Here is a 72,089-nt window from a genome sequence, read left to right as displayed (position 1 = left end):
ATACTTACAGTGGAGACAGAAATCCTCAGATCTTCATGAGTATTGAAGAAAAGGTTTGGGAGGACCAAGCCTTGATACATGGACATTCATGTAGTGTTTATGTGTCCCCCCAGTGTAAACTATTTCATAACTAGTGGGAAAATCGATAAGATAAATGCTGCAGGGTATAGGACTACATATTGTAGCACCTGGATTTTTTACATATGTGATCAAATGATGGTTGTAGAATATTAAATTGAACAAGAGCTGCTTATGGAGTTTAGCTGGTAGAGGGTGCCACATATGGGGTAAAGCACACCACACTCTGGAGCCGCGGAATGTGATTAATCATGCTTCACTATCTGAAAGTCTGATAGACGAATCTGGGTTTGGCAGATGCCAGGAGAACGTTACCAACCAGATTGCATAACATTTGTACAGAGAGATAATGGCCTGGAGCTGTTTTTCAGGGTTTGGGCACCTTAATTTTAGGATAATGTTAACGCTACAGCATACAAAGACATTTTAGACTAACTTTTTGGCACCAGATTGGGGAAGACCCTTTCATATTCCACCATGACTGTGCCCCAGTGTACAAAGCAAGGTCCAAAAAGACATGGTTTGATGGGTTTAGTGTGGAGGAACTCGGGTGGTCTGCACCTTAACCCTAAGACCCTTAGCCCTGACCTCAACCCAAATGAACACATTTTGGGATAATTAGAGCGCTGATTGCAAGCCAGGCCCCATACTTTTGGTCATATATTGTACATAATTATAAATAAACCAATCAACAGTTTATCTGTATTATGTTATACGTTATTATTCATTTAAGGATGTCATCCCCTGCGTAAGGTGTGTGTATCAGATGCATTGTGGAATTTAAAAGTAAATAGTAAGTACACAGCTAGCCGACCTGAAAAGCCCCAGCTGCTGTAGAAAATCTAGTAAAGAGCTTTCTTGTGAATATTGCTTTTTGCGGCTCTCGGTATTATTGAATAATGTAACAATTTTATTGCCTGCACGTTATTAGGTAATTCCATTGGAATAGGAAGTGCATCCCTCTCAGTCCCATTGTAGTTATGACCTGGTGCCAGTTTGGAATTAGTAGTTGTGTTTCTGCCAGACTCCGGGTCCCCAGCAGGTTAACTTTGCAGGAATCTCTGCTGCGTGTCTCGCTATTTCATGACCATGTTGACAGACTGCTGGATTACCACATTACTGTTTACCTGGAGAAAACATGTGCCAGAAACTAGCCTAACTTATGAGTCCCTAAAGGTTTAAACAGCTGTCTGTGTGTTGCTTCCTGACTGTGCACTTCTAACCCCGTTACGCGTTATAAGATTTTTTATTGTATAGCGTACGTATAAATCTAATGTGTAAATTGCAAGGGTGACATGTCGGATTAATAAAGGGGTTATAAGAACTGTACCTCAAGGCCTATCTAGAAGAATCTGAATAAAGAAACGACCATTATCCATTGGAATTTGATTCTTTTTATTGTTAATATTACACTTTTGCGTATTGGTTTCTATGAGAATTTTCTGCCGATACATATTATTTTATTACATTTTTTTTTATTTTTATTTTATGTTAGTGTCACTCCTTCCAAACATTTAGTATCTGTTTTCATGTCGTCATTTTTTGTCATTATTATTTTTACACAATTTTATAAAAGTCAGAAAACGTCCAAGTAAAATCTTTGTTAAGGGCCCAGACTACACACGGTGTGTAGCTTTAGTCACCAGATTCTAATGGAAACATTGGTACAATAATAATAATAAAAAAGCTTGGCAATGGGGCAAAACTGATTTATGGCTTATTATAGATGACTGAAAATCAGTTATAATGGCAAAATGTATTAATTTAGATTTGTTTAAAGGAAAAGTTTTGTTCCACACAATGGTTTTGCATTTATTTACTTCAATTTATTTACTGCGTGCAAATCAGCCAGGTGTTCTTTAGTTAATTTAGTAAGAAAATTAGACTTCTTTCTCATTTAAACATAAACAGGAAGCATATTTCTTGCACATACTCTGCAGTCATCCTATTGAAGTCACTGGGAGTTGTGTTCCCATTGGATATATACAAAATGTACAAACATATGCTTTTTGCTTTCAATTCAGGCAGCTGGGGGGGGGGTGTTTAAGTAAGACAAAAGTGTGATTTTCTGATTCCAATACCTAAAGAATGTACACAATATGTGTTTAACCAGAAAATAGGGCTGCAGGGGACCTTTTGTACAGAACTGCAGGAGAGGAACCTTGAAGCAGAATAGACCAGGACACAAGAGATGAGGACCTGGACAAATCTACCAGGAAACAAGAGCCAAAATCTTCCACAGAATAGTCAAGGTCAAACGTAGCCGGGTCAGAACCAGAAGGACACTTTCAAGAAGCCAAATCAGGAACAGCAAGCAGGGCCATGACAAGCAGGTGACAACAGGAAAATCAACCAACATAGCGCAGGAATAATATAAAATGTTACACCAACCAAAGGCACTTAGACTCTGAAAGCCCCATGCTAATATAAGCTGTCAGGGCCAAAAACAGGCAAATTATGGTCAGAAAGGGTCATAAATGCACACCCGCTTCCACACACAAGTAGAGACGCAGTCACGTGACCGTACACTCACACTCACAGGGAGGCACTGTCTGCTGCATGGTTGTAGCAGCTGCAAGGTAGCTGGCCTGCCACAAGCACGCTCTACTTCTGGATGTATTATATCAATTGTATTAAGGTAACGTCTAGTGTGTAAGGTGGGGGTAAGCGCACCATTCCACTTTTTTTTATTAATTATTTTTAATAACTAGGAATTTTTACCAGGCTAGTGCCACCAGGGTTAAGTTGCAGCTGCAATCACCTCTGTCGAATTCCAACTACTTTAACCCGCCCTGTGCTCTACAGATTTCCCGGCCATGCCTGCATTTTTGGGGGTGACGAGTGTCGATGTACCAAGTTTGTTTTGTTTTTAGACCATTCATTTTGGGACAACACATTTAATTTAAACAGGGAAGAAGTCATCAGAGAAGGCAGGAAGACATTGAGAGAAGGCATGAGGGAGTTTGAATAAGAGTGTGAGAAAGAGCGTGATAGAGAAGGGGTGAGACAGTTTGAGAGTGTGAGTTAGCATGAGAGAGTGAATTTATTAAACATGATAAAACTTGATATGGGAGGGGTTTTGGTGGGTGTGGTTTTGGTGGAGGGGCAGCATTTAATGCTAGGACCCAGGCAGCCCAATGTCTTGGGCTGGCCCCGCCTATGCCCACCGGTGACCCCACCCACTCTTTCCCCAAGCCACACCCACCAACAGAGGTGTCCCAGTTTGGACTCCTGAAATATTGAGGGAAGTCTGAACCAGTCAACATCAATCAGTAACTTATTTAGTTTTTTTTTACTATACATAACTGAAAAATCTAAGATTTGGGATAAAATTACTTCTGATCATAGTAAAGATTTCATAGAGGTTTTCATTGTATGTTCTTATCTTGGGGTTTAAGAAAATCCTTATAGTATATGTTACAAAAACTATTATTGATGGTAAATCAACATTATACATTAGCCCTATATACAGCTCTTTTGAGGCTTGCCATTGATTTTGGGACATAATATCCACATTTTATTTACTTTGCCTTCCATCTTCCTCGTTGCTCCAATTCCTAATAACAGACAGAGGTGCTTTATTTTAAGAATATGACACCTGTGAAGGAAAAAGCGCCACTTATGAAAAAACAAAACCTCACCATACGCCCAACCCAAGTGTAATCTTCCAAGAAAGCATTTGGCAGTTGAAGCACTCACCCACGCTACTGTAATAATATTTAAATGCCGCATCAGTTTGAACTTTGTAATCAGGAATATTTGAGTATAAAAATAGTGTAGCCTGTTTTGCTTGGCAAGTGACAGCAAGTTTCTTTTCTCTCTCTGTCTTCTTACCACATCAGTAGAAGGAATTGTTCCCTTTTAATCAATATGCCTCAGATGACTAATTCTCAAGAAGAAGAAGACAGCTCTCATTTAATATTGAAGTTTTGCCACTCTATTATGTTTGGCTCCCTTGGCATGAGGTTGGCCAATCATTAGTCTCCAAGGATACCTTGTTGAGCTTGTTTGAGCATAAAAAAAAACAGTTTTAATAAATTAATCAGACAAATGTTATTTTTATACCTTCCATTACATTCATTTCATTTCCTTTATCATTGAAGTTGTCAATGCAACAAGGAAACCGGGCTGCTGAGTATGGAATAAAAACCACATTTACCAGCAAGCTGTATCCTAGCAACAGCCCTAACATAGTGCAGCGTATTGGCAAGATCTATGCCACATTTTGCAATGTTCTGATGGTGGGTACAGTCTTTATTAGTACAGCTATGTTAGTTGTTATCTAGTTACATGACCACAGAGAAGGCCTGTTCTGGTCACGCCATCAATAATACAACTGTGTGTTGGCCATGCATTCACCTGATGTGCCCTAAGATTAAGACTCTTTGGAGTGGTGAGTGGTCCCAGCCTACTAGGATACCTGGAAAGTTCCCAGTGGACTGCCTCTCTCTGGCCGGTCTTGAGGCCATCCATCCAGGAGCGGGCCAGTCCGAGAGGCAGGGGGACAAACGATCTTAAAAAAGGGGGGGAACGCACCAGGGTTGTTATGTGACTATGCTGTGAAAGCACGGCTGCAGAAAGAAGCCTCTGTGTAACTTACACATACATCCATACAAACCCACTCTAACCTCTTTCACGTACATACACACACAGCCACTCTAACACCACACACTCACAGACATACCCACTCTATTACATGATGCCGTAAGCCACATATACTTTAACCAAAAACATTTGGGGACTGGGACCCCACATGCACACATGGACAAAAGTGTTGGGACACCTGACCATTACACAAACAAGGCCTTTTGTGACATTGCATTCTAATAATATTTAATATCCCCCCCCTTGCAGCTTTAACAGCTCCTACTTTTCTGGGAAGGCTTTCCACGAGGTTTTGGAGATTTTCTGCAGAATTTTTTGCCCATTCATCTAGTAGAGCATTTGTGAGGTCAGGCACTGATGTTGGACGAGAAGGCCTGGCTCGCAATCTCTGTTCCAGTCCATTCCAAAGGTGTTTGATGGGGTTGAGGTCAGGGCTCTGTGCGGCCGGTCGAATTCTTCCACACAAAACTCATCCAACCATGTCTTTATGGACCTTGCTTTGTGCGCTGGTGCACAGTCATGCTGGAATAGAAAAGGGCCTTCCCCAAACTGTTCCCAGCATTATATTGTCCAAAATGTCTTGGTATGTTATATACATGCACAAAAAACAACATATGCTCTAATCTTAAGTGTATTAAAAATTATATTGTAGGTTTGCTGTGGCCTTTTTCCAACGTATTTTGTGGTGGTGTTAAATAATAACAAATGGAATCCGTTCGGAGTGGTAACTTACAGCCACACCACAAAACGCAGAAGCACTCTTTGTTGAAAGGAAACTTGAAGGTTATACGTAATAGGTGTATTTCATAATGAGTAACACTTCCTCTTTAAATTCTCACAAAGATGACCTTTTTAGTGTCAGGTTTTGTAAAATTCTTATAAAGGACCCATCCCCAAATTGCAAATATCAGGGAAGCATATGATATGATTTACGTGCCCCCCCTGCAAATGTATGAGGGGGGTTTGCAATATCCACCCAAATGTATTTGCCCCTTTCCCTGCCCTCCCCAAATACTTGCCATGCAAGAGCCGCGGTTAGAAGATCTCTGCCATAGAGGATACGTTTAACCGAACCTTAATCAAACAAAAAAACAGAAACATAAGGTTGTGCCAAGCAAAGTCCCTTTTATTTTTTAATACAATAAAGTGCAGTTCAGGGTCCCCTCCCAAACTAATGACAGCACAGTCAGCTACCAGTAAACGCCCAGGTCATCCTGCATCTAGAGTGACACCTAAGGGAGCTGCTATCACGAAGGATCAATGTGGCATGGTACCCTGGCATGCCTCTGGCAAAAGCCCCCTTCTGTCCGACGACAATCAGTGCTTGGTGTGGATACTAGCACTGGACTTGGACCCAGCCATATGCCATTGCCAGGCCCGACCCCAAAGTCAATGCCAAGTTCTGGCGTGAAAACTGAACCATACAGTGTGTCTTGCTGGCAGCATATATATATATATATATATATATATATAGACAGGCTGACTAATAACCTGTCTGTACAGAATTGTGACTTCTCTGGAGTTTTTACCAGTTGCCTTCTGGTGCTCCTTTGTCTCTCATGATAGGAAAGGCAGGTTGGGAAACAAAGCAAACAAGGTGAGTAATGTTGAACACAGTCCAGCAGGCCCTTATACCTTTTGCCCCTGCCTCTAATTTTCTTGCCGTTGAAGCTGTCCCAGCCTGCAGCCCATTGTTCCCTATAGAGAACCGCACGCTGGGCCAACTTGGATGCCATTTTAGGAGTCCTTGGGGGCAAAAGCACCTTAATAGTTTCTGATATTAAATTAAATTACTCATCGTGCATTGTTTGACCAGAATACCAGAAATATGCTGAGGCGGTCATTTAGAATGCACATTGCAACAACATGGCAGCCCTCACGTGTAACACAACAGCGAAAAAGAGATGATTTTTATATTGTAACCTAAATTAAAAGGAACAAAACACAGACATACAATTAATATAGATGTGAAATTTAGAGCTGAAGGCAACAGTTCCCCTTTAGTAACCTTATTTCAACTAATACCTGTCACAATCTCAATCTATACAATTCTTCACTTACAGGAAGTAGGTGTGAAAAGATCTTCACGCACGCTGACTGTTATCTCTTTATACCTCGTAGGGAGTCATTTGTTTGTTTTGCTTAATGCTACCACCAAAAAAAATGTTTTTTAAGATTTTTTTCTTTTCAGAATATTAGCGTGTGGCAAGAGGGTGTGATAGGAAATGTGTGTGTATCATATATCTTGCCTGCCTGTAATTGTGTGACCACAGACAGTGTGATACAATTACAGCAACAAAAAAACCAACACATTTTGTAATTTATGTCTCGCACCTGTTGTTATGTCACTCCAGCGGTGATTGTATCTTGTGCATTTAACTGGTTTTAAGGACTTTGCTGTGAAAGTAAGCCTTCCTGTTTTCATGGCACCGTGTCAAAGTCAGCGCTACAGGTGTGTGATCACCGTGCGTCTCTGGTGTACAGTCGGAGAAGTCAGGAAATCGTATTAAGATGCTTTTGCAAGCTGTTTCATTATACTATAGTAATAATTTTTTTTTATTGACTCACAATCACGTCAGTCAGACATGGTAATCATTGAAGGCAGATGCTCTATCAGACTAATTCATGTAAATTGGCTTGTTTTGGGTGAACAATGTGTAGACGTCCCTGGGGATCCCATGTAAGAACCCTACAGGGTGTAGTTATAATATGCTGTAGTCAGTGGCATATTCTGGCCAAGGTAAATGGCCATGCTGGGGATTTTTTCCAATATGTTTGCCCAAATGTTTCACCATATGAGACTTGAAGAGTGGAACCAGGTCAAGTCAAAACTATAGTTAATATGTTAATTAAATGCACTATATCTCCCAATATTTCAGGGGCAACCTAATCGCTTTACCCGAATAGCCACCCTGCAAGACTAGCATCACAAAGAGGCCAATTTTTTTACATCCCTATGTTAGTGAATGGAGATCAGAGGACCTCAATACCCACAAAAGCAGGATTGTTGAAGTATCCTGAGCATATCATTTCTAGTTTCTTGACAAATGAGTAGCTTAATTGTCTTTTTTTGTAAAAATTATTCTACCACTCATTAGCCCACTTTTACTGAAAAGTATGTTTAATTAAATATTTGTGTCATCATTGCATGCTCTGCTTTATTGATGTTTTATTTTCCGTAAAAAAAAAATCCCAGGATGCTTTAAATAGCAGCTGTTTCTGTAAGGGGGAAATATAAAATTAAAAAAGTGTAGGTTAATTTACTGTGTTTCTAGCACACATATTGGAATCGGTGCACGCAGAATACATAGAATGGTCACCTATTTGCTTGTTAAATGTTGTCCTTTGGTTTAAGCAGATCCTATGTTCTGAATTACGATATGTTTGTACAGGTGGTGTGTGAAAAGCAGTGCTGCTTGAGGTTGTTAATATGATTAGTGAGGCTGTAGGATTAATTAGGTATTTAAACAGAAGCCATAAAAAATATAATGCATATATACAGACTCCAGGTACACCGTGTTACTGTCATGAAGCCATTGTTTTTGGTTTTCCTGTTATAACGGAGAAAATGCACACAATCCTGTGTTTTACACAAAAACAGTGAGATGGCATCTGTTGCTGCGGGCACCAAGAGATAACCCACCCAATTAAAGGGACAATCTACTGCCCCAATGATGAGCCTTTACCAATGATGAATTGGTATGAATGCAGTTTTGCTCGCATTTCGGTTCTGAACTGCCCTTGATGTCTATGAAGTAGCCCAGCCCAAGTGGAAAGGTGAGTCCAGATGTGGACCTCCGTGCTCTCTTGTGCTTAGAAGGATATCAGCCTTAGCCCACTGACCACTGGAACGTATGAAACATGGGGCAAGAAGGACAACTCCCCTGGCAAATCAAGGTGGGGAGAGCGCCCTCTTCTGCTTACAAAAGCTGGTGTGATGTCATAGTGGCGTGGCACCTCCGTGACTTGAAAAAATTCAGGCAGAAACACATTTAAAAATAATAGAAAGTGCATTTAAAAAAGTACAAAAAATCCCCCATTGGCATTATAAAAACTGATCCTCCACCATGGTGCTGCCTGTCAACAGACAGCCTTTTCGTTAATGCCAAGTCCTGTAACTACACAGTCCCAAAGCAAACCCTATGTACCAGGTTATTTTATACAGACAGGTGCGGGTTGTTTCACATTTCACAGTGAATGTATCACACGGCACTTACCAGACATTCATGTGTGGTGAAAAAGTGTCTACAGAACTCTTTAGCTACCACAGGCTTCGTAACGTACCTGGACTTTTGACCAAGCTTTCATCGTCTTATAATTATGCACGTAATCATAGCCAAAGATTACAAAGATGTATGTTTTAGCCTAATAGGCCCCATCACTGAGGGGTAGTTTGTTTCTCTGTAGGCTCGGTGAGCAAGGAGGTCCACACCTGCACTCACCCTTATACTTTTTATTATTTATTGTTTTATATAGCGCCATCATACTCTGTAGCGATGTACAATGGGATTGGGGAGAAGCCCAAGGGATTCGCAAGAGAAAATATACATACACAAAATGGCCCAGCTGACTATATTTAAATAAGTTAATTTAGCTCTATTTATTTTGTCTTGCACGCTTCATGTACATGTTTTTTTCTTAATTAAGTATACCCTGTGCAAGCACATGTCATTCCTTAGGACTGCATTTAATACATTGTGAAACCCTACAGGAGTGGCGAGTTAAATCCTGGTGGAGACAATACCATTCATATTATAAGATAGTCTGCGTCTGAAGCTACAACAAAGTGCACATTGTTCTGACCTCTGGCTTGTCGAAGTGCCAACATTGCAGTTTACCACAAAAATGCAAGATATTGTGGATTCTATTCACCAGGTCAGTCATGACTTAAGTACAAAATAATCTAATAGCTAGCATGTCATAAGTCATTCTCCAAATGTGAACTCACTGTAAAGCTTGGATAAAAGGAATCATATAATGCCCCCAAATCTTGAGTCTGGCCAATTTATGCCACACAGCTGGGAGCGAGCAGGTAGTGCAGAGATAACCGGGGAGAAATCGCAGGTCATTGTTAAACGTTGCCATGATGTTACTGGGGAATTAACCAGCAATGTTTTGGATTCAGATGTGCAGAGGCCACAGAGTGAGCGCTTTTATGTCCCAGAAATTACACTCTTGTCTCATGCAGTGTTTGGACAGTGCTATCTAGCACGATTTTAAATATATAATAATCTAGCCGTCTCTTTGACAGGAGTGGATTTTGGATAAACACAGGCCTAAGGCGTATAATGAAAACTGTTCTGTGATTTGGGATTTAGTTGTGTATTTAGTCAATATGAAGACATAAGTATAAAGAATGAATATCGAGTTTATTTAATCCCAAAAAAACTACTTATATTTCAGCACAGGAAGACAATAAATGATACAGAAATATGGTGATTAAAATATGCGTGGCATCGAGGCCACCACCATGGAAGTGCTTGCACCTTAAAAAATAACAGAGAGTCAATACTTGGTCCCCTGGCCTTAAGGTTCAACGATGCAAGAAGCCTATGACGCTTCCTGGAGCCCCCAGAGAGCAGTCTAATCTGGGGGAATGCCACTGGGTGTGTTTAGGTGAGGGCTACACTCTGCACGCAATGGGGTATAGCTCATAACTCCATCAGTAACATCAATCCCAGCTCAGTACAGCCTCTATAGACTTCATTAAAAGACGCTTGCTCTAGCACCCAGATTGCACACATAGGACTTGCCCCAGGACCCATATTACACACGTAGGACTTGGCCAGCACCCTATCTCTCCGCTTTACACTATCTCTCTTTTTTCACTACCTATCTCTCCTCTTTCTCTCCATCACTTACCTTGCTGAAGTCCTGTGGTGGGAGCACAAGGCCTCTGTCTCACTGCTCTGTCATGGTGCGTGCGGCTTCACTCCTGAGTGCTGGGCTATGACGTCATATCCCGATGCTCAGCATCAATTCATACCTTTATTTAGGGTCGATTAGAGGGAGATCCATTATCTCCACAACCCGCCTGCTACTCCAGTGGTGGATAGTCCAGTCTGCCGCTCCCATGTAGATCTGTACTCTAGGCAGGCACCTACCTTACCTATAGGTAGTACCGGCCCTGAGCAAAGCAGAGGATGGCAGCTTCAGGTGTCACAGTGCTGAGGTCTGCAGTTGACGCACCACCTAGACATCTTTAGGTGAATTCTAAGAGAAATGGAATTATTATGCTAATAAGGCTGCAGAACATTGTATTACACTTCAGGTAAAATAAAACCACTGTAATAGGGCTCCCAAGCAGGGCGACACCATCAGACAAGGTATTTAGCGGCTGTCCATCCTTGGTGAGTTAATCTCAAAGTATTTTCATATGGTAAATGTAAAGCAATAATTGTATATCATTTTATTTGACATAATCATGCTCTTATTATTTTACGTTTGTGATAATATTAACTTTAACATGAGGTTCGCTATTCACTTTCTTCATTACTCAGCTTCAGCAGAAGCTATATAGAAACGGGATGAATTTATTTCTGTTTTCGTTGGCTCAGACAATGTTAAAAAAAATGTGGAATATGAAGATAAAGTAATTTTCAGGCCGTGTTAACAGAGTTTTGCTTGTATTTAGTCTATGAGTTTGCAGAACAAATTTTACAGATATATTATCCGATAATGTGTTAGCGATTTATCTCTTCAAATTAAAAGTATGTTGCGTACATTTTACCTTCTATGGGGAAACATGCCCAGCAATTTCTTTACAGAATATTCTTGGGATGACAGCCAAAAACTCAAAATAACATGTTTTCTTTGAGAAAGACACTCGCAGGACAGAAATCAGGAAACCCAGGGCAGAGACAGAATCTGTGATAGAACAATAAAGTGCACACAATGCTACGTAGTATTTTCAATAGTTACAGTTTCCAGTTCTTGTTGTGGAAATCACACAAAACTTTGGTAACTTTTAATTTAAATGGTGATGTTTCTCTATGATTCTGTGGATTTTACCAAAATGTATTTTTTTCTTCTTCCAGAACTGTCAAACGTATGCAATACTGTGACTACTAAGGTTGAAGTTATGAAGCAGCAAACTAGCCGGGGCTCTGGGATAACTTAAATGTTGAAGCCACATTGCAATCTGTCCTTAAAGAGGAAGTCCCATGGGAAAATAAATTCTCCCCATAAAATCAATGCTCCGGTGATCTGTTTAATAGATCTTTTTAATAGATCTGATTATTTATGCTAATGAAGTCCTCTCCATAGACTTTCATTTGTCAGAGTGTCCAACTCGGTGATTAAGACTGAGCCAGTCTATTGTTTACCAATGTTCTATTATAACGAGTCGATTTAGTAGATTTGGTTAAGGTAACAGATCTAGGACACATACAAATAGCTTATATGCAACTGCGTGAAAACATTAAACAAAAACTGGTTCAAGATAGGAAACAGCACAGTGAAAAGTTTTCACGGGATGTGGGAGAGCTCGAGGGGGCAGGGCAAGGGAGATCCATATCTCTGGATGCGCACATCTCCCAGGGGATTGCTGCATGCTACAAAGCCTTGCTATTTCCTGTACTAAAACCCAAATATGATCAAATATCAAGCATGTACATATGGAGTACTGCATATATCTGTAATGGACTCAAAACATAGGGCAGATACATGCAATTAACCCTTTGTCTGTGTATATAAATATATGAGGACGATCCACGCTACATGTTTTCCTCACTCACTATCTAGCTCATAAGGGAAATGTAGAACAAAAATACAGGGTAAATTTCTTCTGCTACATTTTAATTGTACCTTTGTATATTACTATGGACTCTATTCTACTCGCTCCATCAACCTCTGTATGGTCGTTTTATTTTTTACTATGCGAAATCTTGGTACGTTACACTTTATCTTGCTGTATATGTTATTTTTGAATCCGTATAAAAATTTAACTTTAAAAAAAAAAAAATATATAGAATACCAATGGCATCCCCCTAACGAGTGTTGTGAAGAACAATAGTACTGCTTCTCCTGCACAGAGGAAACATGCTTTGTGTTTTGCTTTAGATTGTTCTTTTGAATCAGATGTTTGCGATACGCTGATGGAGGGGTTTTCCTGTGTAACTGGACCAGTACATAATAAAGTAAGATCATCGCAATTTAGGCAGACTTATTTGGTCAAATGACCCTTATCTGCTGTTAAATCCTATACAGCATGTGTAACGGAGGAATGTATGGCCCGTTAAATAGTGTTGTGTTAGTTCTTCTAACTCTGTAGTTGTATTGTTTTCCAATGCAGTATACAGCAATACCATTTTAATTGGACTAACATGATATTTCAAAGACAAGCTTTCCAGTTTTCCTCTCTTCTTCAGGTCTAAAGCAATACTAACCAACATGACAGAGGTTAGTACTTAAAGCAAGTGATAGCGTCAGAGAAGGGAAGGGGGTGTCATAAATGATGGGCCTGGGAGTGAAAACTGCAGAGTGGTTGAGAGATAACCAAAGGCCAGAACAAATAAACATAGATAACCAATAAACACATTAACACATCAGAGACAAGTATAACAATTAGACACGCATTAAGATGTTCTGGTAGTGTGTCTGGAAACCAGAATCCACGTTAAGTCCCTCCTTTATGGTGTTAAAATATATTTTATCATTTTTATCTCAAATGTTTTCCTTTTGTGAGAGTCTTTAAAATTCCCTTTGAGCACCTTCATTTTCAGGTTTTGGATGGAGTGATCATTGTGGGTGAAGTGATGTCCTACCACGGTGCAATATTTGTCTTCCTCGTGGTTTTTAATAGAGCTTCTGTGTAGGTTCATTCTGAGCTGCGGCCCGTTTCCCCAATGTAGCCCCCTTTGTCACATGTTGAACATTGTATCATGTACACCATGTTTTGTGGTGTATGTTTTGTTGTTGTGACTGGCTGTGTTACTGTCACATATCTGTTGGCAATGTTTGCAGAGGGATTTGTTGCCCCGTACAGTGACATTCTGTATAATCTCCTGTTCTGGGGTCTTTTCCTCAGGTTGGGTGGTTGTTTAAATGCCAGTATTGGGGGCTGAGGGAATATTGTTTTGAGTATGGGGTCCTCTGAGAGTACTGGTTGAATAGACCATCATAGGCATGGTCTGTGATTAAGCCTCACGGTGAAACATTTGCGACCTCTCTCTCCATTGGCTTTGTTATGATTATTTTTTTCAATAAAGTTCATATTTTTATATTCATTGGACTTCTGTGCATTCATCAGTTGGAGTGTGGAGATATATTAATTGCTCACACTTCTTTTTTCATTGCTGTGTTTTGTGGCTGGGAACTCCACTATTTTGCATCCTGCCTCCATTGCAGGATTTTTTATCAGGTTTTGTGACCAACCACACTGTGTTTTTCTATTAATCAACGCTTAAAATACCCAACAAAATATGCAAAATACTTTACTTTTATAGCAGCATATCACAGCCAGTGTCGTGCATATTAGTGACATTTATTTTAACCTGCATATACCCAGGGGCATATTCTGGCTTAGTCTGACTAGACGTAGGCAGGCCTGCTACATATCCCATTTACAGGATGGGCTCATCCCAGCCTCCTTAGTGTCTCCCCTTCCAATGTCCTTCTGCAGCGAAGCACTGAGATATGACCTTGTATCCCAGGGCTTGGACATACAATACGAAGAAGAGATCCTGTTCAAGGTAGGTGCTGAGGGGCTGTAGGTACACTGTATTGGTTGCGCTTGGGGCAGCAGCCCCCATGAACACCCCGCCGCATATGCTACAGCATATATTTCAGAGAGAAATTAATCAAACCTGTAAAAGTCTTGGTAAAAACAAAGAACGGCTTTTTTTCTTGTTAATCCCTTGAGTGCCCAAAGAGTGTGAATAGCCATCTGTGGCTCACACAGCAGGTACTCAGTGGGTTAACTCATAGAACGATAAGTTGTTCTATTCATAGTTAGGAGTCCCCAAGCCATTGTGCTTTTCATCTGTCCTGCACAGAGCTTTGTATTTTGTCCACTAGGCTCTTTCAATAGCTGCTTCTCTCCGCTTCCTCCTTTTCAGGCGTTCACTGCCCTCTTCCAGTAAACAAATTGGGTGGGACATCGCCGAGCCTCCCTCCGTCCCCGGGAGACCCCAGTCTTTGTCCGAGACGTTTGCACTTGCTAACCTTTTGCACCAGTTTTTCAGCTTCCTACATTTCCTATTGTTTGGCTTTGACAGACAGTGACTAATTCTGTACAAACTTTGCCAGCACCAAATAAAAATACGTGTCGAAAAAAGATTTGATAGGGCCAAAAAAAAAACCCCAAAACAGCATTTTGGCACTTACTTTTATTCTCTTATTCTCATGAAAGCTGTCACAATCCAGAATCCAGACACAAGGATTCATTTTCTTGACGTTGAGTAAGAATGAAATAATATAAAACATTTTTTCAGGAGTAATTAAGACCCAGCCATTCGCCTCCAACTTTACATATAATTCTGTTATTACCTCGGTGATTGCAGTGTCCTAAGTCAATTGCAGCTTCATACAAGTACCTAACAGACTATATCGCCAGAACGTTAATTCACACCCACAAAACTTATTGGATATTATTAATTTATTGCAAATCAACTTATTTCTCATATATTATAAATGATCAATATACCTTAGGGTTTTCTATTTTGTTTTATATAGTTTTTTAGTTTTAAATAATTATATATATATAACATTTTATATATATTTTTGTTTTGGTTACTTTCAATGTGAATCCTTCTTGAGCCATTTATAATGAGTGTTGAAATCACTGGGTCAGTGTGGCTAGTGAGTTCAGGTAAATCACAAAATCAACACTTAATCAACACAATATCAATACTTAAACAATATGAGGGCTACGGTAGGCAGCAAAGGTTCTCATGGGAGGACAGAAGCCAAGAAGTCAGGACATGCTACCATGCTTAATGTATGGTCAAACTCATGATGAATTGATATATTGGGCAGCAAGTGAACATTTCGTCCTCAAAGCTGATGTGTAAGAAGGAGGAAAAATGGGAAAGCGTAAGGTCTGAGCGACTTTCACAAGGGCTAGAGTGGCTCAGTACCTATCAAAAGGGTTCCAAGGAAGGAAAAACAGTAAACTGGCCACAGGTTCATGGGCGGCCAAGGCTCATTGATGCACATGATGGGGGGGGGCTGGCCCATGTGGTCAAATCCAACAGATGAGCTACTGTAGCTTAAATTGCGTATGGGGCTGCATAGCCACAGACCAGTCAGGGTGCCCATACTGACCACGGAGCAATGGAAGAGGGTGGCCTTGTCTGATGATTCGCGTTTTCTTTCACATCACGTATATGGTCAGGTGCGTCGCTTACCTGGAGAACACACGGCACCCGGATGCATACATGGAGACCCCACCTCACAACTTACAGGACTTAAAGGATCTGCTACTAACATCTTGGTGCAGATACCACAGCATAGCTTCAGAGGTCTAGTGGAGTCCATGCCCCGATGGCTCAGGGCTGTTTTGGTGGCAAAAGGGGGACCTGCACAATATTAAGCACGTGGTCATAATGTTATGGCTGATCGGTGTATATTTCTCTAAAAGATTGTATCAGATCAATCAAAATTGTTCATAAATTTGAAAAACGTTATATGATGTTCCCATTAATTCTGTGAAGACTTATTACTCAGCAAATTGGGTATTAACTAATCTTACTTGTTAACCCTATATGGACTTGAATACAATATAAATGCCACCAATTTAGAATAGCATTTATTTTTAAACTACCCAAACCAGTGCACATCCGACAAAATCAATGTCGGCAAATTTAGATAATACCAAATATAGCAGTTTAAATAAATGATAGATTGGTAAATTAGTTTATGTTCACGTGGTCAAAAAAATGTGAGCAAATGCTAAGTGTTGTCTAACTCTTCAACTTCTACACGAGCTTCATATGTTTCAAATTTCTTTTATCCTAGATGAGGTTTTTCAGGATACAGATCCAGCAAAAAAACAGACTGCACTACTACAGACAAAGCAAACAGGGAAAGACAAGAAGAAGCAGACGAGGAACCAAGACGAATAAGATCATTCTACCGCAGCAAACAAATAAAGAACTTTTAAATGTAATTAACACTTCAAGTGTAGAGTTATTAAGCAAAGGTTTGTCCTTCGCACCTTCACACAGTCGCTTTAATTCATTCAATACTATTAATTACTGTGATTTAATCAGGATGAATCCAATATTTTTTCAACTAGAAGCACCCTCACAACAAAACCTTTCAACATAGATGCATATTGAACAGATTAGAAGGATTATAGCAAGAATCTAAATGTTTAAGAAAAATGACAAATCTTAAAACTAATCTGAAATCAAAGTCATATTTCTTTCTACCCAATTAATGAGTAATGAAAACAGATATTTTTCAGAAAACCGTAAAAGTGAATTATCGAAACCTTCAAAAAATGCAATTTTCCAACATTTTTTTTCCGATAATAGCCAAAATGGTAAAATTCTTAAGAAACTACTAGATAATTTAAGTTTAACCTTAAAAAAGTGGACAGGCAATAATTGTCCAAGACACAACTCAATATGTACAGGAGGTTATGAGACAACTACATTTTCAAGATTGACACCCAACTAAGTAATCTATTAGATGATGGTATGGAAAACAGAATCATTACCCACGAAGAAAAAGACCCGGTAATACCTGCCTTCTAACAATTTCCAAAAATCTGCTTAGACTGTTATCTACAACCTGTAGTCAAAACACAAAAAGTGGCATTAGAGACAGCCTAGATGTTTTTGATCAATTAAGGTTCTTAGATTGGAAACATATTCCAATTGTGGGTGACAATGGAGGTTGCCTCTTTATATTTATGTATACCAAAAAAAGATGGCATTCTAGCAATAAAAACATAGCGAATACTCATAAGAATTATTAGATTTCATCCTACAGGCCATTTTTAAAAAAAATATTTTCTATTTACAAATAACTATTTAATATTAAAAAATATTTAATATTTATAAATATGTCTCATTGTAAAAGAGCTTTTTATAACATAAAAATCCCTAATGACCTGATAATGGGTATCAGAGATGTCTTCTGCGAGACTAATACAGCTACAGCTATTTTTACTTGTGACACCATTAAGATTGTTGGATTTCAGACAGTAGTTCAGCTCGTGGTTCCTCAAAACATCCCCGTAAGGGGTAAACAAATATTTCTCAAAGTGTATCACACAAATTTTGGTAATCATGTTGATACTCATTTCTGAAATATTTTTATGATCGTGAACATTGTGCAATTACAACTTTTCTCGAACATAAGCAGAAGACAGACGGCTCACATTCCTTTTCATGATCTATTATTCCCAGACAAGACATTCCGTATTAAGTAAACCCTTCTCCCTTATTCATCATTCTGCTAGACACACGTGTCCAATGTTGCCTGTGAAGGAGCTTGCGATCCAGGTTGGTTTTGTAGACTTGTGGGCTGATTGAGTTATTGGACCCTAAACAAGTTAGAGCTATTGGTCATTTCAATTAGCTGTAGTAAATCTAGTCCCTGTCGGCTTCAATGAAGACCTAGCTTAAGTGGCCACCTCGGGGGTTATTGGCCAAAACCAGACTGTTCTAAATTTCCCCTAAACTTAGCAACTGGAGAACCTACAATACCTACAACTGGAGAACCTACAATACAGGTTTGCGTATTACACGATTAAAGGCCACATTGGTAGGACTGAGCTGGCTGGACATAGTTAATACGAAGAGAAGTCTTATTTAACAATGTATTAGGAGGCTCAGCTCATTTATTCTGGCAGGAGAAGCTCACTGGGGTTGGCCATTCATAGTGTGTAGTGAAGCTCATGGTTTCATGAATACTCCTCCAGTCTCTGGTACTAATAAGACAAGGGAAGGTTGGTCATCAAAGATGCAGCAGACAACCTAAGCTTTCTTTTATGCTCAGTCTTAAAGATACATTTTATGGGGGGGGAGGGAGTTAATGGTTCTTCTTCTACTAGAAATCTAGATTTTCTTTTTCCTCCATGCTTTCAGATCTCAAACCATACTGTCTCCTAAGCCTTATTATAGGGATAGCCAGTACTATGCATGCTTAAATTCCCTTCTTGTATTAGCTTTTACCATAGAAGAAGCGAGTCTTTTGACTGTAAAAGTAAATCATAACCAATTAAAATCAATGTGGCTAAGTTTATAGGATACGAAGGCAACGGCATGCTTAAAAATTTTTTGGAACAACATGACCTCTTATACGTTTACATTAATCTGGTGCCTGGGGGATTAATACAGCCTACATATACACTCCACCCCTCCAGTTATGTATTTACTTTGGGCTCTACCCTAGTTCTGGTCCACGGCAGCACCCCCAGCTGCCCCTCCACATATCCCAGCACCTCTTAACTACTTGCAGCACCAGGAACAGTGCACCCAAAATCATTAGGGGGTAACTCATTTTTTAGGGGTGCAGGTGGTTCACGTGACCCCAATTGATCCATAACATAATGTTTAATTAGTAACTATTTATTGAGGATTAGATACATCCCACTGCTTGCCCATGACCTCCCCCTGCCAATCCCATTCAGATATAAAATGGTTGGGGCTAGCCCTGCCTGCACAATTGCCGGCCCGTCCACTGGCATCACTGGCCCCGCTGACCACCACCATTAGCCCTGTTAACTGATAACGTCTTCCCTGCCCATGGACGTCCTTGGCCTACCCAAAGAGAGACGGCACTGGGGAGCTTTAGCCTGAAGTTCCCAAGGATCACTATCCATGAAGCCATTTACATCCAAATGCATTTCCAAAATGTGTTTAGGACATGGCTGGGTAATAACGAGGGTGGTATTTTATCACGAAGGGGCCACATAGATGGACTTGCCTCCAGGGCTGATGTTGCCAGCCCTCCTGTGTACCCTTACAGATACAACCAGAGTCAGTTGGCACCAAACATGGACAATAAAATAACAAAGCGGAGAAAGGAATAAATTACCATAAAAGATTAATCAACCAAATCCTGAAGTTAATATGGCTGCTCCCCGGGTTTCTAGTAGAAATATCTTCCTTGCTCCATCTATAAACTCAATTACATAGATTTTTTGTGTAAAAGATAATTTTAAAAAATGATTAGAAGACAATCAACTGAACGATTAGCTGGCTTTTTAACAATTGATCTGAGAAACGTTTTGATTTCTAATGTATATAAAAGAAACAATACATCTTTGAATGCCTTCAAACTTAACACAACAATCTGTGGGCAAACTGTGTGATTACGCAGCGTGACAATAGCTGAATATCTACAATGTCTTTGAAGTACACATTTCCTGTTATTGACAAGTCGTGAATGAAGGCGAGTGGACGCGGCGGCCCTAAAAATAGCTTATGGGCCAGAGTTAGGGCTGAAACATCAGTGTGCTGCTTCTAGGCGATCCAGAGCTTCAAAGTCTCTGACACATTAGTGATATCATTGTTTTAAAATTCCTTTACCCGGAGCAGGGTTGATCTAAGCATTGTTGGCCTGAAATGGGGATTTTAAACATTCTTTGTGACTTGTACATGTTTCTGCTATGTATTGTGTCAGGGCTCTGGAATCCGCACACACATGTTTTTCTGACAACCTGTCTCGGGCTCTTAGAAAAGATGTTTTTGTACCAAAAGACGGATGTTCTTCTGTGGTTGCAGTTTGGCTCTGGATCACTGGGAATGGCTGAGTTTACTTTGGTTTTAGAACTTTAACCCTGAAATAGCCATTGGGAAAAGCAATGCACAGGCAGGGAAAATCTTACAATGTGATACCATTCATGCCTACATTTGTGCCACATTGGAAGGGATAACAAAGTTAATGGCACTGGTGAGGTCATCATCAGCCCATAGGACTCTTCAGTTCTGCCCACTTTGCACCTACAAAGTGTAGAATTGCCCCCAAACAGGCTTTGTTCATGTTCAGATGTCATTAGGTCATTCCTCCCAAGTGTCCCAGTTTTCACAGGACAGTCCTGATTTCCAGGAGCTGTCCTGCTTTTGCATGCAGTAGGGATCACAGGCTGGGAGGGAAGATCCTCTGATCTCCCCTGATCTGCCCAAGGAGCTCCGAAATCAATGGAAGTCTGTGCCATTTCCCCAACACAACTGCCAATGCTGCCCCCCACACACTAAAACTACGCACACCAAAAGCCCACCCAAACCCGTAAACACACACAAACCTAGACACATGTATAACCACAAACACACACACAAACCCAGACACACCTTACGAAAAGCATAACCATAATCACAATGGATTAATGCTGATGGCAGGGTTTCCGTATAACACGAGGATTATTTTATTAAGGAGGAGGCACACTTCCTGACACTTAAAATATTTTTGTTCTACTTTAAAGGCAGACGAGTTCAGGACAAGTTCTCCCACTTAGAGAAACATGAATATTTCAAAACTAAGACGTGGTTGCCCTTTCAGAGTATGCTTTATTCATAGCTGGCATTTGTATAGGCCTCAGGGTGATTTTCTAACACAGAAGGTAGCAGTTCACCTGAGTTCAGGGCATCACCTAGCATTCCGTGGGCATACATTCCCACACATTGTTTCTCCCCATTCACACTAATGTCTCCCGGATGCTCAGCAGCGCGTGCGCATCTCTACCTGAGCTAAAGGAAGGACAATGATGTCTAACCTGGTCTGTACCTAAAATGGAACAGAGCTGCCCTGGTCTCACCCATCCCAAATATTACTAGAAGGCTTGAGCTCTAAGATCCATGGTGTTTTTTTGAGGTGTGCTGCTGCTGTCCTGGGTCATAGGGCGGCGCTCCCTGCACCAATCTTCCCAGCTGCCATCCATTCTACTGAGTGCCGGAATACGACATCACACATGACGCTGAAGACATGCAGCGCTGGCTACAGCATGCTATGGAGGCTCTGTGATCTTTGTCAGGAAAAAAGCTTTCTTGGTTGGCTGAGCATTATGTGAGTTGTAGTCCACAGCAGCTGGTGTTCCAGATTAGATGTATCACTTACAATACCTCTGCAGGCTTCACATCGGATGGCGACAGTAGGAGCTGCTGTCCATAGGACCTGGAATGTCTTTACTGAACTTTGCCTTCTTGTATTTTCATGTACAGAAAAACCCGAAGGTTCCCTCCCTCTCCAAGAAACGTGTTTACAGTCGCTGCATGCGAATACACAATAGTTTAATTCTATATGACCCCTTTTCACCTTTAGGTGCTCGTGTCATTTTACTTACGGTGACATCATCGTTGGATTATGCATCCACAGGAAAATAGGTAATCCAAAGGTCCAAAAGCGAATGAATCGTCCCCAGCGCATGCTAACACAACCCTGTTCTAGCAATCCGTGTCGGGCAATTTAAAGAAGCCTTGTTTGTTTACAGGTCCTTGGGAAAAGTTTAACAAGCGACACTGCGGGGCTTTAAAGTGCTAGTGGCTTTCAGATTCATTAAATATCTTTAATATCTGTGCAAGCAGGGTTCATTGTTTAGCGAGGTCCCCAAGTAATATCGTTCTGGCAGACGTAGCGCACAGTGTGGCTCCTATTTACGAGAGATTTGCCAAAATAAAGATGTTGCCAAGTTTCAAGAAACTGTAAATATTGCAGCCGACAGGGAAATGAATTTCCGAGCCTGCAATTGTTCGCTGGCGTGCGATTAAACTTCCCATTGGTTTTAAGGAACTCAAATTAGTAATTAAGAAAAATAATTTTACAAAAACACTAATGAGGGATCTGCTTTAAACCACATTTTCCCCCAATCCTATATTTTATTGTTCCATGCAAGTGATAATTATGGTGTAACATAAGCAATATTTACAGGTTAAGAAAACATCTGAGTAACAGAGGAAGACACTCCTGTGCCACTGATTGGCTGCTTGAAACAGCCAATGAGTGCTAGGGAATCATTCCCATTGAAGTTAATGGGATTGCTTTCCATGCCTGCACAAGGGGGTCTTGAGACCCCCCCATACACTCATCTGGCCAACTTGCAGCATTAAAGTGCATACGATGACTGGAGTGTCTCTGTAAGTGTTGTTTTTCTGGGGATTGCTTATCTGTCTGATTACTCGACCCCATCGTGTTCTTTATCACCTATTGATAAATTGCTGATGATTGAGATTCAGGCAGCTTCTGCAAGGGTGGAGTAGGAGAAATGAACGTATATTGATTAAATGTATACTGGCACTGCCAGCGCCTGTCTATATGACGGATACAAACCAATTACACTCTTTGACACACCAAGCGAGTACTCGCTAGATAGCTATTCATTGAAATTACGCCTGCTCAATGTATTCACTGGCAAACACAAGGTATAGTGAATAAATACTGAGTTTGTCCGAGCAGCCATGTGATCGATTCCGATAGACACAAGCATTTAGAAATATTTTAGTACATTCAGAATAATTTACAGAGCATAATAATAATAATAATAATAAACATTTCTGTGGGTCAGTTCACTAAACTCTGGCTTGTTTATTGCTCCCATGTCGAAGCGCCCCATTTACATTTTATCATTCGTTTCTGGAACGCAGAAAACGCACATCTGAGAAGAAAAAAATAAATAAATTTTTTTTTTAAAAAAAAGGCGGTGAATTACCAGAAAGCATCACTTTTTATTATTCTAGTTATCGTCCCACTAATTTTTTTATATTTAGATTTTCCACATCCGACACATACTCCAATACATCGAGAATGGATTTGGCAGCCCTATGTCAAACACGGCGTATAGTGGAATACTTCATTAGCCTCTGACATCTGCCCAGAATGCTAAATGCCCCATGGACTTATAGTAAGGAGCTTTTTTTTTTTAGCTCCACAATGACATCTACAGGTAGATACAGACAATAAGCACGTTTTCAGTAAATGGGTTAAAGTGTTGAATACACTTTGTTGCAAAATAAATATACATAAAAAAATAAATAAATAAATCATAGAAAATATACAAATAAATTGAATTCTACAAGAAGTATACAATTATCTCACTTATAGCTACAAAATCATTACTTACTATAGTGACCTCACCACTTCTATAATTCAAGAAATGAAAAATGACAATGACAGCTAATTACGGTGCATAATACTATAATTATTTCATATTTGTCTGAAGTAACATTTCAGTTTAAATAAATAAATATATATATATATATATATCCCCAGAATATTATTTAATCAAATATGTCATGTTTTCTATTTTTATAAACTAAAAATATATAAAATATAAAAACAAATTGTTTAGAACAGAGAAGGAACCCTGCCGGATAAAAAGAAAACAATTATACGGTTAAATAAAATAAAATAAAAATAAATAAATAAAAAAAAAAAAAAGGGAATAAAAGATATTTAAAATGCTTTAAAAACAAATAGCCAGCTGGGGTGGGAAATTGTACTGCATCTCGGAAATGGGATAAATGTCCTTGGTGACCAAAATATGGTATTTTAAAGAAGATGAAAATAAATGAAAGAGTAATAGTTTGCTAAAATATGTGTAACAAAACCCAAAAAACTGTGAAATATACAGCAGCTTTATTGTTGAAAGCACCACTCAACACATCTGTACATTGTGAAATAAACGTTATACGGCACAATTTATACACAGAAATACCGAAAGATAATATACAGACATGAGATGGAAATAAGGATAAAGCAACGCTTGCTTACATTAGGGAAAAATATATATAATTTTGTTTCTAATGAACGGTTCATACAAAGATTGACAAGTTACAACATTCACAAAACAATTTTATATCTTCTGGATAATGGAGATTTTTTTTGCCTCCATGCAGCATATTTAATATTCTTTTTATTGTCTATATGTGCATGCAAAAGGGATGTGTACACATCTGCATTGCTAGCAGAATCCTTGGACTTGCCGTATGGAATATCTGCAGAGCCCACCGAGAGCTGGACAATACATTGCTAACCCTTTGGCACTCAAAAAAGTAATGATAATGCAATAAGGCACTGCTAGACTGTAATACAGGGAATATTGGCAACTGCTGCACCTAACAAATGGACAATTAAATTAACAATATGCTTTCTGCTAAATAAATTAAAAACAAACAAAAGAACATAAAATCAAGCACATTTATGCCTTTGGTCAGCTGGATCAGCAATGTAACAGACCAGGAACAGGAAGGCAACCATTAAAGGTACATTCAAGCCCCATTCTCATGTTAAATGTGTAAAGGAGACTTCTGTGTCACCAAGATGACTCTGCTGAAAGCATGCTTCTTGCACATGTTCAGTAGAGCTCCCACCAAAATCAAACACGATTAGTAGCAGCCAATCATCACATATGCTATTTGAACACGGATGTTTTGCTAGCATACACGTGATTGGCTGCTGCTCCAGTGACTTCAATGGTGGTGCTACTGAGCATGTGCGAGAAGTGTACTGATGAAAGCTTCCTGCTTTACGTAGAGGCAGCCGGGGGAGGAGCTAAATGAGGCCGATGCCACATCTGTACCTCCGATAACTAAAAGATACACGATCCAAACTGTGTTAATTAAATAAATTTAAAAAAAAAAAAAAACAAAAAAAAAAAAAAAAAACAGGTTTTAAGGACAAGACCGTTTCTTTAATGTCCATTTTCCTGAAGCATTATCTGAAATTACCATAGTTCTATTTATTTTACAAATTGCCAGTCACCTTTAGGCCCCAATATATACAATGCCTGATGTCTCACACTCAGTTACAACTTATCTACATTTAAAGTACACACACACGCTTGCATAAAGTGCCAATGGATATTACAAAATCAATGCCTAAAAAGCCCCCTTTTCAATCACACCATGTTCCCGTCATGTACTTAGCATGGCACAGGTATCTTTATTTGGAGCTCTCTGGAATCCTCCAGATTATTTAAATATATATAAGTAAAACATAAAGCATGGTGGAAAGGCAAAGCTTTGTATTACCATTCCCACATGCCCAAAAGAACATTACAAGTGTTGCTTTGGGATGAACACACACGCACCCCTACCTTGACCAGGACTTCTATGGCTGCCTTTGGTGCATTCCTGACTAAATATACGAGGAAGATGCCACATAAAAAAAATACATACAGCATATACAATGTTTAGAAGAAGAAGAAAAACAAACAAAAAAATAAAGGGGCATTTCAAAGGTGCTGATATTTAAATGATTGTTATCACAAGGACTGAAGACACGTGTGTGAGAGACTTGGTTGCCGAATTATGCCTTTAAATTAAACACAACACAAGGTTTCACACTTTAGGGTGTTTCCGCTTCGGCGCCATTTGATTTGTGTTATATCTGGACAGAACTTTAACTATATAACTAACAACAAATTGTGACCTACTAGTACGGGACTATGGTTCTTCAGTCCTGTGTGATCATTCTGCTACATTCATTTAGTGGTTTAAGATATGCTCCACACATATTCCAAACACAATCAACATCAAATAATAATAATAAAAAAGTTAAATTTGTGTAAATACATATAATGACAATGTAACACATTATTTACAATCAGTAGCAGACTAACCAAGACTAAATATAGTTCTATGATAGAGACAAAGGATCTTCAGGATTTATACAATATTAAATAAAATAAAAATTCTACATTATTGGTCCTGCGAATAGCCTACTACATGCAGCAGATATAAATGTCTTTTTGCACCCAGCATTACATTTTCACATGCCAGAGGATGCTGCCTTCTGGTAGCTAAAATATTCCATTTGTGCTACGAGATACTTTAATAGAAATCAGATGGAATATTTAAAAGTGCAAGAGTACAGGGCTAGTTAGAAAGGCTCGATACATGAAATTTACACCAAAGCGTTACTTTTTTGCGGAGGGTATTCCTTCAGAAGCGTATAGAGATAGAGACTCGTCAAAACACAGTGGAAAAGTTAAGAGCAGTGGGTCACTAATATTTTATCGTTCACATGTATGAAATGAACATCAAAGTCCCGTAAGGAAATATTTACAAAGGCCCGACAACAGTCTGATCTGGGTGTCCTTCGACTGCTGTCCACAGTGACGGTTACTGGCTCGCCAAGGAAGGGGAGAGTAGATAGCGAGCTGTAAAAGCTGCACCTCTATGGCATAATGATGAATTTTACACCACTGCTTTTCTTCCAAGGTCCTGGGCATCTAAACGCTAAGCTCCAGCACCATAAACATATAACTGGGTCTTCATAACCCTTCAAGTGCCATAAAACAGTAAAAAAAAAAAAAAAAAGCCAGCCTATCCAGAAAAAGGTAACAAAAAAATGGAGCAGGCTTTGTTTTGGCAACAAGGAAGACTTTCTGTTCCTCCTCTCAAAAGGATTGGAGCTTTTTCCAAGTTTTACTCCCTGTTAGATGACTTTCGACTGCATGTCCAGAGTAAATCTTAAATCTTCCGCAGGATAGGGGAAATTACATTCGTAGTCCAAGACTGTAATCACCAAGTCGATTTTAAAAATAAATAGGGAACGGGGGGGGGGCGTTGTTGGGTTCTATGCCATGTAAATATCCCAAAAATAAGCAGGCATGTTGTTGGATCGCTACATACAGTTCAACTCCACTGCTCGGGTCTCGCAATGCCACAACTGAAGTTCAGTTCGGCTGAGTTGGAGAATTGGTGAATGAGGGGCATGGAAAGAGGGGAAAAAAACAAACAAAAATAAAGTCTCTGTGGGGCCCTCACTTTGGTGAGTGATCCTCCATCGACATGAAGGAACAAGTCGCTGGGGAGCTGCTGCCCTTTGACACGTAGCCGGCCGATGAGCCCACGCTGCTGCTGCTATCAAGGTCTGAAGACATGCTGACAAATAGGGACGAGACGACAATTAGTGTTAAACACCACAACGCACACAACACAAAATGGGGGGGGGGGGGCAAAAGCATTAAAAGATATGAGCTCAGCATTTAAAGACATTAGCCTAGCGGCAAGACAATATCATTGTGAAGAGCGACCGATCTTAAAGTTTACATCTAATATTTTATCTTTGCACAAATTAACGTATCGGTTACTTTATGTTACATAGAAAGTGACGGCAGATAAGAGCCATTCGGCCCATCCAGTCTGCCCAACCTCTGACTACTTTCCTTGTGTGGTATGCCCCTGCATTATGGTTTGAATTGCTGCTTACACCATGTATATTTGCAATAAGAGTTATACAGGAACAGCTGAATCAATGCTATTCATAAGAAATACAGCGATAGACAATTTCCACTTTCGCATTTGCTAATGCTTTTATCTCAGACGTGAGATTTTCCTTTTAAACGTATGGAAAATGTGTACTATACACTTGCTAGAGTTTTCCCACACAGCCTCACGTTCATCTTTGTGTACATCTCGAGCACTAAAAATCATGCGTGTCAAGAATTCACACACACATATATATATATACACACACACACACACACACACACACACACACACACACATAGATATATCTGTCAGCGTAGATGCTCTTCTCCAACTGCAGGACCACCGTTTAACCGGCAGACTCTACACATGGAAGTCATTTCAGATCTCTCTGAAAATACACAGATCGTTTCTTACCAGCTATAATCTGACATGTGTGTGACATCGGGGGAAAACATGTTTGTCGTTCCTTGAAAAAGTCTCTTTGGTTGACTTTCTATTTCCATGTCAACTGAAGGTAAAAAGATAAAAATAAAATAAACACACGATACTTTTTCCATGACATTTAAGAATAAACAAAATTAAGACGCAGAGCGACAGACGTATTATGGATGGCTCGCACACGCCACGTGTATTTACTGTAGGAGACATATACTACAACTCAGTCTCTACTTCCCAACTGGTTGCCCTGATGTCTCCTGTGGATGTTTCTCTTGCATGATACGGCTGCACTGATGCTCCACAAAAATGGAACACAATATCGTTGCCCACCATGCTTCAAGTCACCGGACGTAAAAGCAGTAAAATGTTAAGGTGCAGATTATCCATTACCTTTCCTCTTTATAGGACCAAGTACACTCGGACGTATGATGCAGTTGCTTGGACTTTGACTTGTTCTCCTAAACAAGAAGTAGAAAAGGATATGTAGTACATTGTATTTCACGTCTCAATAAATAAGAGAAACGGTTCACACAAAATATGTAGATCAAACCTAGCCTCATTTTTTGTCTCACAATCCTCTAAATGGCCCAGAAGGCTCATCTTTGAGTAAACTTCAGTGAAGTAGGAGAAATGGATCAGTAGATCGCCAACATAAACATGTACAAAATCTTCCCCATATCGATTACTCGGTGTATGTAGCATAAAGCATCACCATAATCCTGGTAACCATCTGAATCTCCATCAGCATGGGGATTTATTCACTTTGCAGCAAGTTGAAACATTTTTATCTCAGACACTTATTAAACTATACAGCGCCAACTAAGGGGGAAAAAAAGTTGAATCTGTTTAGACAACCTGGGGCTTTCCCGCTGCTCGACAACTAAAACTTGCAGAACGCCTTGCAACAACGCGCGGATGTGGAGACCTGTAGAAACTGAGGTCCATCCTGCCCGCGTTCTGTTAAAAGGCTAGAATCTGTAATGCTACAGGTTTACTGTGAAGGTGGTAGATAAATGGAACAGCCTCCCAGTAGAAACGGTAGGGGCTCATAGATAGAGGGAATTTAAAACACGCATGGTATAGGCATACGGCTATAATACATCTAAGACAAAACCCAAGACCTGAATAAGGTTAAGGAAAATATGAAGACAAGCTTGGCCAAATGTCAAAGTGTAAGTGTCTACTAAACAAGTGACCGTGGAGCACTCACATAGTGAAACGCCTCGTTGGACTGGGGATTGGGCTGGGAGGTAAGCCATTGCTGCTCACGAACATTTTCAGAGACGGAGAGAAACATTGCTACAAAAGAAAACAAAGTTACTAAGGGACATCAAGACGATTTACACTGCATGTATCTCTATATCCCTACCTAATGCAAAAACACAGATAATACAGACAGTCCTAAACATTCAAATGGGATTCCCAATCCACAATGACCCCCGTGTAGGAGTAATATACTACGGCTCAGCCCGGACTTAAAAGCTGGCAGCCCTGATGACTCCTTTTGATTATATTGCATGTACTGGATTCATTAGTATCCCATGGGGAAGAGGTACAATAATAAAACCCAACATGCATGAAAAACATCATAAAACCTTTTACCCCAGCAGGTTAGAGTGAACTATGGATCTCGAAGTTCCAATGCCGGGAGTATAATGGTCAAAGTACAAATATATTAAAGAAAATAAAAAAAGCCAAATGCAGTGTGTTTGGGCTACCCAGAGGTCATCGGAAAATGCCAAATTAAACTATTTACCTTTCCTATTCCTCTGGTGGGTGAAGGAGCGGGAGAAACCGGAGTAAAATCTACTCGCTTTGGAGATGATGATTTCACAAACTTAGCAAGGTCGTTACTCTGGAGAAACAAAAGGACACAAAAGCATTTAAATCCTTCAATGGCACATCACAAAAGCATATTCTACAGTATTGTTTGCTCAATTTTAAACATCTACACTCAAATACACAAGTTATTTTACGGCGGATCTGTAATTTGTCATTTGGTACACTAAAGTTTTCGGGGTGTAACATGTGCTTACAAAATAAATAATAAAGAATACATTTTATTATTATACGGTTAGTGAATTAGTATTTTAAACAACCTTTAAAATCCTAAACTAGATCCTGATAGATGTAATATTTCAGATACAGTTTCCATTGATTAAGGCTCTGTACAGATCTCATAAAACTCAACAAATCCCAGTTTCGTTCATCCATGGCAGCTACAGCATGTAATGCAGAAGGGGTCAGCATGTACTCTTACAGGGGTAGTCAAACTACAAATCCCATGATCCTCTGCAACGGCCATAAAAGAAAAGGTGTTCTGAGCTACTGAGAGACCTGCGGGTTATATCTAATGAAACGCGTTCCTGCTGCAATCTTACCAGACTAAGGCTCTCCTCCCAAGAAATGCTCATTTGCATCGCAGATTGTACTTCTCTGTAACAAAAACACGACAATATTAATTTAGCAAGGAGCAAAGAGTGACATGCGCAGTACTAATGTGCACGAATACCAGCTACAGGACCGGCAGTATCGTCTGAACCGTCATAACAAGAGTGCGTTACTTTGATGCATAGCTTTGCTAGTTATTAATATTTAGAACAAGAGAGCGAGGTCTCAATGCAACGGTCAAAATGAAACGCTGGATTAACGATAGATTATTGCCAATGCTTTCACGAGTGGAATACGTCATTCCACTCATGAAAGCAGTTACACGATGGAGCCGTCAAAACCAGCATCAGGAACCTGAAGGGTTTAGGCTACAGCCTTTGCCGGCTCCCACATCTACATGGCATTTGCCAAACCCGGTTACACAATAAGGCTATTTAGCAAAAGAGCAAACCAAAGAGAAGTCTAATCCTTCAAAGGGCAAACACGACTTGTGCCGTTTGACTAAGCAGGCAGTGCGCCAACCAAAACATCGACTTATTCCGCCCTTTAATTAAATGCACAGCAAATAGTACGACAAACTTTCTACGAGGTTAAGTTCACCATTTTTTGTTGGATACACCTTCCTACTTCAGCCATTTTTTTCCCCCCCACATAGGATGAGCTTTGGCTGCACCAATAATTCTATTTTTTATTTTCTTACATTTCCCAGCATTTTAGAAATACTTACCGTTCGTGCGCAGCTTCTCTATTAATTAGGTCCACACATTCTTCCTGCAAAAATAAAATATAATAAAAAATAAATAATAAAACAAACATTTTGTTAACATACACCATGGAGCACAGTCCTAGAAGAGGCACAAAATTAGGTATCAAACCCTTTTCTAGTCTTTTATAAATATATTGCCATAAAAAATAGACTGTCTTACCCTTCTGATCTGATACAGCCTGCTGCTGGGGATGCGGATAGGCGATGATATTGGTATCTGTCGCACAAACAAACAAACAGCTTAGCGAGCGTTGAGAGTTTGTAACTGGCATTTAATGCAGAACGCCAACAAAAATCAGAGGCAGCCAACAGCTATCTCTCAGCTGTCACTACAATTCCCATCATCCGCAGCTAAAGATTTAGCCTTGCATGAGTGTCAGCACGGGCTGCCGGAGAATCATGGCATGTATAGCTCAACAAGAACTGCAGCTACACCCCCCCCCCCCCACAGACATAAACCCGCTCACCATTACGAGCACGATGGCCATAACTGAGCACATGGCAGACCCTCTTAGTGATTTTTGTACATTTTTGTACGGCAAGAGCATTCAAGGGGTTAATTAACCGTCAGCATTTGTTTGGGATAAATCCTTTCCCTCTTACCACACTGCGGCGGTTGGCGACTGTGGCGCTGTTCCTCCGAGCGCGAAGCGAATCCGGCTGAAACACCTGTGCGTTGTCACTGTATATATATATATAAAAAAAAACACAATTATACTGCTATTAATGTGATACTCATTATTATGATAAATATTTAATGCGACAACAAAAGGATTTGCACAAAACCCATTTGCCAATACATATGGCACAAGGGAGATAATCAGCATCCCCACCCCATGACGATATTGCATTAAAACCCCCATCATGCTCATCCAGCAAATGGCTAGCTAGGAGTGATGAGAGGTTCTATTATAATGCGGTGATATACTACATACGCCACGAGGGGTACCCGGAGATGTACGCCTTCCACAGCAGGCAATGCATGGAGTTAGCAGGCTACCTGTGGATACATTGCGTACAAGAACTAGGGAACACGCTGCGGGGCCATACATACAAACTCAATCTACATACTACCAGCGTGTGCCAGATACCCAGCTTCCTACACATAATAAATGAAACCGAGCCCCCCAGGTTCCAATCCATCTACCTAGGGGTGGCTCTGGACCACCAGGGGCCCCAAGCCAAAAGAATTACTGGGGCCCCCCCATCTTTCACACACTCAATAAAACTAATAATGTATAAACCGAGGCGGCCGTATCCGTGACAGAAGAAACATACAGCAATAATCCTGTATCACTTTTATATAGGGCCCCTTTTTATACCCCTGGGGTGCCCCTTACACCCGGGGGCCCTGAGCAGTTCCCCGCGGGAAGATTTGCCCCCATACCTGGCTCCCAAACGTATAGGACCCCCTTCTGAATTGCCCAACACCCTCCCCATGTATGAACCCCTGCCCCAGACTCCCCTTACCTGAGGCCATTGATGAGGGGGGCGCTGTTGGACCTTCTCAGACTGCCCTCGCTCTGGGGGCCCTGGATCTCCACGTCCACCTCCATTTTCTCCAGAGCCATGCCTGCTTCGCACAGGCTGCTCCCGTGAGTGGCCCCAGCTCCCAGGTTACTCGGCTGCAGTCCCTGTGTGTCCGCGCCGTACGCTTTACAGCTGGGCGGTGCGTGCTGTGGGGTCTCCAGGCTCCATGGCCTGGCACGGGAAGGCAGGCGCTGCTGTCCCTGCCTCCGGATCGCTTCGTCCACTGATGGTGATCAGCGTACTCCTGGCTGGCACAGGCCTGGGCTAAATAACAAAATACGGGCCGTGAATGAAGCGAAGCGCAGCCTCCCGCGCATGCGCAGGACCTGCCTGCATCTCCTAGCACTAAGTGGGATTGAGCAGGCTGGGTGTCCGGGGGGCTTCAGACTTTACCCCGGACACCTCCCACCACTGCAGGGGGTATTATACTTACTGCAGCCGGCCTCTTACATAACAAGAGGAAATAAGATAATGGCATTAAAGCGACTATTCACTTTATTCATGGAGGGCCTACTCCCATTTCACGGCCAGAAGAAACTAGTAAACACTGCTTAGTAAAGAAAATCTAAATAGATCTAAATACATGTATATAAAGTGCGTATAAGGGAAGGTATGGCTTACATGGAAGCATAGAATTTGTCAGCAGATACCCCCTGCTTGGCCCATCTATTCTTCCTTTTCTTAACCCAATTCTCCAAACAATTGAAAATGGAATGCAGCTTGCATACATTGTCACTTCCATGCCTGGCACAACTAAACATTGCATTTAGTTATGATAGTTTGAAATTCTGCAGATTAGGCCTTTAATATTGTATCATCAATAAGCGGTCATGTTTTCTAGTAGGTGTACGGGGGGGGGTCCTGGGGGCCACAGCTCCTCTGCCGAATAACAGGGAGCCTCAGTGTGTGTGGGGGGGGGCAGGGGGTCTAGCGCAGCGGTAAATACATCATTGTCTATGAGTAAAGCCAGATCACGGAGCTTTGGCCACTGGGGCATTAATGCAGGAAGGGCCCCTTCTCTTGATTTCATGACAAGCTTTTTTCTCTGCCTCCTCTTGTTTTTCCCTTCTGTTCCATTCTTTCCGCCCTCTTTGGCCATCAGATTGCTGCTCCCTGGGACAGGTACAAGGTATGCAGCCCTGAGAACGCTGCAGGGTCTCTCAGAAAGCCAGGGCCCTGGGGTGATTGCTCCGCTGGCTCCTCTGTAAATAGGATGATATCTCCATGACCTAACCCCACAAATAGTGTTTATGTGAAAAGGAAGCTGGGGAATGCTTAGAACCACCTTAGAACCACCAATTTCTAACTCATTGCCTGAAAGTGCTTGGCAGGAATTCTAGTAGAAATTCTGCAATTGAAGTATGTCACAGAAATATTCATGTTTAACTTACATGTATTTTATATCCATTCAGCTAATCTCCCTTTATCTAATGAATGGGCAAGTTAAAGGTCCTTTACAGAACAATGGACAGGACCGCCAACCTGCTTGCATATCTGCGCATAGAGATGACTTAAGGCATTCATTCAATAAAGGTGTTGCCTCAAGTTTCAGGTCTGTTACTTTCACACTGAGCGTGAGTTATCAACAGGATCTCACAATGGATCCCTTTGGGGGTGAGATGGCAAATGAAAGGCAACAGCAACACTCTAGGGGAATAAACAAAATCCATGAATGCAAATGAACAATGGCATGGTCTGGTAAAATTAGAGAAGAAAAGCTAAAATCCTTTGACAGACGAAAATCAGAGACAAAGAATTTATGATACAGGAGAAAATACATACAAATATGTGCATTGTACGACTTGTTAATGTATTTCTGGACTCATCTGAAATACTTGAAATAATTGTATCATCTCAAACACCGCCTGGTTACTGCTAATTGCTTTACACTGATAGTAAGTAAAAGATCATAGAAATCCTTGTTTTATTCTTTTTTTTTTTCTTCTTACATAGTGAACCCCTGCCCGGACTGGCAGATGCCTTCTTCATAATGGATTCTGGAGAGACCGCCTAGTCATTAATCCACCCCAGGGTAGGGTATCCAACACACCTGCGTACTGCCCGTAGTAGTTATTTGTATACAATAAAAATCCAGGAGCACCATGCCAACTCCTTACCATACGGATAATCACACATATCAACAAATATCACATTAATTTATTTTTCTTCAAATAACTTCAAAAACTGTTCCTCATTTACACTTTGTACCTACTTTTGGAATTTTGGCTTTTTTGTTCCTCAGTAGCAATATGGTGCTGGCCATACCTGCAAACGTCACAGAGCTGGTCCACCAGAGCTTCTCCTGCTCCTTATGGGAGAGCAGGAGCTACTCATGGGGTAGAACTAGCCTCCAGTAGATGAAAACAGGGATGTGAAGTAGGCAGTGCTGGGGAGCAGCTACTTTCCCCAAAAGTTGGAGGATTCTAACGTATGAAGATGTCATAACTCACACCACGTTGCTTGATGTGCCCATTGGAAGACAGCTTTTAGGAACCTGAAATGGGAAAGCAAACCCAGTGAGATTCTAGCTTGGCTCCAGTCATCGTAAGCCTGACCTGCCCATTCAAAGCTCCATACAGACTTAAATGCTTACCTTGCTAAACGTTCACAGAGTAACACACGGCCATCTTCAAAGAGATATAATGCTTTAAGCTCAGGCTTACCTTAGAGACCCATAGCAGCTGTCACCTGGGCCCCCCCCTTAGTGATCACCATTGTCTGATGGAGATCTGTGTACCTGGCGGCACAGACCTCTCTTAACGTTTCCTCCCTCGTCTTGTGCGCACCCTGTGTTTGGCGTTGGGATATGACTTTCCATCCTGGCACCCAGCAGCAGGCTGCACACTATGGATTGGGGTTAGTGGAGAGGTCTGTGCCCCCAGGTACAGTTGGGAGGGTGGGAGCCCACGTGGGAGCTTACCCAGGACCCTTTTTCCTGGAGAAACGGAGTGATATATAAAATCTTGAAAACCAGTGTTATCACCACAGCAAATCACTAAAATGTATGAACTGATTTTAGTTACCAGGGTGATAAGACCACTTTTGGAAACTTTACACCAGATTTGCTTTACTCACAGCAATCAAAGAATTCTAACAGTGAAAGTCACGTGATCTTTGTCTCTAGAGCAACGAACCTGCACAATATTATAAATAAGAAGTCAAATAACTGAGCTTATGGTTCACAAAAGAGAGCGAGACCATGCAAACAAATTCTAGCTCCATCTCTATGGTTTTGGTTATGAAAGCCATGTGACCACGGCAATTGTCAGTAACACTGGGCTTAAGGCACAGGTCCAATCGTAGTTAAGTTCATGGGCTATGATTGGATGTTTTAATCAATTCCCACAATTAATAAATGACCACCAATTGAATAGGAGATATGCTTGTAAGGTTATTTATTACTGTCCTGTTCGGTGTCAGAGGTGTGAAAGTGCGATACCACTCAGCATTTTAGGGTGATGGGGTTCTGGGGGATAATATGAGGTCAGATTATCAGAACATAGAGACTGGGATCAAAATGTGTATGGTGGGGCCTCAGTGTTGGATGGAGGAGTGGAGAGGACCTATACTCTAATTTCTCCGACTGTGTGTGTTTTTCCCTACAGACAGCTTCTCACTTCTTATTTCGCAACACAGAAGCTTTGTGAAAACCTGCTGTATTTGCATTTGAAACTCTTCATTTAAAAATTCCAAGATGGCAGCTTCCAGCTGTGATGTCATCAAACCGCGCCAAGAGCTAAATGGCTTTGGTGCATTTCAATTAGGTGCATGAATGAATGGGGTGCTTTTGCAGTTCCTGCAAGTAATATTGTTAATAACATAACCGTCTGAATTCCTGATGAGGCCAAAGACCATGAGCATCGCCAGGCCATGGTTTCTAGGCTTTTTTGGTTTCAGAAGACTTGTGCTCCTGCTTCGTCCTTTGGAATTATCACCATAGTACTGTAAGGTGTAGGGCCACGGTGGGTACCAGGTCTTAGGGGCCCCTTATAGAAAAAAAAGGAGATCTATACAAGTCTGACACAAATACCTCCTTTTATTTTTCTAAATGTTTTTTCTTGTTTATGCATAATTTTGTATTGCCTGTGTTAGGGATCACTGAAGTAGAAATATAAACCAGGCCCTCCAAGAAAAGGGGTGGAATGAAATATTAAGATATCTGGGGGTCTGGAAGGCTTAGGGATTGCTACATGGTAACAATTTCCATAAGCAGCCTTTCCCGGTGATCCGTACGGCACGTTAAGTCTCCGTCAGAACAAACACTACACCGCTACAGAGAGATGGATGTGATCACAAAGTGTTAAGACTGTATAATGGGGAAAAGGGGTTGTGGGGATGCTCGGCGGGAAGTGCGCATGCGCGGGGAGGCTGCGCTGCTCCTGACTATCGGGCCGAGCTGTGTTGTTGGATTGGGCCTGGACAGGTCCGTCGCCGTCGCTCTCTTGCGTTACATTACACTCGGGAGGCCGGAGCGGAAATAAGTGCACATTGCGCTCCCGTGCTATGGATGTATTGCTGGCTTCTGATGGGTTTGCTTTACTGCAGTAGTCGGTGCGGCCTGAAGCAGGGGAGGATGAAGCAGTAAAGAAGGGAGGACCCGGAGTCAGCTCCCCGCACAAACACCCCCCCCCCGCTAGGAGAGCCCGGGCAGCAGCCAGCTGTAACCAACATGGCCCAGGAGAAAATGGAGCTGGACATGGAGATCCCGGGACCCCCGAGTGACGGGAGCCTCAGGAGGTCAAACAGCGCCCCCCTTATCAACGGGCTTAGGTGAGGGCAGAGGGGGGGGGTCACGGCGTGTGTACACTTTGTGGATAGAGGGACCTGTAGCATGTGATACGTGTGTGCCTATAAACCTCCATATAGGAGGACAAAACAAAGCGTGAAGTGCCCGCGGAGCTCTTTCGTGTGGCCGGGTTGCACAGGGTGCCCGCGGAGCTCCTGCGTGTGGCCGGGTTGTGCAGGGTGCCCGCGAAGCGCCTGCGTGTGGCCGGGTTGTGCAGAGCGCCTGCGTGTGGCCAGGGTGCCCGCGGAGCGCCTGCGTGTGCCCGCGGAGCGCCTGCGTGTGGCCGGGTTGCGCAGGGTGCCCGCGGAGCTCCTGCGTGTGGCCGGGTTGCGCAGGGTGCCCGCGGAGCTCCTGCGTGTGGCCGGGTTGCGCAGGGTGCCCGCGGAACTCCTGCGTGTGGCCGGGTTGCGCAGGGTGCCCGCGGAGCTCCTGCGTGTGGCCGGGTTGCGCTGGGTGCCCGCGGAGCTCCTGCGTGGGGCCGGGTTGCGCTGGGTGCCCGCGGAGCTCCTGCGTGGGGCCGGGTTGCGCTGGGTGCCCGCGGAGCTCCTGCGTGGGGCCGGGTTGCGCAGGCTGCCCGTGGAGCTTCTGCGTGGGGCTGGGTTGCGCAGGGTGCCCGCTGAGCGCCTGCGTGGGGCCCCGGGGAGATATTTTTCTTTTTCTCTATATATTAGAGAGTGTGATTTGCGTGTTGTGTTGGATCTACTCTGAAACACTGAAATGTTCTCTGTGCTGCGTCCCGCGTTGGCCGTTGTCACCCCAGCAATCTGCGGCGCTGGGAACGTCTGGAAGGACTGCTGGGTGTTTGTCGCGTGGTTTTCGGGTCTGAGTTTTTGCTTCTGACAGTTTGTTTTTGCCTTTTGAATAGTGACAGTTCGCAGGTGTTCCAGCCGGATGCGATGAGAGCGCGCAGGAACAGCACGACTGTCATGAATCGTCAGAGTCTGGTATGCAGCTTCTTCATTTACTTTGTCTGCTAATCACGTCCAACCTCCTATAATGCATCACAGAGTTTAATGGCGCTTAAGAGCCATTTGGCCCTCGGCCGGTCCTCGGACTTCTCTTACAGTCACGATGGCTGTATGCCTGTCCCGTGCATGTTTAAATGTCCACTTCTGCTGGGAGACAGCTCCACTTACCTACCACTCTCTCAGTAGAGTTAAAAACAAAACAAGCAGCAAAGGTTTTTGTTTAAGTCTTTAGGTGCACATTGATCAGAGCGTGAAACATTTTAGAGAGACCAGTGTTTATCAGGATAGCCCTTTAATGTTGCGATAATCATCCCGAAGTCACAAATGTATTTTCACGTGTTGCACTTTGACAGCCCCCCAGCTCACCAGGCTCAGTTGATTACTGCTAGATAATGACATCATCACGGTATGTTTACCTTATTTTTCGTCTCCTGATAGTACTGGAGCGAGAGATCGGCTTGGATGGCGCTTTGAATCGATCAGAGCGTTTTGAAGTGCTTTCTTTTTCCATGTTCGCTGCTCAACGTTTCAGTAAACTGAGCAGGAGCGATGGTTTCCAAGCCTCGGACAATCGCATAATAGAACAGTGTCAGGTTCAATAAAGTAAAAAAAACAGTTTAAATAAAGAAAAGAAAAAAAAGGGTGACGTGTATCTATATATATGTATATATATATATGATGGAGGTGTGATGCATGTCTGCTAAGGCTATAGAATACGCTGATTAGAGGTCACAGCCACCAAGATGACGTTCAAATGCTTTTTTACATCCATAAACCAGCAGATAAAAGGGCAAGTCCTGCCAGTTGTTTTTTATTACTAGTATCCGGTTTTGGATACGTTTTCAAAATGTTCTTTTTTTAAGAAAATAGTTTTTTGAATTCTGTAACGTTTTCGGGCAGCGGCAGGTAAGCCATGTGTATGTGTTCTCACGCACTGTTATCCAAGCCCCATCTACTAGACAAACTCCTTATCATTCTGCCTGTAGTGAACAAGACAGCCTGACACTGACCGAGGGAAGGGACTAGATAGGCATTGCCGTAAAGGAGACGCTCAGTGTGGTTGCCAGGCAGGGAAAGCCACCCAGGACAGACAACGATGCCGGTGTGCAGATATAGGAACAGAATGAGATAACATCTGCTTTCTGACAGTGATACTGTATACAGCACTGGATTTTATGCTCAATTTCATTTACTTCCCACTAAAGGAACCCAACGGTTCTTAACGGTAATGTTTAAGGCTGCAGAAGCAACAGGTCACCGATGCGCTCAAACCTCAACCCATCCAGTATTCTGCTTACTGAAGGATGGCGATCAGTGAGTTTCCCTAAAACAATTGCTTTCCGTTAACGGAAGGTTCCCGAGAGGCACCCTCTTTCCTAACCTTCGCCTCGTGTCATCAGCCCGCAGTAGTAGTCGGCCTGGCGGTGTACCCCAGCGGCACCCACGTGACTTCAGAGCGTCTCTTCTCATTTCAGAATCTTTGAGGCTACAAAAATCTGATAATTGTATGACGTTTGCTGTGCGCTTTTTTTTGAGACGTACGTTTTTATTATTTTAAGGTTTTTATAGAAAATATAATATTGGAACATAAGCCAGTATTTCTCCAGCAGACAAATTCAACCCTGTGCCAAGTGAGTTCACAATATAATTGAATATGTAACCATTCTCATTGTTAGCAAAAGGGTGTGATCATTAAAGCGACGCTAATGATACACATAATATAAATAATACACATACAATAAATAATACTCATAAAAATGTTTCTTTATGAAACACAGAGTACACCTCTTTCTTATACTCTTAACTCTACGACTTACTGATTTAATTGGTGTGACTATCACCGGTTACACGGCATCCTACAGCAAATAATTTTATACATCTGGGATCCGTACATTGGTTCGGAAACATACATTCATTTCCATACCGATGGTTACCGGACTCACGGTCTGCGCCCTGAGCTAATGCAAGTCAGCAGCTATCAATGCCGTGTAGGGGCCAGAACAGCTTTGTAAACGTGATTTTTGTATGGAAATTCCTTCTGACGTTTATTTTAAAGGAAATGTTTTTTTATATATATATATGTATATATTTTATCCCCTCAATTAGAAATCATGCAGTGTTAACGTATTTCCATCATCCCCTCCTCATTGTGGACTCGCTCGTTCATGGTGTCCTTAAGGCAAGGCAAAGGGGGCAGCTAGCCAGGACCAATGCATTGCTTTCGGGGGGCTGTATGGGTATTTACGTGTCCAGTGTTACTGCAGACATGAGATCACTTTTCTACCCGTTCGGTGCTGCATTAATCACTCATTGTGTCATTACTGCCACTACCTCATTAGTCAGGGAAACATACTTTCTTCTTCTTAAGTTTTGTTTTTTACTTTTTATTTATGGTGCTTCCCGTATTTAACACTTTCCTCGTTTTGCACTTTATATTTATAGAAAGATGGCTGAAATTATTTTTTGTAGTAGTTGGGGATCTGACACAAATTAATATTCATCGGTCAAGGTTTATTCCAGCCATACCTGCTGCATTAACAAGGAAACACATTGCAAGAGGTTAAAATGCTGCGTAAGACACACAACCGTGAGACACTTTGGAACACTTGGTGTTTATTCACTAACGTGGGTGTCTGAAGGTGCGTTGAGGTGATAGAAAACAATGTTATGAAGGCAAACCCTTGTGAGCTGTTCTTTTCAGACAGGCCAGGTCTGCACAGCATCATGCTTAGTGAAGTCTTTGAGATGACTTGAGTGTCATATTTCGGTATTATCCAGGATCTGCATTACAATGTGAAAAAAAATATTATATTCATTACTAGTTTTTTGGGGTCCTATTACCTAAAGCTCAAGATCTCCAAGACTATCAGTTTATGATAATCCCGCCACCCCCTCTGTCTACAATTCCTGACATCTCTATTATGTGTACAACGCCACCGTCCAACCAGCTGACCAAGCTGGCTGCCCTAGTCTCACGCATCGGTCTGCTCTCTCCTCCGTCCCTCACATCCAGTCCCTCACCAAATCCTGCCGCCTTCACCTGAAAAACATCTCCAGAATCTGCCCATTCCTCACACAAGAAACGACCAAAATATTAATCCACTCCCTTGTGATATCCCGCCTGGATTATTGCAACTCGTTACTAAGCGGTCTCCCCATCTCCTACCTTTTTACCGCTCCGATCCATCCTCAGCACTGCAGCTAGATTAATGTTTCTCTGTCACCGCTCCTCGTCTGCCGCTCCTCTGTGCCAATCGCTCCACTGACTCCCCAAACCCTCCAGATTCAACTTCAAACTCCTGACCTACAGAACACTAAACCCCCTTATATCTCTCCCCTCCTATCCAAATACCCCCCAACTGCTCTCTTCTGCCGTCAGTACCTCTCCCCACTCCCATGTCCAGGATTTTACCCATGCTTTACCCTTCCTATGGAATTCCCTTCCCCGTTCTTTCAGACTTTCTCCTTCATACGTGACTTTAAAAACCCTAAAAAAAAAACCTTTTTTTGAGAAGCGTACAACATTTCTTCCTAACACACTCAACCAAAATCCTGATCAAGCCATCTAAACAACCCCAAAAGCTCATCCTGACTCGACCAACTCATTCTCCTACTGTTTCGCTTCCCTCTCAACCACCGACTAGATTGTAAGCTCACAAGAAAAGGGCCCTCTTCTGCTTTCCTATCCATTCTGTTATTGTTTGTGATTTCAAATGTTAAAGTTGAAGCAGGGTATCAGAAGCGATACAGTGAATTTAAACATGCATGGGGCAGTCATAACCCAATCCTGACTCTGAGTCAAGACCAGGGACTGATTAAGGTCTTCACATCTGCCGTGAGACTCGTGTTTTTGTGTTTACAGTCCTGTGTATAGTAAATCTGTTTGGCGTTGTCCAAAGCCTGGCTTTATCGCAGTTTGTTCCCATGGACTTCCTTTATCTGTGGACCTGGAGGCCGCCATGTTGTCAGTCGTGATCGTTTGGTTGGCTTTCCACCGCTTTAACACCACACTGAGCTGATTCTTTATAAGAATGCCAATGAAGTCTGTTCCTCCAAAGATTTGTCAGTGTCTAACCGGGCAATTAAAACCAAACCATTCTATTTGCCAAATGGCTAATATGCAGTTGCCTGAAAAAACATATACAAAAGCTAGAACTGTTTTAACATAGAAAACAAAGCAATTTTTTTGAAAACATTGGACGATGTATAGGACCGTTCCCTTTTACTCCCCGCGGTTCTGTGAGACGTATGCATAGTCTGCTCCGATAACGAACGTAGGCGTTTTATAGTGAAACTTGTATTGGGCTTTCTGGCTGAGAGGGGGGTGTGTTCGAATTTCTCTCTTAAATTTGTTATTGTCCTTTTTTTGTGTACATTCATAATTTACCCTGTAACCAGTGTATTAATAAAGACTGCATATAAGCCTTCATGTCTCTGGCATGTGATAATGGCGCGTTTCTTTTTATAACAGATTGTGCCATCGTCTCCTGTTCGTATATCAAGCAGCAGGCTTCACCAAATTAAGCAGGTAAATCGGCAATCATCTTTGGACCTTTAACAAATGATAAATAAATGCATTAATGCTCATGTTTACTGTACCTTCTCTTGAAGTACCATTTGCCCAACACAGCCTTCATCGTCTTCACCCCTTTATTTTCTTGCTATGGGAGATGGATGCAGGCCCTACACAGGGAGGCTCCTATAGATAGGAAAACATGACCTTCTGTAAGTGTGGTGATACCCTTACATCATAAGGGTGACATCACACTATTAGTGAGCCGCAATGATTATTTTTGGAAGGCTGAATTGGGCAAATTTTACAGCTTAGAATGTGATGTCGTCAAGGTCCCTGTTGGTGTAATAGTCAGGTGTCCCAATACTCTTGTCCATATAGTGAGTGTGTATATGTATTTATGATATAGCGAGTACACAATCACATGACTGTCATTGGTGAAAAATTCAATTTTTTTCTAACAGACCTGGTAACGCTCTTGCAGACAGGTAATAAAATTATACCAGTAAAAAATGTGTTTTTTCAGACATTAAAAGGCTGTGATCATAGTTATTTTTTAGGGTCCATAACGCCGCAGTAACCCCTCTTAAACCCCCACCAATGTGTAACTGTTAGAGAATAGAAACCAGAAGCGTTGGCTCATGAGCCTGGTCCGCTTCGGTCTCAGACACGCTCTAATTCTAGTCTCGTTACAAACCGTTAACACCTCCAGCAGAGGTTCCACTAACAGCGCAGTAAATGCAGTGACGCGGGGTTTAGGAATGTATGATCAGCGTCTTTCCTGAGTCCGTCGGACAGCTGAGTTCTAGCGGCTGATGTCATGCTTGGAAGCAGTCATGCCCTGTCACGATTAGGTAATTGGAGCTGTATCTTATAGTAACTCCCCATTAATAAATGCTTGTCCTGCTAAAACCCTCAGGATACTGCTGGATCTTTCTAGCTCTTGGCTTGCAGAGGCAGCAAAAAGTTAAGCTTTCCAATTAATGTACCTTAACCTGCGATAATCCCAAACATGCAACTAACCAGAGCCAGGAAGCAAATGAATAATCTCAGCCTCGCTCAGTGCACATCTTCTCTGGCCGTACAGAATCCCATCGCGTGCTTTTATAAATAAAATATAATAAAGTAGCACCGATTGTATTTGTTCTCTTGTAATACTCTCTGGTGGGAGATCTGGTACGTAGCGCCTACACTCGGCTCTTGGGTAATAAGTGCACAACTTGCACCACGATGCTGACAGATGATGTCACTTTACCACTATAATATATACACGTACATCCGACTGCGCTGTTTGCTCATTGAAACAAGTTGTTGGCCAGACTCCCATCCAAGGCCGGCCCGATAATGGAGCCGCCCCAAGCCCTTCAAAAGAGAGAGAAAGGGGTGCCGAGTGGTTTTCGCTTACCAAGCTGTCGGTACCCGCTCGGCGCCCCTCTCTCTCTCCTCTGCGGCGAGCTGAGCATTACAAGCCGGCACCGAGACCGAACAGGGAGACTCGCCACAGGTCTGTACAGGGGGGGGGGGCATTTTAAAATTCGCCCCAGACGGCATTTTGCCTTGGGCCAGCCCTGCTACCATCGCTAATCTTTTTCTTCTTCTTTGCTTATAATGGTGTTTTGTGTGTGTTTCAGGAGGAAGGAGTCGATCTTATGATAAATAGAGAGACGGCACATGAAAGGTCAGTGTGTACATGAAGGATCAGGTAGGACACATGGACGTCTGCCGACATGTTTGTGATCTGTAACCGTTTGAATTCTTGTTGCAGGGAGGTGCAGGTAGCGATGCAGATGAGCCAATCCTGGGAGGAAAGCTTGAGTCTGGTAACCCTTTTTATGCCTGTTCCGGGCCATGTTTATTTGTATAGGCGGTTCACGTGCAATCCATCCGGCTTAAGTGTGCACGTTTTATCCGAGAACTGTCCCCGCTGCACAAATTTCTTCTGGTCCCAGCATCCTACGTTATCTTTAGACATCCTTTACTAGCATCCAGCCATGCGATGTGCTGCGGGGCCCGTGTTTGAACCCTGTGGGCCCCTGTCTATGGCGTTGGCATCCTAGTCTGTTGAATGGGCTACCATAACGGTAGATCCGGGCAGTACAGAGAAATAATCCTGTGCAAACAAATATTGTAACACGAGCAACCTATGTACAAGATTTACTATATCAGTTCTGAGTTTGTCATGTTGGAAATGTATATCTTTTATTTTTGCGCTGATTCTCTGTATGTTCTCACTGTCTCTCGTAACATTTGTGTCATTCTGTTCTTCCAGAGCGACAATGATTTAGACAAGTCATTTTCTCCAAAGCGAATAGATTTTGTGCCCGTGTCCCCTGCTCCTTCTCCCACCAGAGGGATTGGAAAGGTGAGTGACGCGTGACGCTTAACTTTACAAAGTCTTTTCATGGCTCCTTTCCTCGTGCTTTTGAAGACATACGATGCCATGTTGGTACATTGGACGCGTCCTGCGGGGCTCCCTGTCTTTGAAAATATTTTTGCACATCTTCTAGCTTTGCTGCACAAACAGTTGTGGGTTCAATTTGTTTAATGTGGCGAGGGTTAAGCGGACATTTGGTTCTAGGCATCACACGTTTATACTCCAGACTGGTTAAATAGCATCCCTTGCCAATATTGTCACCATGTGTGTAGTTATGAAGTGACTCTATAATAATTATGTACCGATCTGCTTGTGTCCGTTCATCCTTAAATGTTATTTCATCCTTTCAGATGTTGTACCTATTTTATTGTGCTATAGGAGCCTCTTTCATCTAGTTGGTATGCTGTAAACTAGAGAGAACGATAAATATAATGTGTATTGTACACGGTCTGTCTGACAGATGATGTCACTTTACCATTATATATATCTATATATATCTATATATATATAAGTTAATCCGCCTGCATAGTTTGCTCATTGAAACAAGTTGGTAAGATTAGGGAAGATATAATATGTTATCTGCCGTTGCTTAATCTTGTCTCGTGTTTATTACCATGGTAATTCAGTTACAAAGAAAATCCGACGTGTGTTTGAGTCCTGAGTGCCCTTATTTAAACCAAAATCCTGCAGCGGTTTTACGTGGTCTTTAATGGAAACATCACCCACTTTTTTGTCACGTCGGAAGAGTTCACAAGATTAGTATTTTTTTTCTGTTCTGCTCAGCTTCATTTTAATTAAAAACAACTCTTAGCTTCTATTGAGTTCTTATAATTATAAGTTTTTGGGGGGTTTTTCTCACAAAAAACAGTGAGGAAGAGGATGTTTGGCGCACGCTGGGCGGTGTTAAAAGCTCCGCACACAAAACTGGTATCTTGTAGCCGAGCTTGTAACGTATCTCGAGCAGACTGTAATACGTGACAATATATTTGGTGTCATTGATCTGTTTTTTGGGGACAAAGATGGGATAGTTGTCGAGATTGTTTACGGCTTGTTTATATAAATCGTGTTTTTTGGGCATAATCAAACAAAAATGTCCTTTGATTTGCATGTCGGAGATAGTAACAATCAGCATGTGGATGATTCGTCGTTTATTTTTTGTTTCTAGCAATGTTTTTCGCCTTCGTTACAAATTTTTGTCAGCAGTAATGGCCTGCCTCCCAGCCCCACGCCTAGTCCTACAAGACGCTTTGCCACGTAAGCATCTCATGTGTGACAATATCGTGTTTTACAAAAGTGTCTACTTCTCTGCTAACCTTCTGAACCTCGTGACGTTATTTCATTATCCGGTATATCCCGAGACAGTTTCATCGGATAATTTATTGGAAGTAATCAAACCATGTGAGATATGGAATGTAGGGTCCAACGTCTACCCTCAGGCCGCATTCTATAATTAACTTGGCGTGACCGGTCTGTAATGGTAGCGCGTTGGTTGGACCTGATTTTATTTTTCTTGGTTTTCTTCTTCTGCCCCTTTTAATGAGTGATCTGACTTCAGGTTTCCTTAATTTAAGCAGGAGGAGTCAGAGTCCCATTAACTGTATTCGTCCAAGTTCTCTTGGACCTCTTAAGAGAAAAGGTAAGAGGACATCCTTCCATGTATTTCCACGTTGGCAATGATTTCTTGGCTAATCTTGTGCAGAACCCGGTAACAAACAAACCAGCCAAAATGTAACGACGTTTCTCCCGAGCGTACTGATTAGAAATTCTTCTTCTAAGGTGAAATGGAGATTGAAAGTCAGCCAAAAAGACTTTTCCAAGGAACTGCAAACATTCTTTCTCCCGATGTTACACATTTATCAGATCTTGGCGCGTGGTGAGCTTCATTTTTATTCATCGTCATTTGAGTTAAAACTTATTATGAAATTACTTAGAATTCTGAACATCTTGTGTGTGATCTACAACTGAACTGTGAAACACATTTTTAGAATAAAAGTGAATAATAATATTATAAGTGTGATCCAGGCTAGATAATGACTGTATATAGGACTGCATGGTATAATGGGACTGTATGATATAATACTATAATGGGACTGTATGATATAATACTATAATGGGACTGTGTGATGTAATAGTATTATGGGACTGTGTGATGTAATAGTATTATGGGACTGTGTGATGTAATAGTATAATGGGACTGTGTGATGTAATAGTATAATGGGACTGTGTGATGTAATAGTATAATGGGACTGTGTGATGTAATAGTATAATGGGACTGTGTGATGTAATAGTATAATGGGACTGTGTGATATAATAGGACTGTATGACTGTGCTTTTCTTTTTTCCATTATTCTTTAGTCTGTCTTCCGAAACCCTGGATGGAAGTAGCAGCAGCCTCAGCTCATCGTGCGGCTCCCCTGCTAAAAACATAGTTACAGAATCTCCTTCGTCGTCTGACTCCTGCTCCCTGTTCATGCCAGTTGACCGTATTTCACCCAAGTGATACACGAGCCGGGTGGTGTGATTCCCATCCCCCAGCGGAGCATACGCTCTGATTAAATGCCTCGAGACATTCATAGTTATGTTTGTGTGTTCACTTTCGCGCTAGAAATGTGAGTTGGCTGTTTCTCATCTAAGGGCAGCCCTTGAGTGCCTTTGTGCTTTATTTACTTCTGGATATACAATGGCTCTTCGGGCAGGAGAACCAGGACAGGAACAGCTGGACGCACCGGCTTCATAAGGATCATAGTAGCTGATGTCTGTGATTCATTCTGCCATCTTTTTTTGTTCCCAAAAGTGGAAGGACTTGTAAAGTAACAGACATTTCTTTTCAGTTATTACTCAGTCTTTGTAGGAAATTCTAATTCTCTGCACGTGACGATTCGCTCAACTGCTCCGTGGTCAATTTTCCAGTAAAATACTTCAACCGAGCTTATTTTGTATTAAGGCCAACTTGTTTTGTTTAAGCTGCTGACAACCCTTTGTCCCCAACACTAAAGCAAAGATCTATTTATTTATGGGGGATATGAGTGAAAGGCTGTCATTCTGTAATATACGTTACTACTGTCGGATGCTCTTTTATTGAAGGCTTGTATTTTAGTATTTGTATCATTTGAGTCTCTCGAACGTTGTGATCTGAATTAAGGATTTTTAAAAAGTTGCCTGAATTCTGTTTTTAATAAAACGACCCTTATGGAAAAGCTGACTGTGCAGTCATTTGACTCGTATGGTTAAATAGTTCTGATGCGTGGACTCCGTGTTCTGTGCGTTGAGACGGTTGACTGTGAAGGGTAGGAAGCTTATTAGAGACCGTTGTTGATGATGGCTATAAGCATTGCCATAGATCTGCACGTCACTCAAAAGTATTCGAAAAGTCGGGGCTTGCCTGGAAAGCTTAAAGTGGGACTCTAATCTAAACACAGATGTTCTATGTTTCCACTTACATACATTATTTTGCCAAGTGCTACGTTATTCTCCATCCTCGCAACTTTGGTGTTAAAACTAACAGAGGGAAAAAAACTCATTTGATCGTCTGATTCCCGAAGATCCTCCTTTATGATTTGTGTAACTAGTCTTCGGATGTAGAGCACATTATTGAATTACTTTGACGGTGCGGGTTTTAGTTTTCAGGTTCGTTACGAGTTTAAGGATGGCCTGGGGTTCGTCTGTGTTTGTGGACACGGACGGCAGCCGGCAGCCGGCAGCTGAGGCTGGAGGCAGGTGGCTGGGTTTGTGAAAGCTTACTGTGTCGACAGAATGTACAGCCCGTCAGATGCCGTGGACTCCAAGACAAGGGATGCCCTGTACAATCCCAGTACATTCCCAGTACGTTCCCAGTAGCCACTTTCCCAATAGCCTCGCAGACTAGAGAGGATTCTTATATCGTTCAGACAAAAAGAAATCCAGTTTAGAGAATAAGATACAGATATCATGTTTTGTGTTGAAGCTTAAGAGTCGGGAAGCAGTCATGTATGTAAACCTTTAATTTTATTGTAATCATAATGCGCAAAAGCATTGATTTTTTTTTTTTTTTTTTTTATACTTTTATATAATATAATTGTATGTTATAAATTTAAATTGTTAGACACCCCAGCCGTTCATGTCTTTTAATGAATATGATAACTTAGCACCGAATGCATTGAGGCGTTCATCAGAATCGAATTCTCTGCGTTTGTACTGTATCCCTGCCCCCGCTCCTTAGCTTGCAGGGCATCTCTTGCGCAGTAGTGCAGACACGTGCCATACTCTCTGCCCTCAAAGTCAAGAGCTGCCTGGGCAAGGGTTCCAGGGAGTGTCTAAACGTGTTTGGCCTATTAATAAATTTACTATCCCTTTAAAAGGTATAGGGATAGCTGTTGCCATCACAGCTTTCAGCGTCGCTTCACTTACCGAGGCTACCATTACCTTGTGTTTTTCTTTTGTCAGGATAATGGTCGGAAAGATAATTATTTTAAGAATTGTCCTCATGAAAGCCGAGACCCCCCAGCACCCCGTGTCAACCCCGGCTTTATGTGACTTTTTTCCCTGTAGTAAATAAAGATAAAGCTAATCTGTCACTTTTCCCAAATCCTAAATTTTACGTTTATAGAAGAAACTGTTTATATCGACTAAAATAAGCAATTTCCTGCAAACAGTATTATGATTTTTATTCTGTAGAAGTACAATATGTAGAATATGGGAGAGATGACTCATCGGCCTGAAGCTGAAGGATGTAAAAAGTTTCCATTGCTTCTTTGTGTCCTGTATAGATTATACAGCGATAAAACCATCATTTACATTAAATGGAAATAAATGTAAAATATATTCTGTGTAAATGCAGATCCAGTGTCGTAGGCGTCTGTTTTATATTGCGACAGTGTCATTTTTTCAGACTGCTAAAACGGAGAACACAATCTAATCCCAAAGGATCTTTCCTCCGAGACTAAACAATATGAATTGTGTGATATGGATACATTGCTAGAGAAGACATTATGTTCTGTGTGAGTGATCACTGTTACTCCGTGGACACCGGTACTGTTTGAGGAGGGCAACCTAGAAAATATCTGCATTTACGTTTGGGGTCACTTGTTTTCATGGGAAAACAATGAAGTTTCTAGCTGTGCCAATGTAATTACAAAAGGATTTGCTAAAATCAATTAACCTTTTAAACTTAAACTTGGAATAGTGAAAACAACATGCCGTTGGATCACAGGAGTGATGGGAGTGAGAAAGGGCCATTGGATCACAGGAGTGATGGGAGTGAGAAAGGGCCATTAGATCACAGGAGTGATGGGAGTGAGAAAGGGCCATTGGATCACAGGAGTGATGGGAGTGAGAAAGGGCCTCTGTACACTTATGAAGATATTTAAAGGACAAGATTTTTTTTTTTATTTAAAAACCAAGGACATTTCTAAGCGACCCCAAACTTTTAGAGTTTTTTTTTTTATTTTGTTGAATGCTTTTTCACAAATATTTTTTACATGTATATATAAAGATTTTTGTATGTTTTAACCCCTAAATGACAAAGCCCTCACAATGCATTGTTTTTAATGGGTTTAAGGACAACCCATTGTCCTTATAGGCCGCACCCTTAAAGTTTGGTGCTATTTTAAAAAATATATATATTTTCAAAGAAAAAATACATATTAGTGGAATGGTGAACCAGTATTTTGTCGAATGAAAAGGAATACATGTATTTTAACATTTTTGGTATCTATCACTTTGTCAGCATATGTTATATACAGACAGAAAACCGATAGCCGTTTTAAGGTCCTCCCCTTAATTCATAATGCACCTTACTTATAGATATGCCACTCTGCCCCCCAGATATGCTTTATGTCCACTAGAAGTGCCACTCTGCCCCCCTGATATCCCACTCTGCTTCCTAGAAGTGCCCTCCCGACTTACCAATGCACCCCCAGACTCCCTGGTGTCTAGCGGGGCGGGCTGGTGGACGTCTGTGCGATGGGCTGCCGGCACTTTATGGTGGAGCACCGGAAGGTTATGTCACGCCGGTGCTCCACCATAGGCAGACGTTCTGGCAGCGGAGGTCGTCGTGCAGACGTCCACCGGCTACCGGAGAGAAGGATACAGGTCTCCTGCAGCGCTGCGGGGTATCTGGATCCTAACCCTGCTGCTTACCCACAGCAGGGCTAAATGAATACGGAACAAAAACACCTGCCCGGCGACACGAGCTGCGCATCCCTTCGCAAAACCGCAAAACATAAATATTTGACTTGAGTGTGAAATTTATGAAATTGTTTTTTTGTCTTTGGTCCAAATGGACTTCATGAAGGGCAGAATAGGTAGAAAAGGAAAAAAAATGTTTCAAAGATATTTTAGGTGTGTTCAGTTAATAAAGTTATGCCTTTAAACAATAAATTAATATATTATAGTATTATTTTGTGTCCAAAATTAAATGAGAAATGGAGAGTTCTTCTATAATAGTGACAGTACCTTCAGGGTCACCTTCATGTTCCTTTGATCGTGGGTTGACAGAGAGGCGTTGTGAAATGTAGTTACTGTTTATAAATATATTCTGTTTTATAGTCATTGGAATCAAAGCAATTTTCCCTGTTTTCATTTAATTTCAGGTTGCCCAATTAATATCGCACAATGCGGCATTGAGGGTCAGCTCCTATACTATATATGCCTGACGAAGGCCAGTTCTGCATTGGAGGTGCGGAGGAGGCCGTGGGCATCAGCAGGGAAGTAATGCTTTTTGGGTTGTGTGGTTCTCTTTCTGTAGTTTGTGTATATTTGCAGGTTCTGGTCAAGCAGCTCCTCCTGCCACGCAGGTTGCTCATTAATGGTGTCCAGAGAAGGCTTTGAATTGGATGAGACTCTCATTTGGGCTACAATGCAGGCAGTCCCACTGATCAACACAACTTGGGAAAAAAGTAACAATAATAGTGCGATATTGTAAAAGCACAATATTAAAAAAAAAAAAAAATGAATTGCACTCACAAACATAGGAGGAAATGAAGGCCCATCACAAATTGTTCTTTTAATATCTTCTTTAAAATCTGGAGGAATGGTGCAAGACCTCAGCAAAAAAGGTAAAATGAGGGTAAAAATACACTTACAGCTAATTTTGGCACAACTGAATGTTATGCACAATCGCTTTTTGGAATAAGTCCAGTCGATCTTGCTCGCAATAACCAAAAATCCAAACGGTCCCAATCGGATCTCAACGCGTTTCGCCAAATGCAAGTTTGGCTTCCTCAGGAGAGTTGTGATATAAAATAATAGTAACACATCAAATGAAATAAAGTGTGTATATCTGTGTTCCTGGTTGGTCTGTTGCCACTGATTCCGCTCATTGGTAAGCAATATAGCCATGAATAATCAGACAGGACTTTGGGGTACTTTGGCATAGTGGCCGGCTAAGCGATATACGGTCATGTAGCGTGACGGAATCCACGTGAGTTATGCTTAAGTGTCTGTTGAATGATATTTGCTGAATTCTTGCTTTGTTTTGTGTATTTATTGGTCATTGTTAACAGCAATCCGGGAATCTGAATATTTTTGCTGTAGTTAAGTAAAGGTCCCTATTTTCACTTAACCCTTTAAGAGAACATTTTTTTGCTTTTATTTGAAATACGACCTTCTTCTTTGTTTTGTTAAGAGGAAAACAAGACCTACCGCTGCTGTTAAATGGAGATTTAACCCTATGTATTATCTACCTGTAGACCCACCTGGTTTCACAAATATCATAATCGGGGATATTTATATTGAGAAGTGAGATCCCTCCCCGAAATCTTTTCAGCGTTTCAGCTCGTTTTATTCTCCGCTTTCCACGGAAGCAAAATATACCGGAGATGTTATGGTGTTTGCACGGTAAAAGCGAGCACTCTTACGGGTCTTAAACAGAATAATATAAATTTTGCAACCATTATCTTGTGTTTACTAATTAATTTAATGCAGTTTTTTTCCTCTGATACAATTCTACCTATGTACTTAAAAATGGAAAAATAAAGAATTCATCTCCACTGGTGTATCAATGAAAGGAATCTGACTTTAACACAAACTTCTCAAAGGCAAGTCCTCGGACATTCTGGATCTATCTGTGTTTCCTGTCCAAAGAAACTAAAACACTCTGAAAGAACAAAAGGAAAGGGCATTGTTTTTATGATAAAAGTCATTTATAGGCATACATATAAAATGCAGTCTCTTCAGATCTGGATCACAGACGTCATTAAACAAAGATTCTCGGTTGTCTTAAACAGATTCACTGGTAATATGCATTCATCCACTCAATTACAGTAATACATATATTATATATTATACTTTTGTAGTTTATGCTTCAAACCATCGCCAAGTCTTCTGAAGTGCGCACTTTGGCCCAATGGGAGAGAAAGGCAGGTCCACATGATGAACAGACACATTCACAGTTCTAATAGACTACGGTCTTCACGTCCTCAGCACCACCATTGTTATAAGACCTGAAAGAGAGATGTACGCATGTTACCTACGAGGACGATCGACAAATACGGGTCTATTCACCAAAAGGTGAGGCCGTTGTATTAAGCATTACAATGTGGGCTCAACACCAGCTCATCCATTACACTATGGAGTTTATTCACTAAAGTCCACAGAAATGTTTGCAGGAAAACTGATTGAAGGAACGTGAATTCACAATGGATTATGGAGAAACCAGTGTAATTCCTAAAGCTACTTCTTAGGATAATGTAGAAAAGGGTGTAGTTCAATGAGGATCCTGTGCTGGAGATCTCAGGTACAAGGGGTTCATTGGAAAAGGGTTGCACTGGGACATTGTATTCTTTCTTTCTCTTGGGCTGTACAGTGCAGCTATTTCATTTATTTAGTAGTCGGTGACGTTAAGCAATAAGTCACACGTTCACATCCTTAGTTGCGGTTTGTCGAGTCTATAAAACATTCATGTGGACCCGGGTGAAACCTATTCACAGTACATGACTGGGCAGGCCCAACAATGTCTGGGTTTATAGACTTTGCGTGTCCAGGGTGAACAATAACTGTAACGTGTGATTTACTATTTAACAGAACACTACACCCCGAGGTTAATTCGAGGATGGGACGTATCTTAGGGGTGACGGATCCTCGTATTTGAGGGTAGGGTAACCTAGAGGCTTTAAAGCTCTTTTGCATTGTTGACACAATGACCCCCCCCCCAGAAAGTTATTAATATGATCTAGGAAAGTAACAAATGTGGGAGGAGGGCTAAAACGCCACCATCGCTCTTAGGAATGTAATATTTATTGCTTGGAACAGAAATGATGTTATTGTTTTAGTGCTTAGAACGCTTCCTCTTGAACTACTCTGCCATTAATGGTCCTCTCGCTGTAAACTCACACCTTCCTCTCCACGACCCATAACTCTTTTGTTATTGTTAGAAAAGAGACTGTTATTCACATTTTGGTTTACCTACTCCGGGTCTCCACTTTGTAGCAAACGGGAAAAATATAATATCCGAACAAATAAAACATTTAAGTCTAATGCATGAGAAATGCATGGAGCCGCTTGACGTTTTTAGGAGTTTATAATTACACACTGACTCCCTCCTCTCCCCCCACTAACCCTAACCTCACCCATAACACCCATACTGACACTAAATACCAACAGACATTCGTGCTAACTCCATACACTAACATACACAAACTAATGCTGACACCATACACCCACACACTGAGACCAAATACTAACACACACACTCAAACTAACACCATACACTCAGGCTTACACCATACACTAACACAAACTAAAAGCATACATTTGCACATGCTAACATCACACACACACACTTTCTCTCATACAGCTCCCCTTTACATCGCCGTATAAAGTTAACCATATTGGATGCTTAAACAAGTACATTGCTCACAAGCGAAATGTAGAAAAATGGTGGTGACAAAAGATTTTTTTACCTAACACATAGGCAGCCACTAATTTCTGATTCACACTTAGGTGGAGGTAGAGGGGGACCATGGATTCCATTTCACCCAGCGTGGGCATCATGAGTGCGGCTATGCAAACCATGCCCAGGAAGACCATCAGCAAACTAGGTCCTGAGGAAGAATTTCTGACATCTGCAAGAAGAAGAATCCATGTTTTTGTTTCTCTGACGCACACACTCCCTTATTTATGATGTGTCCCCATAGTTTGGGCTGTCAGAGAAGCACCTGCTTATAACCCCACTATTTTAGGAATAGAAAAGTCGACACAGCTCAATGTTACCCACTCCTGTCTCTAGCCCACCCACAATGTATTCATAATTTAAGTTTGGATGATATACAACAAAGGATATTCCAGCATATATATATATATATATATATATATATATATATATAGATGATAGATAGATAGATCGATAGATGTAAATTGGATCTGCCCACTTTTAGGTTTTATCGCTCCCGAACGTCAACATTTCATAACTTCTATAAACAGGATCTACACAGGTTTGGACTAAGGATGGCTTTATTAATCATGTGCTGACCTGGCTGGCAAGGTGTCTGTTCAAAGAAAACACTTTCTTCTAGGTGTTCTTTGATCCTCTTCTCCTCCTGTTCTTTGTGCTGTTGCTCCTTCGCAGACGGGAGAAGCGTTGCTATCACCTCTTTCCGCCCCAACGCCTTCCTTTGACTTTGTTCAGACACTTGTAGACGGAATTTGTCAATTACTCCAAAGTGACTGGCGCGGACATCCTTGTGTCGAATAACACTGGAACACAAAAAAAATACCAAAAACATTAATTTATTAAAAAATAAATAAAATGTTTGAGAATATAGCAGTTCGAAAAAAAGGAACTGGCAATGTGAGTCCTAGTGATAACTTTTTAATACATATTACAACATGTAACGGTAATGTTGGCATGTAAAAGTGTTTATTTCATTCACATTAATGTAAATGTATGTAAATATAAATGACTTAAAAATTAGTTTTAACATAACGTCCTTACATTAAGATCCATCCAATCCAACTGTGGGTCCATAGTAGTTTGGTAAGGTTCCCATTTTTTCCCAAATCCTATTACTTTTATTAGGATTGGTCCATCAACCAATGCTTTACTATGATTTATAGTACTTTAAATGCAACTGCATTATAAGATTGAGAATATCTGCACATGCGCAACATGTACTTGTACACTAAAAGGACAATCTATGTCCCTTACAGCCCTACCAATGAAGAATGTACACTAAGGTACTTTGCAAATACTTACATATAACATTTGTTAAACATGTAAGGAACGCATGCCCCCGCCCTGGTCTTGATCGCAATTGAGTCAGTACAAAGGTAATGCTGGGGATTAATGTCCGTGAAGCTTGATATATACTTACATATCAACACAGCACTGAGGTTTCACAGCACCTGCAGCATCTACAACAACGTACTTACTGGGGGATGTACAGAGAACTGAAAAACAAGCAAGAAAAACATCAACACCGTTCTTCCTACTGCTCGATTTGTGAGTCTTTGTAGGTAACAGTGTGCACGTTACGGCATTTCCCAGTCCAACCCTTTTACGCTTTGATCGCGTAGTCATGTCACATCTAATGTTTTAATACAGCTTTATATCAGACTTGACGTACGCATTCCTGATAATTTTGTGTGCTGCCTTCTAAATACTTTCTTCCGGGTTCATATCACAAAGATTGTGAGAAGCAGCTCACTGATTGTCCCTTTTCCCCTGGAGAATGGATTCATCGCTCAGTAGCACCCTATCCTTGGACCCGGTGCGGAAGCATGTCTAATTAAAAGGCAAGTGTGCTTGAAGGTGGACAAGCTGGCTGTAAATGTGAAGGAGCCAAGTTGGGTGTTCAACCAGCTCCTGCCCAGTTTACCGAGCTCTTACGCCAGCGGAGCATGATGGGCCACCAAGTTACAACATGTCACCCTCAGCTCTCTTCAAGACCAAAAAGACCTAAGGACATTATACCCTGTTCAGGTCTTGCTCGAGTCCCCCTACCCAACAATCTGAGGCAGGTGATGGGTTTGAGCCCCATACCAGTTTGTCCAGTTCTAGCTATGCCAGTTTTGTGCTTCAGCTTTAATGATTTTTCTATGGAATTAGCCAAGTCTCCATTCTCAAACGTGGCTGACTTTTTAAGGTAAGCGTCACTCCAGATAGACTAAAGCACGCTACATATTTAAGATTAGTTGCTGAGAACAATTTCCACTTTCTACTGAGCTTGGCACGGTCAAAGGCTAATCGAAGAACCATTTACTCACAGGAGTACCCATGTCAACTCTACCTTTTATGAAGATAACCTAACCTTTCAAGCAAGTAACCAAATGCAGGGCCGCCATGTGAAAATTCTGGGGCCAGTATCAATATACAGTCCTGGCCTCCACCCCTTTATGATCAATCTTGTAATTCCCCATCATAAATGTTTAAAAAGCATACCCCATCTTCCCCAAGTGCCCCACCACTACATTCAAAACAATGCATTGGTAATCAAGGTGGGGATGCAGGAGAATACACCAGACTGCAGGGGCCCCATTGGTCCTCCAGAGGCTAGGCCTTGATGACGTAGCCTTGACCAATTGGCCCAATGTGCTCTTTTTAAATCGCATACATATTAATATAATGTTCCCCAAATAATTCCCCCCTACAATAATATGATGGGTTGTTTAACCCCATGAATACAAAATAGAGATCATAACTCATTTTAATACGACATCTCAAACCCCACCAGCACCTATGAGGTTCATGTTAAAAGATGTCTCAGCACCACACCGATCAAGGTGATCAGGGGGAATCTTACCTTTAAACTTTAAGGCAAATTCATAGGGGTTATACAACGTTAACACCTGCTTGTGAGTCGACTGATCATCGGCATAAAATATGAGTTCGGTTGGAAAGACGAACACGGGAAGGCTTCCTTCCACTAGCTCTGGCTGCCGTTTTTGTTGCTGCATTGGCACAGTATCTGTATTCCCCCCTCGGCAGCTCCTTTTGTTTTGAGGATCTTCCAGATTCCTCTGTATGATGCCGTGAAGACCTCTAGTGCATTCTGTCAGCTCTGCAGGAGAAAGAAAATCTTTAATACCGCAGTCCCTGCTCAGCCTAAAATAGTTTCACAGCAGTAAGCGAGAGGCCGGAGTAAACTGACTGTCAAGACATAATTACAACATGCACGCTTCCATTAAGGCCTCCATGTTTAAAGCCGGCCTGTGATGTAAAATAACCTTATTATCGCCGGTGTGATCAGCTATATGCAGAATGTTGTGGCCCTAGAGAAAGTTATTTTATTATTTGTTTGATTTGATTAGGGTCTAGGGCAGATTTTACACATATATATATATATATATATATATATATATATACATACAGTATCGTGCAAAAGTTTTAGGCAGGTGTGAAAAAACACTTTACAGTGTTTTTCCACACCAGCCTTAAACGTTTGCACAGTACTGTATATATAAAAGCCGTGTCGCTGCTCTGTGTCTGTAACGCAGTCTCAGAGACACAAGGTGACAGTCGAGGTACCGTGTGATCTTGAAAGCAGGTAGGAAACCGAGTCACTGCCAACACATGCACTATTGATACAATACCCATTGTACAGCGCTGTGGAATATGATGGAGCTATATAAAATGTAGTTCTGACTCCTCCACTGGCCTAATGTCCCATGCAGCCCCATTAATGAACAACACCAATGCAAGTACTTTGTATTTTTAATATACATTATTTAATCTTTAGGAGAAGCTGCAGCACACAGCCCACCTCCATGGTTCTGTCTTTGTGCCACTTTTAGTAGCCTGAAGCAACCAATCAGCAGCAGGAAAGAGCTCTCATTTATTTCTGCATCTCATTAGGTCAATTAAATTCTCACGGGATCCAACACTGGAGCTGACTGGCAGTGAGTATTGTGCCTTTATTTCAAAGGACGAGACATATTAGAACAAGAGGCCACAGTCCAAAACTAGAGGTTCAGCGGCTTAGAGGTAATGTACCAAAGTATTACTTCTCTAGAGAGAGTAGTAGATAAGTGGAACAAACTCCCAGCAGAAGTGGTAGAGGTTAATACAGTAAGGGGACGTAAACACGAATGAGGCAGACATATAGCTATCCAGAATATAAGCCAAGAACAAGGTCTGATTAAGGTCTGAGTCTTTACATCAATGCCAGAATATAATGTCATACCTGTGGCAACGCTATAAGGAAGGTGGCTGTGACGGTGGGCAGCCTTCAAGGTAAGGCCTGGGAGCCGGGGGACAATGGGATACGCAAGGATTCTGCTGTCTGCACTTAAAGTAGAGAGACAACCATCATTTAAAAGGGACACTCAGCCATCATATGTATTAAAGTGCGTGCGATGGCTGGATCAACCAAGTAGAAGAAACGTAGCCGGCGCCAAAACCGGAACAGCAGAATTCCTATTACATGAGCTGGTAGGACAGGAATCAGCCATGGGTGGAAGGGCTCATAACCTGTAGAGCAAGCTCTAATTTGAATTAAATAGGAATATTCCTGCTCCAGTGTCTCCTTATTCTCATATCACAGCGGAGGAAACAACGGTAACATAACATAAAGAGTTATTTAAAGTGGTGAAAAAAACAACATGCATTCTTTGCTTTACTTAAGATCTATATTGTGGATTTATTGCATTACTGCCGGTCCATTTGTTTTTTTAGAGATGTTAGAAGATATTAAAGAATTTTCTACCGATACCTGTGACGAGCTTGTTTTGTTCAGCCCGCTTGTGAGTGGATCAGACACCACATTATATTTTTTATTTGTGTTTACATATTACACTATTGTTGTTTTTTTATCTTTTTTCCCTTTATGTTTATGCGCGCCATGGTGTATTGCTTATAAAGAGTTATTTGTAAGGGTGAGGCTAGTCTGAAGAACGTATATCAGAGGAGAAAAGCAGAGCAAATACCAAAACATAAGGATAGTCCGGGTTCAGGAAAATGACCGACTGTCCCATCCAGTATAAACAACGGCGAAAATAAATACGTTCTCTACACACCCTCAATAAAGTCTTTTATACCCTTCAGCTAGTGTCCTATGGTGGTAAGGAATGCGCATGAAATATTTGTCACAAAAGTCTCACAAATGGTAACTTTGTCATTTATTTCTTTGTTTCCTGTGAGTTCTCACTCATGACCCTCTGCAATTTTGAAGCTAGGTCTTGGGACTTGGAAGTCTCAACCATTATGTCACGCGATGAAGCGCGCAACACATTCCCATAAACATTCACACCAGCAATGGGGACAAACATCTATAATGTTCCCAAAATAGCAAAATGCGTCCTTATTTGCTTCCTATGCAGCGCTTTTGATGTCAGTACCCCCACTTAGTGTCTGTCTAGAAAAGGCTGCACTCATCCGTAGCAAACACTCAATCTATTACTGGGAAAACAGGAACAGAGTTACGTTATGTAAGGTTTCCCGCTCTTCTGATTCAAGTAACATAAGCCGATATACCCTGCAGACAGCACACACACGACACAGAAGGCAATCAATTGTGAGAGTTTTCCTGTGAAGGGTGATGTTTCAGAGAAATCTATAGAAACTCTAAACACGTTGTACCGGATACAATGAAATAATGATGCAGCATAGAGATAAAAGCTACGAATATGGCTGTGGGTGTGCTGGGTGTGCATGTCTTTCCACCCACAATCCTCAGCGTTATGTCACAAAATGCCTGTACAATATTCCGGGATTGAGCATTGTCTGGGTGAGAATACCATCACATGCAGCACCCAGGCAGCCATACTGAACGCTCACACAACCTCCAGTCCTTTTATTACGCTGTGTTATCCCGGCTTTGTTCCAACGCCCCATTGGTAAATGTGTCCCTGCCCTGATACCCCCTCTGTACTCTCTTTCTGGCGCCTATAGTCAGGTTCCTAAATTCAAACCGTAGACACTATTCTGATTGGTCGCTATTTTCTACCCTGTCCAATCAGAAACCCCCATTCAGCTGCTGTGTCATTCCACTTCCTGTTCCATATCCACGTCAACACCCCATCTGGATCCTGGTTCAAAAGTATTAGCCTCCCCTGAATGTACTGTCCTATTCCTATTGGTTGCCCGGGTCCTTCCCTGATTGGTCATTGTGTTTCCATGTTTAAATTGATTGGTCCCACTAAATAAGCTCTTGCCCCAAATGCTTCATGCCCCAATGGCCAAAGATAATGACGATTCAGTTTGTGTGGCCCTAAGTTACCATTGTTCTGTTCCCCTGATGTTCTCGCCCCAATTAAAGGTGTGTTATTTGGCATCCTGACTGGTGTGTTGTGACTGCTGGTACATTATTTGGGAGCTTTTCCCAGGAGGAGATGTTACTCCGATCGCCGGAGCAGCAACCTACTTGTAGTTGGCTTAGACTGCAAGGAAGTCTATAGTAATAGCCAGGAACGCCGCAGATGACCTGGTTCTCGTTAATATTTAGGCAATTTATGTATGGCGTGTGTATGTGTAAATATCTGTGTGAGTATGATTATGAGTATGAGAAGGACAACGTATTAACTTTCAAAGGGGCAGCGTTGAAAGCATCACTCCCACTACCTGTTGAACATCCTGGTCCTTCTCCGAAATAATACTTTAGCCTTATTCATAATTTTTGGCTGGAAACGTGTTGTTACGTGTTGGTTTTATGAGATTAAACCTTCAGAGGAAAGAATAAAGTGACTGATCCGCTAAGGTATATTTGTTTATGATACCGAGTAACGTTTTGTGGCATTAGACGTCTAAGACCTCTGACGTCTTTTTTCCAATATGTAATCAGAAGGTAATACAAGAAGAAAGGTATGAGGTTTTAGAGGAATATGTGACTCTGCATCTTATCATATTTTATATGATAATCACTAAAACATGCTAGAAATTTTCATCAATTCTGTGATCACGACCGTCTCTCACCACAACCACAAATTAATATAAGTCAAAAGTTGGAGGATGAGCACCAACAAAGAAACCACTTCCTGGTAGATTTATTAAGCTGTCCATAATATAGAATCATCTTGTATAAAACTTTTGGACACCCTTATGCCAACATATGTTAAAACTGCATACACGTACACAACTGTTTATGTGTGGATATGAAGGGTTAAAGCTCAACTGTCCAATAGAGCAAAGATAATTCCTTACCTCTTATAACACTGTGTTCCATCCCATGATTCAGCCTGCAAAACATCAAATGAATGTAATTGTTAATGCTAGCAGGATCCTGTCCATTTAAATCCCAATTTATGTGATGAATCAAGGGCGTACTTACAGGAAGAGATTACATTCCAACATGGTGCCGAAATGAAACACGGCGAACAATGGAGATCTGGACTACCTACCAAACCTGTGTTTATGATGATGGTATTTTGGGCCTGACAGTAAAATAGATTTTAGTGCTGTAATCATCTCCAATCTCATTACACAACTACCTGTGTGCGTAAACAGGCAGAATGTTTCCATTAACGCTGCCCCCTTGTGGTCACCAGTAAAATGGTTCTCATTCATGTCTGCTCTTAAGTATTGTTATTATTATTAATAATCTTTTGTTTATAAAGTGACAACAATGTATCCAGAGCTTCTTACAGTCCATACATTCAAATAGGCACAAACCGGTACACACAATGCAAGTCTATAAATAAATATATTTAGTATAAAAAAAAAATAATATATATATATATATATATATATATACATCAATTTCTGCTTAAGTGCATCTATAAGATTTAGCAGCCGTGTTACTTTGCATCCTCCCTAACCTAAAATGCCATTTTGTATTAAAAACAATTATATATATATATATGTAAAATGTGTATTTATTTTTTTTTATAATAATAACAAACTATAACCAACATTTTTGTACAGAAATTAACAAAATGTGACTTGTAGAAGAATTATGCAGAATTTGAACCGACAGCCTCCCTACGTTCAGTGTCTTTTTCGGTGCAGGCTGGTTTTTTTTTGTTTTTTTTGCTGCAATACTAAGGCGCCTTCCCCCAGAAAAACAATTCCCGGCCGTTCCCTCTCTTACACAACCCTCCTTCTCCTCTTGCCTCCCCCTTAGCATGTACAGCCCCATCTCCACGTGGCTAGTCACATGATCATGTTTACAGAGCTCTGCTATAGTCTGCACAGGGCGATGGAAGTCATGCACCGTGTGAACACCCTGACTTTTGCCTGATGGCCAATCGTTGAGCCGATTTGGCCACTACCAATGCTGACGTCTGTTTAGGTCTAGGAGCAGGCCTTGCGAGACGGAGCCCCCGCCCAGCTTGAGCAAAACAAAAGGGTCCTATCTCCGAAACGAGAACAAAGAGATGCTGCCATATTTGTGCCACTATGATCCACCCAGTGTGGGTTCTTTGTTAGTCTCGTCCGGTTTTTACACAGGCCAGTTGCCACGGAAAACAGAAATAAATCAAACCGATAACGTAAGAATTAGGCTTAATTTTGATTCATGGGCAATCACTGTAAAACAACACTTTAACCCTTTGAGTGCTGGCATTTTTCCTCTTGGGAGACCAGGGCAATTTTGCGCTATAGTTAGATTTAGGTGCCAACCATTAGAACAGTTTTCACTGATTAAATGCAGCGGCCAGAACTGAATTTTATAAAACAAACTTAAGCCAATCTCCACCACAGGAAGCCAGCATAGTTTAAACAGCGCAGCTTTCCTCTTTGATGGAAGTCTTGCACGTGCTGTTAAATTGGTAAGATGTCCGTCTGGAGAATGTAAGGTAGCTGCTGGTCAGCTCAGGAGCCTGATGGCACCATCAGAAGTGAGGGGGGCATACAGTGCCACTGAGTATAAGATATGTGATTGGCTCCTGGAATCCACTTTGCCAACCACATTTGTTGTGGCTTCTTTAGCTCTGATCACACACTCCTGTCTTGTTCTAAAAGCAGTTGGTGATCTGTTGGGTGCATATTGGCTACATAACTGATGCCCCCCCATAAATCTGAGCTAAACTCAGCAGCTTCACCATAAAGTTCTATATCATTTAAAGATTAATATATCAATAGGCCCTGCTCATAAGCGCTTGTATTCTACAGCAGAGATCTCGAACAGGTCGTCTGCAGGCATGTCACAGAGTAGCGTGTTCCACCCCACCAGGTTCCATCGGAAGAAGAGACCTCTGAGGGCCAGAAAGCTTACTTTTAATTCTACATCATTTTACATGTTGGCCCAAAAGTTATCAGACAATGTTCCTTATTAAACTCCATACCATGCTCTATTACACTTATCCATCACAAAGAAATGCAATTAAAGAATACACGTAACACATTAAATATTACATGGATAGATAGACACTAATTATGATTGTTTGTTGCTTACAGCATAAGCGCCAAATGCTTAAACAGTTAACAGATGACACCACGAAGAAAGCATGAGTTCCAGGGGACAAGTATCAGGGAGAGGCATCAATAACGTAGTCCAAGCATCACAAACTCTATAGCCCACAGCAACTGCAATGGCAGGGGATATCCTGTCTTTGAACACCATATGCATTTGTATTTCCTCTTTTATTTCAGCACACACCTAAGCAGAAGTGCGCAAACACGTCCGCGCAGGCATTATACATTAACCATTAAGAGTAACAGTGAGCATTCTGTGAAAGGCCACCGCCGTGCTGCAAGTATCGCCAAGCTGCTCGGTCGTTAATAAGTAGCACATGGCGTGTGATATCATATCACTCACAGCACATACCCTCTATTTCCAGGTCAACAACTGCCACGTGGTGTGGATATTATGTTTATTGCTGTACACGTGAGTTTGTTAATCTTCCGAAGTGTGTGTAAAGAGATCTTTTACATCTAAAAAGAGTAGAACTAGAAGAAAACACAGATATTTGTTTACACGGTCTTGTTTGTTTTTGTTACAGACGGGTAATACAAGCAAAAATTGAAAACTCTTCTGTAAGGTAAGGTGAAGTCCCCAGGTGAGGACTGGCATCTTCTGTCCCGGGGGTTGGGCAAGTAAAGCTGAGTGCCCCCCAGCACCTGTCCCCCTATAACCGACACACACTCACTCTAATACATATCTATCCACACTCCACATTCACTCCAACATACACACTTACCTACATCTCTTATCTTACACATACACACGCTTACCTCGTCTGGAGTGAGCAGTCGTGCTATTATTAATTATTAATTAACATGTCCTTGTGTTACCTGAACCCTCCCTGCTGGCCTAAGTCAGAATGGCCTGGTTTAAAGATTTCCTAGATGTCATCTTCTTCCAAACCACACTGCGATTCTCTCATAGCTCATTACTCTATAACAGGTAGACCTTCATTATTGAAATATTAATTTACAGCAGCCCATGCTGGCAGCCCAGTTACTTTAATGCACAACTGGCTCCATTGCAACTGCTTAGGTTGCAGCAGAAAGGACATTATTGTCTATCCCTGCAACCTTCCTGAAGATTCACAGGAAACGCATCAGACATTATCGTGCGTGGAATGTTTGCAAGCAAGTGGGACAATTACATCACCCTGAGGCTTAGTCACCGACCAAATCTGGGGGTTTTTTTTTCATATCCCTGCCTACTTGCCATTGTAAGGACCCTGCATGATTACGTAGGGATATGATGCCTTGTTGAGCTTATCTAGCAAAATATAAAGTGGATCTACAAGGAACAATTTAATGAATTTACAATGTGTTACAAACATCGGGTTCATCTTATATAATGCGAGGACGGGATTTTTTGGAATTTGCACCCTCACAATGGGTACAGCAGGCCTTCCTTATAATTTCACGCTGACGAGAGGCAGCAGAATAAGAAGCTTCGTCCCGCGAGGTCCGGGATCACCCTAGGACTTTGTCTCTGCCTTGTCAGCATCCGAAGGCCTTGACATAAGTGACTTATTTACATAGAGACGTCTATTACCCACATACACCATTTTTTGTCAATAAACTGATAATGGTACAGAATATGATGGCGCTATAGAAATACACGATAATGATAATATTAATAATAATAGTAATAATAATAATAATAAGTGTACACGGCCGGGTTATAGGGCTATTATGATGGGATTCTCAACCGGACTGGAGAAAAGGCATGAACAGGCCAGGGAGGGTTATCGGAGGGCATGTCCCAGATGAACCGATCATTTTAACACAGAGCAAGTGACTGGCATTTCCCACTATATATATATATATATATATATATATATATATATATACACATATACATATATATACATACATACATACATGATGATGCACATACATGTACAATACACCACATTATCATACGAATAAAAGCATATTACACATTGATCTATATGCTATATGGTCTGTACTGAAGGTGAATGATAAGGCCGGTTATATTGTATCAATATGGTCATAAAAAGCCACGTACGGTTCCGGTTCGGCTTCTGTGACATCTGCTCTACGTAAACCTCCACGACAGCTCTCCCCGTGTACATATTATCGGTCCGTACATGTAAACAACCGGTACAGAGAGCGCAGCCCGAGCTGTTACATCGGATCGGTGTATGTAACGTGTGCGGAGGGCTCACACCCGGAGAGTCAGTGTCAGGTTTCTCCGCTACTGCCTCCGTCCCCCTCCCCCCGCACCGGGTCCCGCTCCCCGAGGCTGCCCCTACCTGCTCTCCGAGCTCCGCCGGTCTCTTTGTTACTTGTCAGCAGCCTGTGGCCGCAGCACCGCCCCGGAGCTCGTACACGTGACGTCAGAGAGCCTGCTGCGGGAGCTCTGCTGCTGCTAGACCGCCTCTGTGTGGGGCTGACAGCTCTCAGGACTGGGGTAATTCACTGTGACAGCGGCACGGGGGTAACTCACACAGGGGTAACTCACTGTGACAGCAGCACTGGGGTAACTCATACCGGGGTAACTCACTGTGACAGCACCACTGGGGTAACTCATACCGGGGTAACTCATACCGGGGTAACTCACTGTGACAGCACCACTGGGGTAACTCATACCGGGGTAATTCACTGTGACAGCACCACTGGGGTAACTCATACCGGGGTAACTCACTGTGACAGCACCACTGGGGTAACTCATACCGGGGTAACTCATACTGGGGTAACTCATACCGGGGTAACTCACTGTGACAGCACCACTGGGGTAACTCACTGTGACAGTGGCATTGGGGTTACTCACAGTACCAAGCTGTTTTGGGCACAGAGATGGCAGAGACAAACTGGGTACAAAGATGGCACTGGGAATTTGTTTGGGGATAAAGATGGCACTGTTAAGTGGAATGGAGACAAAGATAGCACGATAAGCTGTTTGTAGATGAAAATAGCACTGGCGAGTGTCACACACAGCGGCATGCACAGACTGGATAGAGATGTTTACATACACTGTCTAAACGGGCAGGGATTGAGCTCCAGACCCCAGTTACCTGAAACGGGGAGGACGCAGCTCTATTTTGAGCGACTCTGCCCCTGACTATGTTCAGGCAACTCCAATGACTTACTTTGACACTCCAGCTACTGTGGACTACAATTCCCATTATGCTCAGCAATCTAGTATAAGAGACTGGATGTGTTGATATGTATGCTGGCACTTGTGTGAATGTACAGTAACAGCGGTTGTTGCCTCGGTGCGGTGTTACTCCTCACATCACAGACTAACCATGTGTTTACTCAACCAATATGTGTGTCTGTGACCCTTCTAGTATAGTTGACATGAATGGCTGATGTTGGTGAAAACGGTTACATTTACACTTTTCACTATTTTATTTAAAGATTATTATCTCTGTTTATTAATAGCTGAAGCATTTGAAATATACTCGCTATACTCTCTTAATACACAGGGAGGAAGAGGTGGAGCTCAAAGAGGAAAAGGCAGAGCCTAAAGAAGGAGTGGGGCCAAAAGAGCAAGGGTAACTTTTTCAGTGCAAGGGGTGGATTATCCACAGGAAGAGGTGTAGCCTGGGCCTGAAGGGGTGAGGCACATTAAGATTAGAGGGGGGTTTAGTCAGGCCTAGGCCAGCACAAAGCCTAAATACACCACTGATTTACACAATAGTCATTCACAACCAATGCACAGACAAGAAAAGGGACTGTGCCCACAGCATTCCATGTTCATCACAAGAACAATCTTCTCTAGATCCCCGCAGGGGAGGAGCACAATACTATACCGATCGCATAGTAAATGGATAGTGGTGGTCTGGCGAGTGACCCAAAACTGACATGCTAGTCGACGTGCTTAGGTGCCCCCCATCATCACCCCCAGAACCCATTTGTCACCTGCTTCACTATGCTACACTTCTCTCTTGCTCTCCTCTGTAGTACACGTATAAAGCAACACATGGGAGCATATCGTTGCTTGAATAAATCAAATTAATAAGGCATACAAACCCTGTATTTGCAGGTATAGATAAACTAAATAACACACAAAGCCAGCCTTGCAGGTATAGATCAAATACAGAATGCATGGAAACCCTGAATTGCAGGCATAGATCACAGGCTGTGCACCCAATGTAATGGGACCTGCCCCAGCAACCAGATTACAGCCAAAGGACTTGCCCCATCACCCAGGTTGCACCCACAGTGGCCTCCTCTCAGTTTGGGCTCCTCTCCGTCTGGCTCTCGCATAACCACGCTCCCCACATTGTATGGAGTTTGGGCACCAGGAAGTCACATGACCCTAACGCTCCCAGAGATAAGAGCATCTGGCAGACCCGTAGAGGGAGCATCCTGGTTGCGATCATTTCAGGACTTACAGGCTCAAATGACAACCGATTTGGGCCACCAGGAATCACTGGAGCCAGGCAGCTACCCCATTTTCTTCCGACAACCCTGTTGCTCTAGTGGCCCATTATTGCACTTGCCAGAAAACACATTTGCCCTACACATAGCCAATGCCAGAGATAAATCAAACTGAATCACACAGTCCTCCCATACATCACAGTGAGTTTAACACAGAGATATGTTTTATTTCAGTTAGTGAATCTGGATTAGATTAGTCTCTGGCATTAAGTGCAGCCCAATAAAACTGACCAATCAGGCCTACCAAAGACGGGTAGTTTAAAACATGTCCTGCAGTGTTTGAAATGTCCGCCAATAATATGGCCACTCCCCGAATAATACTATTAATGTGCCACGTGGACCAGATGCATAACTAAAAACCACAGGGCACCAGTGTGTGAAAATGGCCCCAGGGCCCCTCAAATTCACCAAGCAACATGTCCCACAGGGCCAGCTTTGCCCGCAAACAGCTTGTGAGTGACACCTTTCCCCCAAACAGCTTTTCAGTACCATCTTTCATAAGGCTTTTGACACTTTCCCACATAGAATACTTAAACTGCAATCTGTGAGTTTGGATCCCAACGTTGTTGAATGAATTAAACAGTGGATGAGCGACAGACAATGGACTCTATTCTGAGCAAGGTCTTGTTACCAGCGGAGTACCCCAGGGATCTGTACTTCTCAGAACATATACATGCAGCTGATAACTTTTCATACGCACACTGGGGGTCATTGTGTGTATAGAACATACTTCTGGTGCAGAGTGCTAACCCCTGTATTCTGTACATTTTGCAGACATTGAGCTATCAGAACCTTTACGTACAATATTGTCTTGGAATACAATAATGCCACCTTCCACCAAAGTCACCCAATAAAGAAGATCTGAACAAGCTTTGTTTAGCAGAGAGAATGTTCTAAATACAAGCAATTTTCAAGGAACACGACACCTAACACCATATAATTTAAATGCAAACCGACACCTATCTTAAGCTCAAAGCTACTGCCTGCTAGTTACGGCTCCGCTGAAAAGTAAATAAAGTAATAGAGAAATGTAATGATGGTGTCCATTTATGGAGAGAGATATGCACACAAACTCTCGCCACTAGAGAGGAAGAGGGGGTGGAAAATAACTGAAGCTCCGAGCGATGAGAACCAGGAGTCCTTTTTGTATTATCATATGGGCACAGAGCGATGGCACGCCTGTCGAAGGAGAGAGGCAAGTCACTTCCAAACCACGGCACGCTCTGGTTAAAGTATACGCTGTGCAGAATGGTGGGATATAATCCGATTGCACATTTATAAAAGGGAGCTGTCATTGTGACAGATTCTACCCTAGCTATATTTGTTAATTACAATTACCTATCCCTTGTGTTTTATTTGTTTAGTAGACGATGGGTTTGTTTTAGGAAGACTTCGTTTAAAACCCCATGTGTTATTCTACTGACTTGTTCTGCTTTTTACGGGATCCCCCCAGAGTACAGTTTGTCATAACGATGCCTCGGATATGTCTATTGAGGATTGTATTCCTTCTTTAGAATAAAGGGTAATGATTTAAACAATGCGCGTTATGTATTTTGTACTCTTCTGTGTGGAAATGCATTTGTCATATTTGTGCTCCTAAGTCAGGCTAGCAGTCCTTAATTGGAAAATTGGGTATCCTTGGTACAGGGTTCACTTAACCACCTAAGTATCTTAAAAAGAATTATGCTAAAAAATGTAGGATTTTTTTTTTACTTACAGTCAACTGTATCAAGAAGGCCGAGGAAAGAGACAAGTGAGAAATATTGCAGGTTTTTATTTGTACAACAGATGCGCACCTTGTACACAGCTAATTACTTGGCTTCATGAAGGAACATAAACCTAACGTTTAATTCCATATTTCACTGGCTGTCTGTAAATAAACCAACTGGCAGTCCTGGTTGTGACCATGGATAAATGATGTAAGTACCGCCAGGAATGGTACGGCGGAAGTGCTTTCGAGAACTGGTCCACCAGGCAATTGGATGGATTGCCTAATGGCTAGTTCAGGTCTGACTGTAGGGGCAGCTTGTATACAGAATATATAAGCCAGGGGTCTTCCAACAGGTGACATTTATTCAAGCACAACTGAACCTCAGAAAGGGATACAATCAAAACAACACATTTTCATAAACGCTCTCAGAATTGTTCATTAATCAGAAGTAGCCCTAATTAAATGATAGGGGGTAGATTTTTAATATAACCCCCGTGTAAAAGGATTGCACATCACCCCTGCACGCAAAGCCTGAAGATGACGCTTTGGCACTTTTTAAAAAAATGTTTACGCAAATAGAGGCGCAAGAAAAATATTTAAAAGGAACATCAGCTCTGCGTCCCTGTCCTGAATATACAGTGCGTGTGTTGTTTTAAGCTTCTGCTACTGACTAATAGACATTTGCAATGCAAAACGCCCGGAGCAGCTGCCAACCATGCCTGCTTCTAAACTATTTCATATTCCTTGAACCAAGCACATTTTTAGGAAGCATCTTCAATCTCAAATTCACTACGCGGTATGTTAACGCTTTAAGTGTTTTACTTGTTTCTCATGTATGGAACATAATATATAATAGCTCGGGCTATTTATAATAATAAGCTCCACTAGTTTTTTGTATTCCACATTGAAAAAGTAACAAGGTATAGCAGGACACGGGGGCTCTTCAAAGGGGTCCAAACCAACTTGGAATACCCGCTCGTGGAGGTGGGATGGGGTCACGTAACTCGGTGTGACCCAGCAAAGTAAGGGTGTGAGAGATGTGATGATAGAGTGAGATGTGAAGATAGAATTCGGATGTTTTAGTGTGAGTGTGTATATCTAAGTGTGAGTGTATACAGGGCCGCCATCAGAGGGGGGAGGGGGCACAGCCAATATGGATGTAAGGGCC

The 72,089-nt window shown here is 41.7% G+C and overlaps 3 protein-coding genes and 2 non-coding genes across 7 annotated transcripts; 1 reads left to right on the top strand and 4 right to left on the bottom strand.

Moving 5' to 3' along the window:
• Positions 1 to 27,289: 27,289 nt before the first annotated feature.
• Positions 27,290 to 33,189, bottom strand: LOC128503262 (P2R1A-PPP2R2A-interacting phosphatase regulator 1-like). The gene is made up of 10 exons (XM_053473300.1): positions 32,854 to 33,189; positions 31,987 to 32,065; positions 31,544 to 31,600; positions 31,345 to 31,388; positions 30,608 to 30,662; positions 29,983 to 30,081; positions 29,437 to 29,525; positions 28,617 to 28,684; positions 28,203 to 28,296; positions 27,290 to 27,458 (listed from the first exon to the last, which is right to left on the bottom strand). Exons 1-10 carry the CDS (start codon positions 32,952 to 32,954, stop codon positions 27,338 to 27,340), a joined length of 807 nt encoding a protein of 268 aa, XP_053329275.1. The 5' UTR covers positions 32,955 to 33,189; the 3' UTR covers positions 27,290 to 27,337.
• LOC128504178 (small nucleolar RNA U109) lies at positions 28,422 to 28,563 on the bottom strand. Its single transcript, XR_008355410.1, has one exon. It is a non-coding gene; the product is annotated as a small nucleolar RNA U109 (small nucleolar RNA).
• On the bottom strand, positions 29,666 to 29,804 carry LOC128504177 (small nucleolar RNA U109). The gene has a single exon (XR_008355409.1). It is a non-coding gene; the product is annotated as a small nucleolar RNA U109 (small nucleolar RNA).
• A 4,058-nt stretch (positions 33,190 to 37,247) lies between the features above and the next one.
• On the top strand, positions 37,248 to 48,751 carry LOC128503340 (P2R1A-PPP2R2A-interacting phosphatase regulator 1-like). 2 transcript variants are annotated; one of them, XM_053473403.1, is made up of 10 exons: positions 37,248 to 37,683; positions 38,565 to 38,643; positions 43,139 to 43,195; positions 44,812 to 44,858; positions 44,946 to 45,000; positions 45,450 to 45,542; positions 46,720 to 46,808; positions 47,129 to 47,190; positions 47,331 to 47,427; positions 47,910 to 48,751. In XM_053473403.1, the coding sequence occupies exons 1-10, from the start codon at positions 37,583 to 37,585 to the stop codon at positions 48,052 to 48,054; spliced, it is 825 nt and encodes a 274-aa protein (XP_053329378.1). In that variant the 5' UTR covers positions 37,248 to 37,582; the 3' UTR covers positions 48,055 to 48,751. The 2 variants fall into 2 exon arrangements, with proteins under 2 accessions (XP_053329378.1, XP_053329377.1); XM_053473402.1 differs by having other exon boundaries at positions 47,126 to 47,190.
• Positions 48,752 to 53,652: 4,901 nt separating this feature from the next.
• Positions 53,653 to 67,152, bottom strand: MOSPD1 (motile sperm domain containing 1). 2 transcript variants are annotated; one of them, XM_053473413.1, is made up of 7 exons: positions 67,077 to 67,152; positions 62,605 to 62,639; positions 58,271 to 58,528; positions 56,843 to 56,918; positions 56,002 to 56,225; positions 55,433 to 55,594; positions 53,653 to 53,974 (listed from the first exon to the last, which is right to left on the bottom strand). In XM_053473413.1, the coding sequence occupies exons 2-7, from the start codon at positions 62,624 to 62,626 to the stop codon at positions 53,943 to 53,945; spliced, it is 774 nt and encodes a 257-aa protein (XP_053329388.1). In that variant the 5' UTR covers positions 62,627 to 62,639; positions 67,077 to 67,152; the 3' UTR covers positions 53,653 to 53,942. The 2 variants fall into 2 exon arrangements, with proteins under 2 accessions (XP_053329388.1, XP_053329387.1); XM_053473412.1 differs by lacking the exon at positions 67,077 to 67,152 and adding an exon at positions 66,830 to 67,046.
• Positions 67,153 to 72,089: the final 4,937 nt, after the last annotated feature.

The sequence above is a fragment of the Spea bombifrons genome, chromosome 8 (genome assembly GCF_027358695.1).
Source record: "Spea bombifrons isolate aSpeBom1 chromosome 8, aSpeBom1.2.pri, whole genome shotgun sequence".
NCBI lineage: Eukaryota > Metazoa > Chordata > Amphibia > Anura > Pelobatidae > Spea > Spea bombifrons.
This window is presented reverse-complemented; position numbering and strand designations above follow the sequence as displayed.

Coding starts and splice junctions, on each gene's coding strand:
- LOC128503262 (XM_053473300.1), bottom strand. CDS start 32,954: ATGGCTCTGGAGAAAATGGAGGTGGACGTGGAGATCCAGGGCCCCCAG. Junction 29,526..29,982: donor CCACCAGAGGAATAGGAAAG/GTAAATAGTTTA, acceptor TTTCTTTTGTAG/CAATGTTTCTCTCCGTCTCT. Junction 28,297..28,616: donor TGGTCCTATAAAGAGGAAAG/GTAATGGATAAT, acceptor TTTTACCTTCAG/TTGACATGGAAATAGAAAGT.
- LOC128503340 (XM_053473402.1), top strand. CDS start 37,583: ATGGCCCAGGAGAAAATGGAGCTGGACATGGAGATCCCGGGACCCCCG. Junction 38,644..43,138: donor TCATGAATCGTCAGAGTCTG/GTATGCAGCTTC, acceptor TTTTTATAACAG/ATTGTGCCATCGTCTCCTGT. Junction 44,859..44,945: donor AGAGAGACGGCACATGAAAG/GTCAGTGTGTAC, acceptor TTCTTGTTGCAG/GGAGGTGCAGGTAGCGATGC.
- MOSPD1 (XM_053473413.1), bottom strand. CDS start 62,626: ATGGAACACAGTGTTATAAGAG. Junction 55,595..56,001: donor ACAGACACCTTGCCAGCCAG/GTCAGCACATGA, acceptor TTCTTCTTGCAG/ATGTCAGAAATTCTTCCTCA. Junction 53,975..55,432: donor AGTGGCTGCCTATGTGTTAG/GTAAAAAAATCT, acceptor TCTCTCTTTCAG/GTCTTATAACAATGGTGGTG.